The sequence below is a fragment of the Canis lupus genome, chromosome 30 (assembly GCF_011100685.1).
Source record: "Canis lupus familiaris isolate Mischka breed German Shepherd chromosome 30, alternate assembly UU_Cfam_GSD_1.0, whole genome shotgun sequence".
NCBI classification, from domain to species: domain Eukaryota; kingdom Metazoa; phylum Chordata; class Mammalia; order Carnivora; family Canidae; genus Canis; species Canis lupus.
Genome location: NC_049251.1, coordinates 582,352 through 654,440, shown reverse-complemented (window position 1 = coordinate 654,440; position 72,089 = coordinate 582,352). Strand labels below are relative to the sequence as shown.

The following is a 72,089-nucleotide window of genomic DNA, read 5'->3' as shown; positions in this document are numbered from 1 at the left end:
CAGTGAAGGATGGTTTCCATTCACATTACAAGCAAAAATTTAAGCTATAGCCAAATATACTGATGGAGTAGGATTCGATCCCAGTAAGGACAAATCACTGATATAATTGACTTGCCACCACTTGATGTGGTCTCACTGGGGAATGACATTATATCAGGTTATCAGGATCAGTCCCTTGTGCTAATCAAGTGTTCAGGAGCAGCAGCAGCACTTAGGAGACTAACCTTAATAAAAGGGATTCCATGGCTTTGGTCTCAGGTGGACACTGATGTGAGATACAAAAATCCACACACTTTGTGCCTACTCACCTAGAGCTATCCTCATTTTTCCAATTTTGATCTTTTAAGACCTCTACCAAACCAGCAAAACTATTTTTCACTGTCTAGGAATTCGTATTTATTCTTACTTAGGACCAATTTTCCATCCCAAATTTGATAATTGAGTGAAATATTTATGGCTTTTCCCAGTAATAGAATTTTCCTTTGCCAGTTTCCAGTAGAGTCATCTGAGTGGGCAAGAATGCAGCAGTTGTCCATTTTTCAGCTTGCATCAAGACATAGAATCAAGCCACTTCTAGAAATCCTTCTATGACACCATAAACTTAATCTGAAGTAAAGGTACTGATGCAACAAAAGGAGATAGTATAGAATTCTGGACTACTTAATCGTGCCAATTACCTGTGCTTTTTTACCTGCTTCAGTCTGGCCCTAGATTTACCAGTTGCAATACATGACAGCTTACTACTGTGACAGCTAGAAATTGTGACTTGCTATACTTGGTTTATAACAAGCGGTGTTAGTCACGTAGTTACCTGAAAACCCATGGTCTCTGTCAAAAGAAAACTCATTCTCTGATAGGGACCTGCAGCACCCTAGGATTTGCTTTTCAGCCAGTGTGTAGTTCTCTGCTGCAGGATGCAGGGTGTCTTTTCCAGGATCCTAGGAGTTAGCATCATCATTCTTCTAAGTGACTTTGCCAAAGAATCTACACAGTGCTCTTATTTATCATCCATATCTTTATTTCATTGGTTTTCCTGGCTTATGAAGCTTGAATACCAGGGTAGCTTGCACTCAAGACTGGACTTAGTACAGAAGATTCATTGTAAGCTGGAAATCCTGTGTGAGTCAAGCTAAAATTATGCTAAAGATCTGTGAGCCTGTAAGCATTGTGTCTCTTTCTCAGTGGTAAGGATACAAAAGAAATTACATGTCTTGTATGCTATGAAGGAATTACGTATCATGCCCCAGAGTATTCAAACCTTTAAAACCTGAATGATTTGGCAGATCCCTGAAATGGTAGGGATGATCTCTTACCCTCTTTTGTGTCAATTTCTGTTCACAGGTCCAATCACTGTGTGCTTTTAACGTAGTGGACTAGTATGATGATATATAGATTCCTGGACCATTGTTTCCTAAGGACTGTATTGTGACAAAGTACAAGAACCAATATGGAAATGGGTCAACTGCAAATATTTCAGAGGGCTAGGGAGTGACTGAATTTTTTTAATTGTGAAAACTCTGGCACAATATAGAGTTGAAGGTTTTCTTCTTTGACATTTCAGTTACTTTGGGCAATCTTCATGTATTGGGTCCCTATATAGTTTGGAATTTTAAGATACTGAAAATACAGCATGTTATATGGCAAGGATCTTCTCCAAAGGAAAGTTTTTATGATGAAATATAGTTTTTGTCAAAAAAAGTAAAAATACCTATCATGAAATATTAGATCTCAACTCTGCTGTTAGATTCTTCTTTCCCATTTTCAGTCTTCTAAAAACCATTGGGAAGTGTCTCGACATCACTTAATGTGTTTCTCCTGAAGGTTTCTGTTACTCTGCATTTTTAGAAATTATTCTGCTAATGCTTTCCTTTTACCCTGTGGCTAACTTGAAACAGATTATTTCCAGTTATTCAGACTTTAATGGAGCTAAACCTTCTTCACTTTTTATCCCAAGCTAGCATCTTGAGGTACACTTTCCTCTGGCCATATTGTCTTTTATCTTGAGTCTGTTCCATCACTTCAGCTCTCTCGGCTATGCATTACATTTCTGTACCTTGTCTAAAGTGTTACTCATCTACTTAGCTTATACACATAGCAGAAGTAATTTAAATTCTGAGAGCTGAGGGAGGGAACAAACAAGTCTCCCCTGGTTTTTGGTATTATATCTTCTACTTTTTAAATAGTCACATTATGAAAACACTTTGGGAATTTTATCACCTACCATAGACAAAGTCCCTGTTCTTATGAAGCTTAGTTCTGTCAGGGAGAACTATATTAATCAAATGAGGATATAGGTTAGTGTGGTATATGAGTAGAGAGCCAAGAGCCTTATTAACTGGGTTAGTGAGGACTTTTTTTTTTCCTTTTGTCTCAAGAGTAATGGATAAGAATTGAAAGATTTTAAGGAGGTGACCTGATCAAAAGCAAGTAATTTGTCCAAGATCACATAAAAATAATTTAGTCTGTACTTGGATTTGACAAGTGTTTTGACAAGCATTACCAAAGTTATTTTCAGATCTCTAAAATATACATTTCTGATTTCCCCATTTTTATGCAGTTTAATTTCTCTACCAGTTTCTCAAGTGGTATAGGAAAAGTCTACAGAAATCTGTGAAGCAGATAGAAAGAAAAGATAATTTCAAATTATCATTTTGAAATACCTGTAGAAAAAAATATACCAAATTAGATTAAGATTTTTTTAAGATTTATTTATTTATTTATGAGACACACAGACTGAGAGAGAGAGAGAGAGAGACAGGGACATAGGCAGAGGGAGAAGCTGGCTCCTCGCAGGAATCCCAATGCAGGACTCCATCCCAGATCTCGGTATCATGACTGGAGCCAAAAGCTGGTGACCAACCACTGAGCCACCCAGGCATCCCTAAAATTAGTTTTAAACAGAATATAACATCAGCTTCTACTGCACTAAATGTCACATCCAGCTGAAATATATTGCTAGTTACCTTGAATAGTTGATAAAAAGTAAATTAAAAATGCATTGGTTTCAGTATTATGAATGTCTTTGTTTACTTGGAACTAGAGTAATTTGAAATATTTATGAAAAAAACTTATTAAAGTCTATAACTCTTGGCTTTATAGTTTGTTTTTTATCATTGAATGTATGACACACAAATGCAGGAGCAGAGTGGTGTTGCTTCTGCCTTGGTAATGATGTTAAGGCCTACAGGGTAAAGAAAACAAGCAGATTTATCTTTTCAAACTGAAAGTACTTCAGTAAGATATTTCTATAAAAACCAGACTGATGATTACAATTTTAACACAAACCTTAAGGATTCAGTGTCATAAACACTTGAATTATCCATTTTCCCTTGTTACAGAGCACTCTACAAGGTTTCCTATCACATTAAAAAAAAGTCCATGAATGGGGAAAAACAAACAAGCAAAACAAAACGATGGGGGAAAAAGTGCTGAATCACTGGAAAGAGTCACATTGGCTTGGAGCAGAGACTGAAATTTTATTTTTGTATTATTTTTTTAAGATAGCAAATACTTAATTTGTTGTCTTACCAAGAGAAAAACATTTAAATAGCTTGCAAAATGATATAACATACTTCATAGATGCAGGATTCTGCACCTTTTGGAATATGCTGTGGATGAATTTCACGTCAGTATATAAACAGATGAAAACGCTAACATTTTTTGGTTCACCCAGCTCCTGAATTTCCTCATTATGTGTCATATTTTATGAACCACTTTTAGATGCTTCTGATTTTTCAGTATCTTCAAAATACTTAAATGTTTCTGTATCTACGAGTCCAGTCAGGAGACAGAAACCACACTGGTATTTTGAACAAGGAATATTGAATAAACACTTATTTAAATGGTAATAAGAGGTTACAAAAAAGATGAAAGAGAGCTCTAGATAATGTGCTAGGGCTGAAAGAGAGAACCCAAGCAAAGAATACACTTGGAAGGGGGTTTCAGAACTCTCTGGGAAGAGCATATGACTAGGCCCCTGGATAGCAAGTTCCCTAGATTGTCTTGTGGCAAAGCTGGTCCATAGATGGAGAGAATGAGGAGCAGGAAATTAAGGCTGAGGCTGGCAACAAAACTTGCTGGAGGCTGAGTGCCACTGGGTGGGCCATTGCAGCTGCACTGTAGGAGAAAGAAATTAAGGACACTGGAAGTGGGAAGAGAAGCCTCTTTTTTCTGTAGCATTTATCAAGCATCCTATCCTGACAAAGGTAAAAGGTTTGAGTCCAGGTATGGTATCATAAAGCAGGCCAATGAAGGGTGGACGTGATGTCAAGAGACAGCAAATATTATAAAATTAATAAATCTATAGAGCTGCTTTGTCAAGAAGTACACAGAGGGAAAAATATGATTCGTTTTTATTAAATGGAATATTTCATTTTTAGCAATTTATCTGCTCTTGCTACTCTTTTGATGAGAGGAAACTCCACACACTATTGTGACCATTGCTCTTTTTCTTGGCATGCATTAGCTAGAAATTCTTCTAACAGCTCTGAAATTGTGTCTAAGAAAATAGTCAATTTCATCAACATTCAAAATGTAGGACTTGGAATATCCAGCTTGTCAGGAGATTATACCAAGATTTAAGAATAAAATGTGTTTTTCTTTATCCATTCATCCTTCGATGGCTCCTTCCACAGTTTGGCTATTGTGGACATTGCTGCTATAAACATCGGGGTGCAGCTGTCCTGGCTTTTCATTGCATCTGTATCTTTGGAGTAAATCCCCAGCAGTGCAATTGCTGGGTCATAAGGCAGATCTATTTTTAACTCTTTGAGGAAACTCCACACAGTTTTCCGAAATGGCTGCACCAGTTCACATTCCCACCAACAGTGCAAGAGGGTTCCCTTTCTCCGCATCCTCTCCAACATTTGTGGTTTCCCTCCTTGTTAATTTTCCCCATTCTCACTGGTGTGAGGTGGTATCTTTTTGTGGTTTTGATTTGCATTTCCCTGATGGTAAGTGATGTGGAAGGGGAGGTGGGCAGGAGGTGGGGGTGACTGGGTGATGGGCACTGATGGGGGCACTTGATGGGATGAGCACTGGGTGTTATTTTATATGTTGGCAAATTGAACACCAATAAAAAATAAATTTATAAAATAAATAAATAAATAAATAAATAAATAAATAAATAAATAAATATAAAAGTATTTAAAGAGAAAAAAAATGTGTTTTTCTCTATTACATGAAAACTTGCTGGCCTTCCAGGCATTCTTTGGAAGAACTTCACTGAAATATAAATAACATTTCATTTTATCTTGAATGAGACCTTGCAAAAGTAATTTGTTTGTAAGGAACATAAGTGGGACACCTGGGTAGCTCAGTGGTTGAGAGTCTTGCCTTTGACCCAGGTCATGATCCCTGGGTGCTAGGATCGAGTCCCGCATCAGGCTCCCTGCTTCTCCCTCTGCCTATGTCTCTGCATCTCTCTGTGTGTTTCTCATGAATAAATAAATAAAATAATTTTTTAAAAAAGGAACATAAGTGATACCTGGGAAAAAATTAAATGAATTTGGGAAAATTTGGGTTCTTTGACTCAAACATTTCCTCTTCTGTAAATATTAGTTTTGAGAGTTCAGATTCCAGTTCTTTTTTAAAATGTATTTATTAGAGAGAGCACACATATGTGAATGGGGGAAGGGACAGCAGGAGAGGGAAGGAAGCAGACTCCTGGCTGAACTGGATCCCAGGACCCTGACATCATGACCTAGCCAAAATCGAGAGTGTGATGCTTAACCGAATGAGCTACCCAGAGGCCTCCTGATTCTATTTCTTAATACTTATTAAATTTCAAAGATTCCATTAAGATAAAAGTCTAATTCAGTATCATAGGGAGCATATATTTTCCCCATTAAAGAGCACTATACATTTTTTTTATTGGAGTTCAATTTGCCAACATATAGCATAACACCCAGTGCTCATCCCATCAAGTGCCCCCCTCAGTGCCCGTCATGCAGTCACCCCCACCCCCCCGCCACCTCCCTTTCCACCACCCCTTGTTCATTTCCCAGAGTTAAGAGTCTCTCATGTTCTGTCTCCCTTTCTGATATTTCCCACTCATTTTTTCTCCTTTCCCCTTTATTCCCTTTCACTATTTTTTATGAATGAGACCATATAATCAGTTCTTTATAGATCTTGGACACTAGCCCTTTATCTGATAGGTCATTTGCAAATATCTTCTCCCATTCTGTAGGTTGTCTTTTAGTTTTGTTGACTGTATCTTTTGTTGTGCAAAAGCTTCTTATCTTGATGAAGTCCCCATAGTTCATTTTTGCTTTTGTTTTTCTTGCCTTCATGGATGTATCTTGCAAGAAGTTACTGTGACCGAGTTCAAAAAGGGTGTTGCCTGTGTTCTCCTCTAGGATTTTGATGGAATCTTGTCTCACATTTAGATCTTTCATCCATTTTGAGTTTATTTTTGTATATGGTGTAAGAGAATGATCCCAGTCATCAAAAACATCCCAAGACACAAAGTCCAGAGCCAGATGGCTTCCCAGGGGAATTCTATCAAACGTTTAAAGAAGATACCATACCTATTCTACTAAAGCTGTTTGGAAAAATAGAAAGAGATGGAGTACTTCCAAACTCATTCTATGAGGCCAGCATCACCTTCATTCCAAAACCAGACAAAGACCCCACCAAAAAGGAGAATTATAGACCCATATCCCTGATGAACATGGATGCAAAAATTCTCAACAAGATACTAGTCAATAGGATCCAACAATACATTAAGAAGATTATTAACGATGACCAAGTGGGATTTATCCCTGGGATACAAGGCTAGTTCAACACTCGGAAAGCAATCAAAGCGATTGATCATATCAGCAAGAGAAAAAACAAGAACCATATGATCCTCTCAAGAGATGCAGAGAAAGCATTTGACAAAATATAGCATCCATTCCTGATCAAAACTCTTCAGAGTGTAGGGATAGAAGGAACATTCCTCAGCATCTTAAGAACCATCTATGAAATGCCTACAGCAAATATTCTCAATGGGGAAACACTGGGAGCCTTTCCCCTAAGTTCAGGAACACGACAGGGATGTCCACTCTCACTACTGCTATTCAACATAGTACTAAAGGTCCTAGCCTCAGCAAATAGGCAACAAAAAGAAATAAAAGGCATTTAAATTGGCAAAGAAGAAGTCAAACTCCCCCTCTTCACATATGACATGATACTGTACATAGAAAACCAAAGACTCCACCCCCAAGATTGCTAGAACCCATACAGCAATTCGGCAGTGCGGCAGGACACAAAATCAATGCCTAGAAGTCAGTGGCATTTCTGTACACTAACAAATGAGACTGAAGAAAGAGAAATTAAGGAATCAATCCCATTTACAATTGCACCCAAAAGCATAAGATACCTAGGAATAAACCTAACCAAAGACGGAAAAGATCTATACCCTAAAAACTACAGAACACTTCTGAAAGAAATTGAGGAAGACACAAAGAGATGGAAAAATGTTCCATGCTCATGGATTGGAAGAATTAATATTGTGAAAATGTCAATGCTACCTAGGTCATTTATACATTTAATGCAATCCCTATCAAAATACCATGGAATTTCTTCAGAGAGTTGGAACAAATTATTTTAAGATTTGTGTGGAATCAAGAAGACACCGAATAGCCAGAGGAATTTTAAAAAAGAAAACCATAGCTGGGGGCATCAGAATTCCAGATTTCTGCTTGAACTACAAAGCTGTGGTCATCAAGACAGTGTGGTACCTGCACAGAAACAGACACATAGATCAATGGAACAGAATAGAGAATCCAGAAGCGGACTTTATGGTCAATTAATATTCGACAAAGTAGTAAAGACTATCCACTGGAAAAAGACAGTCTCTTCAATAAATGGCGCGGGAAAATTGGACAATCTACATTTTTTAAACTGAAAACCAGCTGCCTTCTCATTAAAATGTAGAAATGAAAAAAATTAAAATTACTTAAATGAATTGTATTTATATTACCTTTAGTAAACCGTACCTATTCTACTAAAGCTGTTCAAAAAGATAGAAAGAGATGGAATACTTCCAAACTCATTCTATGAGGCCAGCATCACCTTAATTCCAAAACCAGACAGAGACACTACCAAAAAGGAGAATTATAGACCCATATCCCTGATGAACATGGATACTAGACAATAAGATCCTACAACATATTTTTTTTAATTTTTTAATTTATTTATGATAGTCACAGAGAGAGAGAGAGAGAGACAGAGACACAGGCAGAGGGAGAAGCAGGCTCCATGCACCGGGAGCCTGATGTGGGATTCGATCCCGGGTCTCCAGGATCGCGCCCTGGGCCAAAGGCAGGCGCCAAACCGCTGCGCCACCCAGGGATCCCAGATCCTACAATATATTAAGAAGATTATTCACCATGACCAAGTGGGATTTATCCCCGAGATGCAAGGCTGCTTCAACACTCGTAAAACAATCAGTGTGATTCATCATATCAGCAAGAGAAAAAACAAGGACCATAGGATCCTCTCAATAGATGCAGAGAAAGCATTTGACAAAATACAGCAACCATTCCTGATCAAATCTCTTCAGAGTGTAGAGATAGAGGGAACATTCCTCAGCATCTTAAAAGCCATCTACGAAAAGCCCACAGCAAATATCATTCTCAATGGGGAAACACTGGGAGCCTTTCCACTAAGATCAGGAACACGACAGGGATGTCCACTCTCACCACTGCTATTCAACATAGTACTAGAAGTCCTAGCCTCAGCAATCAGACAACAAATAGAAATAAAAGGCATTCAAATTGGCAAAAAAGAAGTCAAACTCTCCCTCTTCGCAGATGACATGACACTCTACTAGAAAACCCAAAAGCTCCACCCCCAAGATTGCTAGAACTCATACAGCAATTTGACAGTGTGGCAGGATACAAAATCAATGCCCAGAACTCAGTGGCATTTCTATATACTAACAATGAGACCAAAGAAAGAGAAATTAAGGAGTCAATCCTATTTACAATTGCACCTAAAAATAAAGGATATAGTTTTATAAATTATGTTTATGCTTGATTTATATGAATGAAATAGGTTTTTGAAGTAAAATAATAATGTATATTCAATCTTATGTTTAAGAGTTTATGCTGTTGTTTGGGAAGGAGATTTATGATATTTATCATATTTTCAAAAAAATCCATAGTCAAAGAATGTTATGAGTAACTGAGTAGCTATAACTGGTGCAGTTAACCAGATTACATACTTTCTGAATTTCTTAACACATTCATTTTCACTATTTATTATATTTAACATAACATTTTTATAAAATACCCAACAAGAAATTCAGTTTCATAGTAGGATAATCAAATCACCTACCATTGAAAAAAGAATGAAATTAATAAGCCTTTTAATGAATTCCACCTCCCTAATATTTTGGTACTGCCAGATGGTTAAGAGAAAATCATGCAGTGCTTAGTCTTTTATTCAAGAAGAGGAATCATAAGGCTGGACCTCATTCCTTGAATAGAATACAAGGCAGCCTGCATGGTATAGAGTCAGGAAACATCGGAAAGATCTCTTATTTGTGCCCCTGTTTTACATCTAGTCTGCGAAGTCTCCTTTCTCACTATTGATGGTATTATATCCTAAAATTAGAAAGAAGTGTGTATATATTCTTGGAAGAGGTAACTGATGTATTTAAATTTAGACATCAGTATAAATTACTGTTATGCTTTGCTTAATGGAAAGTAAACTTTGAGAGTAGAAAAGAGCAAAGAATATCAGGTCTCAGAAGAACCAGAATGCTATGGAGAGAGTAAAGATTGAGGGGTGGGAAAAGGGGAAATTCCCAAGGTTTTTTCAATATTTTACTTAATGATGCTTTATTATGTTTGGGTTCAGAAAAGGTGAGATGGAATTGGGAAGATAAGAAGGCAAACAACAAAAAGTAAATTTAGTGTTTTTATCCTTGGCATAAAGGAGAGAGTAATGTTTATGTCTGTCTAATTGCCTTTTATGAATTGAGGAGTTTGTGGGGGGAAAGACCTAAAAACTTTGATCAATATTAATAAATCCCCTAGTCATCCCTAGAAATCAGGGTAGAGCTCCAGAGGTATTTCAGTGTCCAGGTTACAGTTGAGTTGTATGTTTATCATTGATTCATTGTCACTAAGAACTCCATGTTTGGTCCCAATGCAAAGACTTGCATAGCTTCTTATAGAACGGGCTAAAGAGTCTGTGTTTTCAGAGTAAACTGATCACAGAAAGATCATTAAGTGAAAGATTTAAAATGCAAGCTCCTGATTATGTATAATTCATTTTAAAGCATTGTTAGTTATTAGGAAACAATATGGGATAGGCATAATGTTGGGGGAGGGATTTCATAATCTAAGAATCTCCACTTAGGTATACACACTTAAATCAGTGAAATGGCTATTTTCTGGGTGGGTAAATTCAGTTTCACATTCCTAAGTATTATTTATCTATCTAGATTCTTCAGGCATATAAATGAGGAAACTCATAAGACCAGGAAAAATACTTAAATTCATGCTCACCAAAGAATCAGGTACTCATTTTTTCCCTATCATATTCCTATTTACCAGCAACTAAGGCCATATTTACCTGCAACTAAGGCAGTGAAAGCATTTATACTATCCACATATCGTCATTCTACATTTTATTTCCAAAACCAGTAATCATGATACATTTTTCCGTATTTTTTTACATTTAGCTTTTGCTTAGATGATACCTGGAAAGGGCCTAGTTAATATCCATCAGATATTCTCTATTTCATCTTCTTCATCACTTCCATCATAGTTGAGATATGGCACAAGAATACATTGAAAATATTTATAGACAGAGTATTGATTTGAGGAATTTGAAGGGATTGTGTATTAATAAAGAGAACTCCTCACTGCTAGTGGAATTTCAGAAATTTTCTTGGGCCTCAGGTAATAGGTCATAATATTCCTCATGGCAGCCTTCATATCCCTGTTCCTTAGTGTATAGATAATGGGGTTTAGAATGGGAGTGAACACAGTGTAAAATATGGCAAGAAGTTTATCCACAGGGTAAGTGGTAAAGGGCCACACATAGATGAAAATGCAAGGTCCAAAGAACAAAATTACTACAGTGATATGGGCAGCCAGTGTAGAAAATGCCTTGGCCATTGCAGCGGAAGACTTAAACCAGACAGTGACAAGAATAATGATGTCAGAGCCAACTAAGAGAGAGAAAGTGCTTACGGAGAGAATACCACTATTGACTACAATGAGTATTTCAATGATGTAAGAGTCCAGGCAGGCAAGTTTGGTCACTCGAGGAAGATCACAAAAAAAGCTGTCTACTACATTAGGTCCACAAAAAGGTAGGGTCACGGTAAACGATAACTGACTTAATGTGTGCACCAAGCCCACAGCCCAGGAGACTATTACCAGGACAGTGCACGTCCTTTGACTCATGATGACTACATAGTGTAGAGGTTTGCATATGGCTACATATCTATCATAGGCCATGGAGACAAGTAGTACCATCTCTCCTCCAGTAAAAAGGTGAATGAAGAATATCTGAGCTATGCAGCCATTGAAGGAAATGGTCTTATGTTCACTCAGGAAATCTACAATCATCTTAGGGGTAGCAAAAGAAGCCTGACAGATGTCCACAAAGGAGAGATTTCCTAGGAGGAAGTACATGGGGGAGTGCAGACTGTTATCAGAAGTTACTGTGATGATTATGAGAAGGTTTCCCAGCACAATGATGACATATAACACAGAGAAAAAAACAAAAAAGAAAAGCTGGAGCTCCTGAGAACTGGAGAGTCCCAGCAATACAAATTCAGACACCACTGAAGAATTGACCTTATCCATGGATCCAGGCTGTAAACAGGCTCTGCCACAATCCTAAGGGAGGAGAAATAGGAAGGGATCAGAATTCTGAATCACACAGACTTTTAATGCAAAAGATTCTAAGATCCCAGATGTAATATGCATTTGCTGAATAAAAAATTGTCAAGAGATCATGATAATATATCTGGAGAGAAGGAAGGAGCTTAGGACAATGTTTAAATAACACTGAAATTTTTTGTCTTCTCATTAGAACCCCTTGAGTTTTGGATAGTCTTAATAATCTGTCACACAATAGTAAACAGGCTTATCTATGAACTTATTCATGATCACAAGACAGGAAGAGTCACTCAAAGCCAGTTCTGTGGGCTCTGTAGATTGGCAAAAATAATTTGCATATATTGTTTTTGTGGTCATCTTCCATAATTAACTGTAGTAAATCCTTAAGTATAACATTATCTTTAACTCTTCAAGAGGTATTTGTGGCTTAGTGTTTATTGTGTGATGTAAAGTCACACTGATTGTTTGACTGTAGACCGTTTTTTTTGAGCTTTGATTCTACATGTCAAAAAAGATAGGAGGGTAAAAATGCCTACTTTATGGAAGGTTTTGAAGTTTAAAAATGGTAGTTTATGACTTTCTTGTATCAAAATAATTATAATACAATAGATGTTCTTAATATGTTAATACCCCCATAATAACAAATTTTTACCTTACTGCTATTGTAGGAATCATAAAGAATTGAGACAATTCCTACTAAGAGATACTGGTATATATTATCCAGGTCTATAGTTAAACAACTCAGTTTGTCAGTGACTCATCATGTAATTTCTTAAAATGCATATTATAACTTTACCTTAATTATCTAAAACTAATTTCTACTCAATTATTTAGAAGCAGTACCTAAATTTTCTTATGCATTTTCTTTGCAGATCAAACTTAGGCTGAGGCCAGAGAATTGTTAAGAGAATAGATCCTACAAATTCTAATTGTAAGGAGAATTTTTTCCTTTTATTTTTATTGTGTCTGTATAAGATGGTGGGTATTAACTAAATCTATTGTAATAATTATTCCAAAATATATGTAAATCAAACCATCGTGCTGTATACCTTAAACTTATACAGTGATGTGTATCAGTTATTTCTCAATAAAACTGTGAAGAAATTAGATTTAGGCCAATTTATGCTTCCTTGTTTTACTATTATCAATGGCCTTATTAATACATCTTTATAACTGATGAAAGAATAGTTATTGTAGGGGTTTTTGCATAAAGAGATAAAAAATAATTGAGTTAAAATGTCTTATACTCCTAAAAATATTTTTTGGGGGAATCAGAATAATCCTAATAATCCTAAAAAGTAATCCTGCATCTCTTTTTTTTTTCCTATAAGGATGCAGCTCTGCTATATAAATCTAATTTCATTGAACCAGAAAAACTTTCAAGAAGCTTTCTTAGGAAACCATATTCTGACAATTAATTTGACTATAGTTTTAGTAAGGAACCTGAATGTTATGTAATCTTAGTCCCATGTAAGGACACAAATATCTTTTACTGCCTGTTTATTTCATACATGAAACCAGTCTTCTTAAGTCCCTAGGATACACCCTCAAGTCTTTTTTTTCACCAGCTTTATTGAATTATAATTGACAAAAGTTGCATACATGTGATATTTTGACATACATATACAGTGTGTTGTGACTATGACAATCAAGCTAACATATCTATTACCTCAAATAGTTTCCTTCCTTCCTACCTTCCTTCCTTCCTTCCTTCCTTCCTTCCTTCCTTCCTTCCTTCTTTCCTTCCTGTGAGAACACCTAAGATCCACTCATAGTAAATTTCAAGTATATAATATAGTATTAGCTGAAGTCACCATGCTGCACACTAGATCTGCAGAATTTATTCATCTTGCATATCTGAAACTTTATATCCTTTGATCACCATAGCCATTCATTTAGATGGATGTTGGAGGGAAGCAGAATATACAAGCCCAAAATATATCACTTTGGCATATTGATTATTTTGAATTAAAGTTACTTGAGAAATAGCCTGTGCAAGAACAACTTTGACCCTCCTTTGTTTCCCTGAAAGCAGGAGATAAATGTCTCATGTGAGAGGTACCTTCCCTATACTACAAGGCTAGAAGGCATCCTTATCACCAATGTAGGGAGTTTAGGGCTGAGAAGTCCATATAAACAAATATTATTACTTCTTCACTGATTTAATATCTTAAGCCCAAACCTCATTGTATTGTCAATGCTTCACAAACTTACTATTTCTTTTTTAAAAGATATAAAACCAGGGCAGCTCCAGTGGCCCAGCGGTTTAGCACCGCCTTCAGCCCTGTGGTGTGATCCTGGAGACCTGGGATTGAGTCCCATGTCAGGCTTCCCGTGTCTCTGCCTCTCTCTGTCTCTGTGTCTGTCATGAATAAATAAATAAAATGTTTTTTTAAAAAAGATATAAAACCTTCCTACTTTGGCCAGTTTTTTGAGTCTCATATTTTTTATGGGACTTCCAGGCATACGAAATTAAATTCGCTTTTCTCCTATTAATCTGTCATATGCCAATTTAATTATTAGATCAGCTAAAGAACTTAGAAGGGAAGAAGGGAAAACTGAATATTTTCCACTCCTACAATGTAATTTACATGCCATACAGGGAAGCCCTCAAGTACAGAATCATTTCCTGTACTTGCTAGAATGTTCAGAAAACTACATTTAGTCCACATACACCTTTTGCAGACTCTGGAGTCAGAGGAAAAAATTAAGGTGATTCATAAAAATTAAGTGAATTCATTAACAATAATGAATCAGTATTTATAATACCATTAAGAACAATAATTGAGAAGATTCTGAAATATACTGTAAATTATATTATTTCTTTATCTTATGTGTGATTCTTTCTGTTTTCCCCACCTCATTTTTTTTTTAGATTTTATTTTTTCATGAGAGACACAGAGAGAGGCAGAGACACAGGCAGAGGGAGAAGCAGGCTCCCTGCAGGGAGCGTGATATGGGACTCTATCCTGGGACCCTGGGGTCACGCCCAGAGCTGAAGGCAGACCCTCAACCACTGAGCTACCCAGGTAGCTTTCCCCATTTCTAAAATAAAGTTGTTCTTCCTCAGATTTATGGATTTGTCATGTAAAATGAACCCTACTTAATGAAAATGTTTATTGTATAGATGTAATGTATATAAATTAACAAATGAAGTAGATTTTTTAGTGAATGATAAATAATAACTTTAAAATCTGAAAAATAATGGAAAAGAAAGCTTGGACTTGTTGAAACCCTGCTAGGCAGCATCAATTGAATTAGATGTTTGTGTTTTTGTTATATCAAGCGATCTGTACAATAGACCTAAAGGGAAATCATTATTTTCCAGAGCTACAGAGGAGAAAACCAAGGATCAGATAAATTTAGTAATCCCTGAGCAATTTATGTAAATTAATTAAATTTTCCCATAATATTACATGGTAAACACAATCCCATTTTGCAGTAAGAAATCAGAATAACAGAGATGATAAATAACTTACCTAGAGTTTTGTACCTGGAAAGTCAATGAACTAGAAATTGAACCCAGACCTTTGACTTCAGGGCTAGCTCTCTGAGTCTACATTCTACAGGTTTATATCTGAATGATGTGAAACCCATACCATTTGTACTGTGCTGTAATTGAACAGTTCCTCAGTATATGTTCTTGGTTCTCATCTTTCTGCCAACTATGAAATACTGGTTCTTCAGGCAGCCCCGGTGGCCCAGCGGTTTGGCATTGCCTTTGGCCTGGGATGTGATCCTGGAGAACCGGGATTGAGTCCCATGTCAGACTCCCAGCGTGGAGCCTGTTTCTCTCCCTCTCCCTCTGCCTGTGTCTGTGCCTCTCCCTCTCTCTCATGAATAAATAAATTAAAAAAAATACTGGTTCTTCACTTAGCCAGGTTCCTCAACCTGGGCACTACTGACATTTGTGGTTGGATAATTCTTTGGTTCTGAAGCAGTCTTGTGCACTGTAAGATGTTCAGTAGTATCCTTGGCCTTGCCCACTAGATGCCAATGGCATTTACCTCCCCGTTGTGATGATCAAGACATATCTAAGACATTGCAAAGTATCAGGGAAGGCAGGGTCACCTTGAGTGAGACTATCTGACTTAAGCCATCTTTAGCTGGCATTTTTAGTTTCAGCCACTGTCTTTTAATCTTTGCATTTGCTGACAAAGAACTCTGACTCATCCGAGAAATAAGAAAAAAAGATTTCCTAATTCTTCTGCCTTTAGCTGCTTTTCTGACTATTGAGACCTTACCACCCTCAATTATTCCTTTTGATGCCACAATAAGGAAAACTTTTTTATTTATAAATTTATTTTTTATTGGTGTTCAATTTGCCAACCTGTAGAATAACCACCCAGTGTTCATCCCATCAAGTGCTCCCCTCAGTGCCCGTCAACCAGTCACCCCCAGCCCCCGCCCACCTCCCCTTCCACCACCCCTAGTTCGTTTCTGAGAGTTAGGAGTCTCTCGTGTTCTGTCTCCCTTTCTGATATTTCCCACTCATTTTTCTCCTTTCCCCTTTATTTCCTTTCACTATTTTTTATATTCCGCAAATGAATGAGATCATATAATGTTTATCCTTCTCCGATTCACTTGTTTCACTCAGCATAATACCCTCCAGTTCCATCCACGTTGAAGCAAATGGTGGGTATTTGTTGTTTCTAATGGCTGAGTAATATTCCATGTATACAAAGGAAAATTTTTTAAATCAAATGTTTTGAAAGACCTGGTTATGATAGCTAATTTTGTTTTAAGTGAGGCAACTCCTGGTATTCCTCTTGAAATTTTTATATTATATATTTTAATTAATACTATTAATTTATTATTTGCTTAATTTATATTATTATTCCTTCATCCATGCACTGCTCCTTATGAATAGATTTCCATTGAGGACCTAGCATAGCTTTCCAGATTTAGTCCTTCCCCTTCTGCATACGTTGTACTTGTTCCCTTTTACTTTATGTTCTTTTTATAATAGATTTTATTTATTTATTCATGAGAGACACAGAGAGAGAGAGAGAGAGAGAGAGGCAGAGACAAAGGCAGAGGGAGAAGCAGGCTTCATACAGGGAGCCTGGTCTCCAGGATCACGCCCTGGGCTGAAGGCGACGCTAAACCGCTGAGCCACCCGGGCTGCCCGAAACTTTATGTTCTTTTCTTTTCTTTCTTTTTTTTTTTTAAAGACACATTTATTCAGTGTCATGATCAGACTATTACATTTAGCAATCAACAGCATGGGTACAAAAAAAATCTACATTAAAACCCTTTGTTGGAATGCTTTATACTTTCCACAGAACAGAAACTAAAATAACCTGTTATACAATTAGTCACAAATACAGTCCTTGAGTTTTTTGCCCATACACATGAGTATTGTCTAAAACACGTCTTCTTTGTGGCAGCTAGGCCCTGCCACCACTGTGCTTGGCTGAGTTCACAAATCTGTTGTAGCCTGTAGTTTCCCTGTCACTTCTCTGGCTCTCCTCTCCTGCTAAGCTTTGTTTCCTGGCAGTAATTAAAACCTTCTGCCACTGCTATAGCTGCTGCTGCTGCTGCTGGAACCGCCATAGCCACCTTGGTTTCATGGTTTTGCAAAATCTTGGCCTCCACCACCATAGGGGCCTCCCTAGGAGCCTCTGCCTCCAAAATTTCCTCCTTTCATGGATCCAAAATTTGAGGATTGATTGTTGTAATTGCCAAAATTGTTATAGCTTCCGCCACCTCCAAAGTTGCTTCCATCATTACCAAATCCGTGATAGCCATCCCCACTGCCACCGTATCCACCACCACCTCGACTGCCACCAAAGCCACCTCGACCACTGAAGTTCCCTCCAGGACCAAAGTTGTCATTCCCACCAAAACCACCTCCACGACCACTTTATGTTCTTATTCGTCTCTTTGTTCCCTCTCTTCCTTGGCATTCTATTCACCACTGTGTGATGACCACTGATTTTGCAGTACCATTTCTCACTATACTCAGTAATCTAAACATGTTTCTGACTATTGCATAGCCGTCTCAGACCATAGCTCACAATTTCTCTCCTCAGGTCAGCTATTTCCTCTTTAAACTTTTCTTCACTATGTAACTGTCACTATTATTCTCCAGGTTGTGAAGTTTTACTTTTTCCTGGATCTCATTCTCCCACTTGTAACATCTCACCACTCCTCAAAGTAGAAAAGCTAGTAAAACTTAAAGTCCTTAGCATGACAGCCAAGCATAGAATATGGTCTGGGTTTACTTATACCCCTTACTACTCTCTAGACAAAACCAGACTATTCAACATTTACTAAGGTGGGGGACAGTTTCTGTTCATTTTCTGATACCCTTCACAGATAACCTTTGAAGGTTTGAAAGCCTTCCTTGAGGCATAAGTTGAAATTTCTCTTCTTGTTAATGTCATATCACTTTGCTTATATGTAGATTATGTGCTCTCCCAAAGTAAGAGTTTTTGTATAGACATTCTTCCCCTGCCATATTCGGTGCTCCTTGTATTCTCATGCTCCTTTTGTATCTTTCACAGGATTTGGTATATAGATGTGATTGGAATATTTTTCATATATGTATTTTAGTATTAGCTGAAATATGTATCATTTTATATCTATCATTTATTTGAGCTTTCACCTTATAATCTAACGGAGACTTTCCCAGTGAATGACTGAACTCAGCAAACCGTAGGCCATGTACATAAACTTCATTTCTATATGGAACAAGAATATTTTATCTCATTAGTAATATAAGCTCATACTTAAGTCATTAAAACCAGTGCAATAATCAAGCCAACAAATGCAAAGGGGACAAAATAAACCTTTTGAATCATAGCATTAGAGAAAATTGATTATTTGTTGTATTAAAAGTAAACCACATTTTGTTTACCAACTTTTTACTAAGTGATATAAGTGAGATACATAAAAGGGAAGAAAATTTCACTCTAGTTCTATTAAGTTAGATTCTATCTGGTCTACTTCAAATGCAGAGTAAGTAAAATAAATCATTAATGAAAAGATATACAACTATACACCTATGACCTGATTTTGGTATTTAACCTCCCATGATTTTTTGGGTTAGCTTTACTGCATAGGCATATGTCCACAAAGAATTATATGGCCTTGATTTACATGTTTATTTGGTTGCTTTAGGTGATAGGTGAGACTGTCATAATGGATTTTTTTAGGTACAGACTCTGTCATAATCTCCAAAGGTAACTCCAGCTTCATACATAATTTCTCACAAATTCTTTTAATCATGCTGAGATGCACGAACATCCTCACCTTGATTCACTTCCTCTGACTTCTAATACATTTTTCTCTCATTTATAGATCTTCTCTAAGGTACAAGCTTCATAACTTAATATGTAACTGGACACAGTCTATTTCTGATGTTACCTTTTTCAGATATAGCCTACCTGATATAATGCATGTCAGAGATGTAAATTGAATTCTTCAGTTTTTCTGTTGTGGGATTAGTCTCTGTTGAGTACTGGTATTTATAGATGCCTTTTTCTTTTGTCAGATTGGAGTAGTACTATGGTTTCATCTAATTGATCAATTGAAGTTTGGAGAGCTAGTAATAGATGGCCAACTTTCATTTACCAATGGGGATTATTATTAATACCTTCAACTACATATTCCCAATGGAAAAAAGTAAGTAATATCCCACATTGTTGACAGTTACAAAAAGGATCCACAGGAGAAAAAGGCAGGGTCATTCAACCCTTGTGTAGAGTAAAATATCTTCTGTGAATTCTGTACAATTGAACCAGCTACTCTAGGGGAAATGTGTGCTAAAATACATTATTCTTGCCTCAGTGAAAAATGTTTTGGCTTTAATGGAAGACATGCTGTGTCCTTGTTACCTGAACATGTGATAGGTATGGAGGAAAGGGTAACTAATTGGAACTCAGAGGACATGGATCCTTTTTCTCAGTTCTGTCAAGAACTAAGAATAAGTTATGGGACAAACTTAACTCTCTGATTCTCAGTTTACCCTTGTATAAAATTATTTTAAATATTTCAAGTATACTGAAAATAAAGATAACTATGAATTTAATATCTTTATGTTCAACTTTGTGAAATTTTAATGTTTTACCATATTTCCATTATTTTTATTAGGAATAAAACATTGTGAAAAGTATTAGGATATACTACCCCAAAATATGCCACTTTGGCATATGAATTGTTTTGTGCTGAAGGCAACTGAGAAGAAACAGATATAAGAAAAGCTCTCTACCTTCCACCTATTTGCCTAAAAGCCGGACATAAATTTGTAAAGGCGTTCCCCTGTCCCTCTCTACCAGGAAGGCAGAAGTTAATCATCACAGACTACCCTAGATCATGTTCAGTCCAGAGAGGGCACCAAAGGAATCTGTATAACAAAACTGACTAAAAGGCTAGTAGGATTATCTTTTACTCATTCCTCCATATATTCTCCTTTCCAAAATTTGCTGTCCTCGGAGCTCAGAGACATTTCCTTTGTCTTGTCACTTCTTTAAAATGTCTAGTTCTAACCTGAGGGTTGTTAGAGGGAAGTGGATGGGGGATGGACTAAATGGGTGATGCATGTTAAGGAGGGCTCTTGTCAACCAGAAAAACTGTGGAACAAAACAACAAAATCAGGAGTTGGTTCTTTGAAAAATTAATAAGATAGATAAATCATTAGCCAGCCTTATTAAAAAGAAGAGAGAAAAAACTCGAATTAATAAATTCATTAATGAGAAAGGAGAGATCACTACTAACACCAAGGAAATACAACCGATTTTAAAAACATATTATGACCAGGTATACACCAATAAATTAGGCAATCTAGAAGAAATGGACACATTATTGGAAAACCACAAACTACCAAAACTGGAACTGGAAGAAATAGAAAACCTGAACAGGCCAATAATCAGGGAGGAAATTGAAGCAGTCATCAAAAACCTCCCAAGACACAGAAGTCCAGGGCCAGATGGCTTCCCAGGGGAATTCTATCAAACGTTTAAAGAAGAAACCATACCTATCCTACTAAAGCTGTTTGGAAAGATAGAAAGAGATGGAGTACTTCCAAACTCATTCTATGAGGCCAGCATCACCTTCATTCCAAAACCAGACAAAGACCCCACCAAAAAGGAGAATTATAGACCAATATCCCTGATGAACATGGATGCAAAAATTCTCAACAAGACACTAGCCAATAGGATACAACAATACATTAAGATTATTCACCCTGACAAAGTAGGATTTATCCCCGGGATTCAAGCCTGGTTAAACACTTGTAAAACAATCAATGTGATTGATCACATTAACAAGAGAAAAAACAAGAACCATATGATCCTCTCATTAGATGCAGAGAAAGCATTTGACAAAATACAGCATCCATTCCTGATCAAAACTCTTCAGAGTGTAGGGATAGAGGGAACATTCCTCAACATGTTAAAAGCCAACTACGAAAAGCCTACAGCAAATAATCATTCTCAATGGGGAAACACTGGGAGCCTTTCCCCTGAGATCAGGAACAAGACAGGGATGTCCACTCTCACCACTGCTATTCAACATAGTACTAGAAGTTCTAGCCTCAGCAATCAGACAACAAAAAGACATTAAAGGCATTCAAATTGGCAAAGAAGAAGTCAAACTCTCTCTTTTCACTGATGACATGATGCTGTACATAGAAAACTCAAAAGACTCCACCCAAGATTGCTAGAACTCATACAGCAATTTGGCAGTGCAACAGGATACAAAATCAATGCCCAGAAATCAATGGCATTTCTATACACTAACAATGAGACTGAAGAAAGAGAAATTAAGGAGTCAATCCCATTTACAATTGCACCCAAAAGCATAAGATACCTAGGAATAAACCTAAACAAAGAGGTAAAGGATCTATACCCTAAAAACTGTAGAACACTTCTGAAAGAAATTGAGGAAGACACAAAGAGATGGAAAAATATTCCATGCTCATGGAGTGGAAGAATTAATATTGTGAAAATGTCAGTATTACCCAGAGCAATGTACACATTTAATGCGATTCCTATCAAAATACCATGGACTTTCTTCAGAGAGTTAGAACAAATTATTTTAAGATTCGTGTGGAATCAGAAAAGACCCCAAATAGCCAGGGGATTATTAAAAAGAAATCCATAGCTGGGTGCATCACAATGCCAGATTTCAGGTTGTACTACAAAGCTGTACTATCAAGACAGTTTGGTACTGGCACAAAAACAGATACATAGATCAATGGAACAGAATAGAGAATCCAGAAGGGGACCCTCAACTTTATGATCAACTAATATGGACAAAGCAGGAAAGACTATCCACTGGAAGAAAGACAGTCTCTTCAATAAATGATGCTGGGAAAATTGGACATCCACATGTAGAAGAATGAAACTAGACCACTCTCTTGCACCATACACAAAGATAAATTCAAAATGGATGAAAGATCTAAATGTGAGACAAGATTCCATCAAAATCCTAGAGGAGAACACAGGCAACACCCTTTTTGAACTTGGCCACAGCAACTTCTTACAAGATACATCCATGAAGACAAGAGAAACAAAAGCAAAAATGGTCTATTGGGACTTCATCAAGATAAGAAGATTTTGCACAGCAAAACTAAAAGACAACCTACAGAATGGGAGAAGATATTTGCAAATGACGTATCAGATAAAGGGCTAGTTTCCAAGATCTATAAAGAACTTATGAAACTCAACAGCAAAGAAACAAACAATCCAATCATGAAATGGGCAAAAGACATGAACAGAAATCTCACAGAGGAAGACATAGACATGGCCAACATGCATATGAGAAAATGCTCTGCATCACTTGCCATCAGCGAAATACAAATCAAAACCACATTGAGATACCACCTCACAACAGTGAGAATGGGGAAAATTAACAAGACAGGAAACCACAAATGTTGGAGGGGATGTGGAGAAAGGGGAACCCTCTTGCACTGTTGATGGGAATGTGAACTGGTGCAGCCACTCTGGAAAACTCTGTGGAGGTTCCTCAAAGAGTAAAAAATAGATCTGCCTGATGACCCAGCAATTGCAGTGCTGGGGATTTACCCCAAAGATACAGATGCAGTGAAAGGCGGGGACCCCTTCCCCCACCCCCCGCCATGTTTATAGCAGCGATGTGGACAATAGCCAAACTGTGGAAGGAGCCTCGGTGTCCATCGAAAGATGAATGGATAAAGAAGATGTGGTTTATGTATACAATGGAATATTACTCAGCCATTAGAAATGACAAATACCCACCATTTGCTTCGCTGTGGATGGAACCTGAGGGTATTATGCTGAGTGAAGTAAGTCAATCGGAGAAGGACAAACATTATATGGTCTCCTTAATTTGGGGAATATAAAAAATAGTGAAAGGGAATAAAGGGAAAAGGAGAAAAAATGAGTGGGAAATATCAGAAAGGGAGACAGAACACGAGAGACTCCTAACTCTCGGAAACGAACTAGGGGTGGTGGAAGTGGAGGTGGGCGGGGGGTGGGGGTGACTGGGTGATGAGCACTGAGGGGGGCACTTGATGGGATGAGCGCTGGGTGTTATGGTATATGTTGGCAAGTTGTACACCAATAAAAAATAAATTTATTTTTTAAAAAAAGGAGGGCTCTTGTGTTGAGCACTGGATGTCATATGTAGGTGATGAATCACTGAATTCTACTTCTGAAAACAATATTACACTATATGTTAACTAACTGGAATTTAAATAAACATTTGACAAAAAAATAAAATTTATAGTTCTTTTAAAATGCTATTTTAGGCCAAGTTCTAACCATCTCTTTGAGTTACTCATTTCTGAGTGCTTCCCCATGTATGTGCAATGCACATGTTAATAACTCCTGCATCTTTTTCTCTTGTTTATCTTTCTTTTGTTAGTTTAATGTACAGGGCCCTAGCTAGTAAACCTAGGATGGGTAGACAGAAAAATTATTTTTTTCCCTCTCTTACAGTTGGTACTTGGAGCATTTTATACAGCAGCACAAACCAGTTTTCCAGAGTTAACCTGAGTCTGATATTTAACATTCCCATGACTTTTTAAATAATTTTTTGTAATTTTATTCACTCTTTATAATTTTTAACTATAATATAATTTATCCACAAAGACATACGTAGTCTAGATTTGCATGTTTATTCAACTCTTTTGCAACTTGCTGTTTTCCAGTAAATAATTTGTTTGGGACAGTTATCAGTAGTCCCACATATAGTTTTAGTTCATTTTAATGCTGTAGTTATAAGATATAAAGTATACAAATCTTCAACATTATTAGATATTTCCAAATACCCTACAAAATGGTTTTACACATTTGCACTTAGGTTTTTTTTACCTGTATAATGTTTCTCAGCTCTGAATTCACCCTTTATTATATGTTTGTGATGAACAGAATTCCTTTAAGTATTTCTCCTTCTCAGGAGAGAAGTTATTAAATAACATAGAGAGATATTAAATAATGTAATAATAAAGCTATTAACCTCTCTCAGAGGAGGGACCTAGAGGCACATTGTAAGATGAAGAGACTCTCCTACCAGTTCAGGCATGGGGTAAGGCCAGTTGTGTGTATGTGAGGACATCCAGTGGACATCCCAGACACTAACCCAAAATGCAGTCCCTCTCTGACTTTACAGACCCCATTCTGGTGATAACCTTTCCACAGCACTCTCTACACAGAAAGTAGGGCTGCCCACTCTGAAAGGTTTTTGCCCACACCAGAACCTAGAGTTCTTGCACACATACCCTACCCATTGCTGATTACCTGTTTCCCTGCCTGCACAAGGAGTGGCCTAACATAGCCCAGCAGTTCAAGACCACCTCTCATCTGACCAAACCAGTGAATTTCCTTACTAAGCTGTGAGAGAAACCACACTTTCTCCAATGAGTTTAAGCCCTTTTAAGATTGTTCTTATTTGGGCACACAAAAAAATCTATTGATTTTTACCAGTGAGGCACATGTTCACAGGTGTATTGTGATTATTGGCTTTTCCATGGTTATTAATGATTTCTAACTTGTTTCACAAATCATATTTAGTTTTCTTTTGTGAAATGCCTATTTTTTTTTATTTTTTTTATTTTTTTATTTTTTTTATTTTTTATTTTTAATTTTTTATTGGTGTTCAATTTACTAACATACAGAATAACCCCCAGTGCCCGTCACCCATTCACTCCCACCCCCCGCCCTCCTCCCCTTCTGCCACCCCTAGTTCGTTTCCCAGAGTTAGCAGTCTTTACGTTCTGTCTCCCTTTCTGATATTTCCCACACATTTCTTCTCCCTTCCCTTATATTCCCTTTCACTATTATTTATATTCCCCAAATGAATGAGAACATATAATGTTTGTCCTTCTCCAACTGACTTACTTCACTCAGCATAATACCCTCCAGTTCCATCCACGTTGAAGCAAATGGTGGGTATTTGTCATTTCTAATAGCTGAGTAATATTCCATTGTATACATAAACCACATCTTCTTTATCCATTCATCTTTCGTTGGACACCGAGGCTCCTTCCACAGTTTGGCTATCGTGGAAATGCCTATTTTTAACAGTGGTAAAGAGTATCAATAGTGGTCTTTCTCTTTCACAGAACCCAGATGAACTTGGTTCAGCCAGAAGTATGCCCATCAACAGGACATGAACTAGATAACACGTCTAAGGTAGTTATGCAATGTCTTTCTCCCACATGCTCCTTAGATCTAGCTAATCGTGTTTCAGTTATCCTGTAGAATTAACAAATTTTCTTCCTTGTTATTTTTACTGAAATCTTTGATGGTGATTGTGGAATTTTCCGTTTTCCTTTGTAATTCTTCCCTTTATACATTTTCAGGCACTGTCGTTAGGTTTATACAAGTTTATGAGCATAATCTAACCCTAGAGAAATTTTTCTTTAACAATATACTTTTACCTAAATATATCCCAATAATACTTTCTACATTAAAATGCCTTTTGATTGACATTAGTGTTTTTCCGATATATATTTTTTCCCTTTTTTTTTTTCAGGTTTCTATTGCCATACAGTTTAGAGTGGATTAAAAAAAGAAAAGCCTATTTTCACAAATAAAAGCGAGTAAATTAAGACTCAACTCTCTCTCCTCTCTTACTCTCTTTGTCTCTTTCCTACTTGTACTTATTTGCATTATCATGTTTTTACTATGTTTCTTTTCTTTTTCATTCTTGCTTTCTATTAAATGGATTGAGTTTTGTCTCACTTTTGTTTCCTTTACTAGTTTGAAAAATCATATATTTTATTTTTACTTCAGTGGCTGCCCTCACAATTTCAACATACATAACAAGTTAAAATTAATATCTTTATCCCCTTCCCTTAAGGTAAGAAGAATTACTTTCTATCTCTTTAAGAGTAGAGTGATCACATTTCAGTTCACTGATTGATTCCTTTGTCTCTCCCATTCTGCTGGTGAGCTCATCCATTGACTTAGGGTTGTTGTTGTTGTTGTTTTTTATTTACATTTGATAATCGGTAATAATCAATTATATTTGATTTATTTTTTAAATTTACATTCGGTTCTTTTTTGTATCTTCTATTTATTTGGTAAGACTTTCTATTCTGTTCTTTGCTGAGATGTCCAGTTTTTTTTTTTAATTTTTATTTATTTATGATAGTCACAGAGAGAGAGAGAGAGAGAGAGGCAGAGACACAGGCAGAGGGAGAAGCAGGCTCCATGTACCGGGAGCCCAACGTGGGATTCGATCCTGGGTCTCCAGGATCGCGCCCTGGGCCAAAGTCAGGCGCTAAACCGCTGCGCCACCCAGGGATCCCAGATGTCCAGTTTTTTAACATTTCTTTTAAACCGTTTCATTATTGCTCATTGAATCATTTTTAGGATAGTGTCTTTAAAATCTGGATAATTTTAACACCATATCACCTTAATGTTGGCATCAATTGATTTTCTTTTTTCATTCAAGTTGAAATTTTCTACTTTGTATGATTAATGATTTTTTATTGAAATCTCAACATTATGTGTATTATATTTTAAGACTCTGAACTTCTTTTAAACTTTCTGTTTTAGTTGGCTTACTTTTACATTTTTCTGACAGGTGGAGACAGAGGAACACCACTTTATTACTGCCAGGCAGATATAGAAGTCCTGTTTCCCAACTCTGTTTCCATCAGACCCAAAGGGAGGTGCTTGTTGCTGCTGGGAGGTAAGGAGAGTTCTGGCCCCTTACTAGGCCTCCATTGATTTCCCTGGCTGGAAGGGGTAGGATTGCCTTTCCTATTGTCACTTCTAGTCACTCACACCATGGGAGGAGGTGCTGATTCCAATCTGATAGAAATGAAAGTTCAGTTTCCATACTTGGCCTTCTCTGACATCTCAGTGTGCAGGGGTGCTGGGGTAGCTTGTTACATCTTGGCTGCCAGTAGGAGCCTAGGCTACTCATTTGTCCTTTGTTGGTGTAGGTTAGATGGGACCAAAGATTCTTTTGTGGTGTTTGGCTGAAGTAGAGAAGTTGTATAAAATATTTTATCTTTCTAGGCAGCTCCTATCTGGTTGTTTGGCTAGAATGAACAGGCTGTTGTTGGGGTCTTTTTTGGTCTATTCTCACTAGTGTTCCAGTGTTATTGGCATCTTCTGTTATGTCATGTAATTTCTTGGGTCCCTAGGCAGTCTACTTTCTTCTCTCCAACTTTCAGAGGGCTATAGTGTTTGCTTTATATATAAATCAATTTAAATCAGTCAATGACTATAATTAGCAGAAAGACTATGGAAAAGTATGTCTATTTTTTTCCCAGGATAAGAAGTCACTGGCTTTTCTTTTATGATGCAACATTTTCTCCTTTTATATTTGTTTTTTATGGTTAGCATTTTGAATATATTTGCTTCATAATGTGTATCCAATAGATTTATTGCTGATTTGGGAGGAGAGTGGGAAGTTAGTCTGCTATTTGCTCTGCTGACTGCTGTTTATGGAGGGTAGGCTCCTTGTGTGTTTGTGTATTTGCCATAAACTCAATTTCAGCTGAACTTGTATCTATACTCCTTGTGGTCAGTTTTAAGGATGCAACCATTCAAAAAGGTTTTGGTCTTTGCTTTTTCAAATGACCCCCACATTTCAATGACCTATGTATGGTGTTCCAATAGCTAATGTTGATTTTTTTGTTGTTGTTAAAGCTCTTCTGACTATGCAGAGTATAAATGCACACTGCAAACTCATATGTGAACAATCCTATGATCATAATTCCCAAGAGGAATCAATTTTTCTATTCATAGGCTAGGACAGTGAGGATATTTTGGTCTTTTCTATGTTCCAATGTACCCTCTTCTGTATACTTTCACTAAGGGTCCCAGATAAAAAAAGATCCAATTCTACCTCACACTCTTGCAAGACAAAATTTCCCCATAATGGCCAAAGTACTGCCTATTATTCTCATGACTTGCAATCACTTTCCATCAATTTTCCTCTCTCAAAGCTCCCACTGTTTCAGATGCCCTGAGGTCATTTATTTATTTTAAAGAATGCATCTAGAATTCATAAGTATTTTTGTAAGAGTTTCACAATTACCTAAATTTCAATATTGTCAGTAGTAGAAGTATGATCTTATTTTTCTCATCTACAGATATTTTGTGAGATTCAAATTAGATAATATGTAAAGGTACCACTTACAGATCACACTGTAATTATTGAATATGTTTGGCTTTATCATTGTCATCATTACCATCATTTGACACAATACTATATTAGTTTTTTTTTTTAATTCTGTTTCACAAAGGAATCAACAGAGCTTTCTGGAATGGTAAAGTCAGAAAGGGGAAAAGTGAGTCAAAAATTGTTTAAAAATCCTATTCCATAGTACCATTTCTTCTGCACATTTTGTTTCAAAAGCATAATTTTCCTTTGGGGTATTTTTTATTGATATTGTAGAATTTTATTGTATATAAATTACACCTCAATAAAGTTGACACAAAGTTAAAATATAAAACTCTAAAACTAGTGCAATGATTTTCACATCCCATATATTCCCCAAAGAAATCAAGTGTTCTTTCTTTAATGATCATTCTCTTTTTCAAAATATTTTATTATTTGCTTCAATAGATTATAAACTTATTTTTGGATCTACCACTGAATCCAATATTATTAGTTACATAGAATGTACTCTCCAAGTACTTGATTTGTTGATGCAGTTACTTTGTGGAGAAATTCAGACTTGCGAAGCACTGTAGTATAATATTTAAAGCATTTCTTACTAGAGAAATGAGGAGTTCAAATCATTGCTTTGCAACTTGGCTGTGTGGGTTTGGGCCAATTTCTTGTTCTATGTATGCTTATGTTTTGTTCTTATGTAAAAGAGGGAAAAAACTAGTAATTTTTTCATAAGCTTATTGTAAGAATTAAAAGTGATAATGCTTGTAAATAATTGTCATAGAGAAAACAGTAAAGGCAAAAAGCACTGGACAGAATAAAATTTAACCTTTCAAGAGAGCTTATTCAGTGTCTAATTTTTGCATGTAAAGTGGACTTATTCCTCAATAAAAATATAATCACCATCCCCAAACAGGACTGCATAATTATCTAGACAATCTTTGATGCTGGAAACAATTGCTGATATACTTTCTTTCTATCATATCCTAACTTATTACCTATTTTTCTTCCTTTAATTTCTTTACTTGTTTGCACTTATCCTCTGTGATATTTATTATTACTTTTTAGATCTGGGATTTTAAGACAAGTCCTCAAGAAGCCATTTCTTTTATTTCTATTACTTTGTTTACAATTGAAGTGAATTGGTTGCTGACTTGTTTAATGGATAGACCACTTTCCAGGTGATTATTCTTTAAAAATGATAAGTAATTCATAAAAATAACTAAGTAGACCATTAAATACTGGCAAGCATTATTAATAAATTTTAGAGTGATAACAGACTAAAAAATAAATCAGAATTTTCTCACTATAAGGCATATAAGTAGTCATTCACTACAAGTCTCTCATTACTTGTTAAGGAAGCAGAGACCCAAAGGGATGGAATGACTTGCCTAAGGACATACAGAACTCCTAATTAAATCCATTTTAATCCAGTGGCTTTCTATCAAAACCAGTTGGTATCTATAAAAACATGATTACTTACTTTAGGAAATCTTTACTTCTAGAAAATTTTACTGAACATAGCATTTATTTAGCCTCAGAATTAGTAGAATACACTTATCAACTCACATTGAATCTCATAAAGAGTCAGATATGATATAATTTCCCCAATAGTGCCATGATTCCTCTGCTCTCGCCTTTCTCATTGATCAATATCAAAATATTCCTGCCTCTTCTTACATCAGGCTGCTTTATTCTTCATCTGACAAGATAAATGAGAATATTTGAGTTTATATCTGATTGAAGCTCATTTCTATTATTTGACCTATCTTGAAGTCTCTTTCTAAAGCAATCTTTAGAGCTCTCAGTTCCTTTGATTGGTTTGGTTCAGTGGTCAACAAACCATGGCCTGTGGGTAAAATCCAGCTCACCACTTATTTTTGTAAATAAAGTCTCATTGAAACACAGCCATGCCCATTTATTTATGAATTGTTCATGGTTGCATTCACAACAATGGCAGAGTTGTATATTTGTGATAGAGACATAAGACTCACAAAACAAAAAATATTTACCCTCTGGTCCTTTAGAGAAAAATTTTGTAGAGTTCCCTGGTCTAGATTAGTATCAACTTTTGTTTGTTTGTTTTTTTTCTTTTTTTTTTCCACTGAGGTTAATTTATTTTTATTTTTTATTGGAGTTCAATTTGCCAACTGATAGCATAACACCCAGTGCTCATCCCGCCAAGTGACTCCTCAGTGCCCATCACCCAGTCACCTCAACCCACTGCTCACCTTCCCTACCACTACCCCTTCTTCATTTCTCAGAGTTATGTGTTTCTCATGTTTTGTCACTCTCACTGATATTTCCACTCATTTTCTCTCCTTTCCCTTTATTCCCTTTCACTAATTTTTATATTACCCAAATGAAAGAGCCCATACAAATTTTGTCCTATTTCCGATTGACATATTTCACTCAGCATTAACACTCTCCAGGTCCATCCACGTTGAAGTAAATGGTGGGTATTTGTCATTTCTAATGGCTCAGTAATATTCCACTGTAAACATAAACCACATCTTCTTTATCCATTCATCTTTCAATTCTTCCAAAGATTGGCTATTGTGGATATTGCTGCTAGAAACATCGAGGTGCAGGTGTTCCAGAATTTCACTGCATCTGAATCTTTGGGGTAAATCCCCAGCAGTGCAATTGCTGGGTCATAGGGAAGATCTATTTTTAACTCTTTGAGGAATCTCCACGCAGTTTTCCAGAGTGGCTGAACCAGTTCACGTTCCCACCAACAGTGCAACAGGGTTCCCTTTCTCCACATCCTCTCCAACATTTGTTGTTTCCTGCCTTGTTAATTTTCCACATTCTCACTGGTGTGAGGTGGGATCTCATTGTGGTTTTGATTTGTATTTCCCTGGTTGACAGTGATGTGGAGCATTTTCTCATCTGCGTGTTGGCCATGTGTATTCTTCTTTGGTCAAATTTCTGTTCATGGGATTTGCCCATTTCATGATTGGACTGTCTGTTTCTTTGCTGTTGAGTTTCATAAGTTCTTTATAGATCTTGAATACTAGCCCGTTATCTGATAGGTCATTTGCAAATATCTTCTCCCATTCTGTAGATTGTCTTTTAGTTTTATTGACTGCTTCTTTTGCTGTGAAAAAAACTTCTTATCTTGATGAAGTCCTAATAGTTCATTTTTGCTTTTGTTTCTCTTGCCTTCATGGGTGGTTCTTCCAAGAAGTTGCTCAGGCCAAGTCATAAAAGAGTGTTGCCTGTGTTTTCCTCTAAGATTTTGATGGAATCTTGTCTCACATTTAGATCTTTCATCCATTTTGATTTGATCTAAGTGTACAGTGTAAGAGAATGGTCGAATTTCATTCTTTTGCATGAGGATGTCCAATTTTCCCAGCACCATTTATTGAAGAGGCTGTCTTTCTTCCAGTGGATAGTCTTTCCTCCTTTGTCGAATATTTGTTGACCATGAAGTTGAGGGTCCACTTCTGAATTGATCTATGTGTCTGTTTTTTGCCAGTACCAAACTGTCTTGATGACCACAATTTGTAGTACAACCTGAAATCTGGCATTGTGATGCCCCCAGCTGTGGTTTTCTTTTTTATTATTCCCCTGGCTACTCAGGGTCTTTTCTGATTCCACACAAATCTTAAGATGATTTGTTCCAATTCTCTGAAAAAGTAGACGTTATTTTGATAGGAATTGCATTAAATGTGTACATTGCCCTGGGTAATATCGACATTTTCACAATATTAATTCTTCCACTCCATGATATTGGAATATTTTTCCATCTCTTTGTGTCTTCCTCAATTTCTTTCAGAAGTGTTCTGTAGTTTTTAAGGTATAGATCCTTTCCCTCTTTTCTTAGGTTTAATCCTAGGTATCTTATGCTTTTGAGTGCAATTGTAAATGGGATTGACTCTTTAATTTCTCTTTCTTCAGTCTTATTGTTACTGTATGGAAATGCCACAGATATCTGGGCATTGACATTGTATCCTTCCACACTGCCAAATTGCTGTATGAGTTCTAGCAATCTTGGGGTGGAGGCTTTTGGGTTTTCTATGTAGAGTATCATGTCATCAGCGAAGAGGGAGAGTTTGACTTCTTCTAAGCCAATTCGAATGCCTTTAATGTCTTTTGTTGTCTGATTGCTGAGGCTAGGACTTCCAGTACTATGTTGAATAGCAGTGGTGAGAGTGGACATCCCTGTCTTGTTCCTGATCTTAGGGGAAAGGCTCCCAGTGCATCCCCATTGAGAATGATATTTGCTGTGGGCTTTTCGTAGATGGCTTTTAAGATGTGGAGGAATGTTCCCTCTATCCCTACATTCTGAAGACTTTTGATCAGGAATGGATGCTGTATTTTGTCAAATGCTTTCTCTGCATCTAATGAGAGGATCCTATGGTCCTTGTTTTTTCTCTTGCTGATATGATGAATCACATTGATTGTTTTACGAGTGTTGAACCAGACTTGAGTCCCAGGAATAAATCGTACTTGGTCATGGTGAATAATTTTCTTAATGTGCTGTTGGATCCTATTGGCTAGTATCTTGTTGAGAATTTTTGCATCCATGTTCATCAGGGTTATAAGTCTGTAATTCTCCTTTTTGGTGGGGTCTATGTCTGGTTTTGGAATTAAGGTGATGATGGCCTCATAGAACGATCTGGAAGTACTCCATCTCTTTCTATCTTTCCAAACAGCTTTAGTAGGATAGGTATGGTTTCTTCTTTAAACGTTTGATAGAATTCCCCTGGGAAGCCATCTGACCCTGGACTTTTGTGTCTTGGGAGGTTTTGGATAACTGCTTCAATTTCCTCCCTGATTATTGGCCTGTTCAGGTTTTCTATTTCTTCCTGTTCCAGTTTTGGTAGTTTGTGGCTTTCCAGAAATGCGTCCATTTCTTCCAGATTGCCTAATTTATTGGCGTATGGCTGTTCATAATAGGTTTTTAAAATCGTTTGTATTTCCTTGGTGTTGGTAGTGATCTCTCCTTTCTCATTCATGATTTTATTAATTTGAGTCTTCTCTCTCTTCTTTTTAATAAGGCTGGCTAATGGTTTATCTATCTTATTAATTCTGTCAAAGAACCAACTCCTGGTTCTGTTGATATCTTCCACAGTTCTTCTGGACTCGATTTCGGTGAGTTCTGCTCGAATCTTTATTAACTCTCTTCTTCTGCTGGGTGTAGGATGTATTTGCTGTTTTTTCTCTAGCTCCTTTAAGTGTAAGGTTAGCTTTTGTATTTGAGTTCTTCCCAGTTTTTGTTTTTTTTTTTTTTTTTTTAAATTTTTTTTTTTTTTTTTTTTTAATTTTTATTTATTTATGATAGTCACAGAGAGAGAGAGAGAGAGAGAGAGGCAGAGACACAGGCAGAGGGAGAAGCAGGCTCCATGCACCGGGAGCCTGATGTGGGATTCGATCCTGGGTCTCCAGGATCGCGCCCTGGGCCAAAGGCAGGCGCCAAACCGCTGCGCCACCCAGGGATCCCGAGTTCTTCCCAGTTTTTGAATGGATGCTTGTATTGCGATGTATTTCCCCCTTAGGACTGCTTTTGCTGCATCCCAAAGATTTTGAATGGTTGTATCTTCATTCTCATTAGTTTCCATGAATCTTTTTAATTCTTCCTTAATTTCCTGGTTGACTCTTTCATCTTTTAGAAGGATGGTCCTTAACCTCCACGTGTTTGAAGGCCTTCCAAACTTCTTGTGATTTAGTTCTAGTTTCAAGGCATTATGGTCTGAGAATATGCAGGGGATGATTGCAATCTTTTGGTATCAGTTCAGACCTGATTTGTGACCCCGTATGTGGTCTATTCTGGAGAAAGTTCCATGTGCACTTGACAAGAATGTGTATTCAGTTGAGTTTGGATGTAAAGTTCTGTAGATATCCGTGAAATCCATCTGGTCCAGTGTATCATTTAAAGCTCTCGTTTCTTTGGAGATGTTGTGTTTAGAAGACCTATCGAGTGTAGAAAGCGCTAGATTGAAGTCACCAAGTATAAGTGTATTATTATCTAAGTATGTCTTAACTTTGGTTATTAATTGATTGATATATTTGGCAGTTCCCACATTTGGGGCATATTTATTGAGGATTGTTAAGTCCTCTCGTTGGATAGATCCTTTAAGTATGATATAGTGTCCCTCTTCATCTCTCACTACAGTCTTCGGGGTAAATTTTAGTTTATCTGATATAAGGATGGCTACCCCTGCTTTCTTTTGAGGACCATTTGAATGGAAGATGGTTCTCCAACCTTTTATTTTCAGGATTTAGGTCCTTCTGTCTAAAATGAGTCTCTTGTAGACAGCAAATAGATGGGTCCTGCTTTTTTTATCCAGTCTGACACCCTGAGCCTTTTGATGGGGTCATTAAGCTCGTTCACATTCAGAGTTACTATTGAAAGATATGAGTTTAGTGTCATCATGATATCTATTCAGTCCTTGTTTTTGTGGATTGTTGCACTGAACTTCTTCTTAAAGGGGAATTTTAAGAGTTCCCCTTAAAATTTTTTGCAGAGCTGGTTTGGAGGTCACATATTCTTTCAGTTCCTGCCTGTCTTGGAAGCTCTGTGTCTCTCCTTCCATTTTGAATGAGAGCCTTTCTGGATAAAGTATTCTTGGTTGCATGTTCGTCTCATTTAGGACCCTGAATATCCTGTCAGCCCTTTCTGGCCTTCCAGGTCTCTGTGGAGAGGTCTGCTCTTACCCTAATACTCCTCCCCATAAAATGAGGGATTTCTTGTCTCTTGCTGCTTTAAGGATCTTCTCTTTATCTTTGGAATTTGCAAGCTTCACTATTAAATGTCGAGGTGTTGAACGGTTTTTATTCATTTTAAGGGGGGGGATATCTCTATTTCCTGTATCTGAATGCCTGTTTCCCTTCCCAGATTAGGAAAGATTTCAGCTATGATTTGTTCAAATACATATTCTGGCCCTCTGGCCCTTTCGGCACCCTCAAGCACCCCAATTACGTCGGTTTTTCTTCCTCAGGCTGTCGTTATTTCCCTTAATCTATCTGCATGGTCTTTTGTTTGTATCTTTTTTCCTCAGTTTCCCTCTTTGCCATCAACTTGTCTTCTATGTCACTCACCTGTTCTTCCACCTCGTTAACCCTGGTCGTTAGGACTTCTAGTTTGGATTCCATCTCATTCAGTTGATTTTTAATTTCTTCCCGATTGGATCTAAATTCTGCAGTCATGAAGTCTCTCGAGTCCTTTATGCTTTTTTCTAGAGTCACCAGTAGCTTTGTAATAGTGCTTCTGAATTGGCTTTCTGACATTGAATTGTAATCCAGATTTTGTAACTCTGTGGGAGAGAGGACTGTTTCTTTTTTTTTTTTTTTTTATTATTTATTTATTTATTTATGATAGTCACAGAGAGAGAGAGAGAGAGGCAGAGTCATAGGCAGAGGGAGAAGCAGGCTCCATGCACCGGGAGCCCGACGTGGGATTCGATCCCGGGTCTCCAGGATCGCGCCCTGGGCCAAAGGCAGGCGCCAAACCGCTGCGCCACCCAGGGATCCCGAGAGGACTGTTTCTGATTCTTTCTTTTGAGGTGAGCTTTTCCTTCTAGTCATTTTGCTCAGTGCAGAGTGGCCAAAAACAAGTTGTATTGGGAAAAGGAGAAAAAGAGAGGAGAGAAAGAAGGAAAGAAAAGAGAAAAAGAAAAAAGAAAAAGAGAAAGAAAAAGAAAGAAAGGAAAAAAAAAGGATGGGGGAAGCAAACAGAAATCAAAAAGAAAAAAAAAACACACGGGGGAGTATCTTCTGATTTTGTATACTTAAGTTCCTTGACTTCCCCTGGAACTTGTCCGTCTAGCTGGTCTACTGGGGGAGGGGCCTGTTGTGCTGATTTTCAGGTGTTAGCACTTGGGGGAGCTGCTCAACCCCTTGCCTGGTGCAGGGCTCAGTGGGGGTTGTTCACCCAGTGAGGCCCCAGGAGGAACCGCAGTGGAGGGGCTAGCTCTGGAGCCCTGGAGTCAGCTCCCGCAGTAACTCCGGAGCTCTCAGTCTGTAGGGCCTGGAGGCTCCAGGGCGGGTCGCTGATCTGCTCAGCTCGGGGCAGGAGCGTCCTCGCTGTCCTGGGCCCTCCTGGCCTCTGCCTGTCCCGGGGGAGGCTGGATCCTGGGCTGTGTCCCGGTGCCTCGTGCTCCGGTGCCTGCGCTGTTGGATTCGTGCTCCAGCCCCGCAGCCCCCTCTGTGGAGCCGCCCCGAGCCCCCCGAGCTGCCCCCGCCCCGCAGCCCCCTCCGTGGAGCCGCCCCCGAGCCCCCCGAGCTGCTCCCCCCCGCAGCCCCCTCCGCGGAGCCGCCCCCGAGCCCCCCGAGCTGCTCCCGCCCCGCAGCCCCCTCCGCGGAGCCGCCCCCGAGCCCCCCGAGCTGCCCCCGCCCCGCAGCCCCCTCCGCGGAGCCGCCCCCGAGCCCCCCGAGCCGCTCCGGGTCCCGCCGTGCGCCCTGCAGCCCTTAGGGAGCTCGGCGCATCTCCCGGGGGGGCAGGTGTCTGTTAGTGTCCCCGGGAGCCCGAGGGCATCCCCGCCCTCCTGGGTCCTGCTCCACCTCCCCGCGAGCCCCTTTCCGCCCGGGAAGGTTGGTGCAGCTCCTGCGTCTCCGGGACGGGGCTCTCCTGTCCTGGGGACACTCGCCCCGGCCTCAGCCTGGCTCCTCGCGGGCCCCTCCCCCTGGAGGCCTTTTGATTCTTTATTTCTTTTTCCCTGTCTTCCTACCTTGATAGAAGCGCGAACTCTTCTCACTGTAGCGTTCCAGATGGTCTCTCTTTAAATCTCAGGCCGAATTCGTAGATTTTCAGGACGAGTTGAAGGTTATCTAGGTAATTTGGTGGGGATAGGTGATTTGGGGACCCTACTCTTCCGCCTTCTTGCCCCTCCTCCTTCCTAAGTTTTCTTTTAGGAATTTAATGGTTTCAGGTAATCTATTTTAAATTAATTTAAGAATTAATTTAAAAATATACATAAAAAGAATGTTGTAGCATAGGGGTCTAGTTTCATTCTTTTACATAAGAATACCCAATTAGCACAGCATATGTATAAGAGACTTTTTTTCATTGAATATTCTTGGTTCTTATTTCAAATAGTAGTTGAATGTATATGCTTGGCTTTCTTTCTTTTTTTTCCAAGTGCTTTTTTTTAAAATAAATTTATTTTTTATTGGTATTCAATTTGCCAACATATAGAATAACACCCAGTGCTCATCCCATCAAGTGCCCCCCTCAGTGCCCGTCACCTAGTTACCGCCACCCCCTGCCCACCTCCCTTTCCACCACCCCTAGTATACAATGGAATATTCCTCAGCCATTAGAAACGACAAATACCCACCATTTGCTTCGACATGGATGGAACTGGAGGGTATTATGCTGAGTGAAACAAGTGAATCGGGGAAGGATAAACATCATATGATCTCATTCATTTGGGGAATATAAAAAATAGTGAAAGGGAATAAAGGGGAAAGGAGAAAAATGAATGGGAAATATCAGAAAGGGAGACAGAACATGAAAGACTCCTAACTCTGTCTTTATTTCTGAGGTCTGAGTTCTGGTCCATTGTTTTATTTATCTGTTTCTATGCCAGTACTATCCTGTTGCAATTACTATAGCTTCATAAATAGCTTGAAATCAGGAAGATTGATGCCTCCTGCTTTCTTTCCCAAGATTTAACTATTCAGGCTCTTCAGGTTCCATATAAATCTTAGGAGTGTTTTTTCTACTCTGTAAAAAAAAATGCTATTGGAATCTTAATAGATGTTTCATCAAATTTACAGTTAGCATTCAATACTATGGAAATTTCAACAATACTAATTCTTTTAATCCATGAATACAGAATAACTTTCCATTTATTTGTCCTTTTTTCCCCAGAAATGTCTTATAGTTTCTGAAGTAGTGATTTTTCACCTGTTTGGTAAAATTAATTCCCAAGCATTTTATGGTATTTTTGATGCTATTGTAGAATGGGCTTGATTTTGTTATTTCTTTTTCAGAAAATATGTTGTCAGTGTACAGAAATGATACTAAATTTTCTATATTTCATATCCTATAACTAAAATGAATTTGTTCATTAGTTATGTTTTGTTTTGGGTTTTTTTTAGGAACAGGCAGTGATGCAAACTTGGCCTATGGGTTATAATTTTTCAACTCCCTCAGCATAATACCCTCCAGTTCCATCCACGTTGAAGCAAATGGTGGGTATTTGTCATTTCTAATAGCTGAGTAACATTCCATTGTATACATAAACCACATCTTCTTTATCCATTCATCTTTCGTTGGACACCGAGGCTCCTTCCACAGTTTGGCTATCGTGGCCATTGCTGCTATAAACATCGGGGTTATTCTGTATGTTAGTAAATTGAACACCAATAAAAAATAAATTTAAAAAAATAAAAATAAATAAAAAAATAAAAAATATATAATTTTTCAACTCTCAATCTAGAATAACATTTATAAGCTTTTTTCTTTTGTTCAACAGTTCATCACGGTCCCATACCACTTTTGTCTGGTTAGAATCCAATATGATTAAAGAATAGAATAGTTTCACAAAGATATTTATTTATTCATTTGTCCATTCAATACATTTTTAGTGTTACATGATAGAGTTTGGAATAAGTAAGATATAAACCATTTTGAATGGGAAAGAATCATGAATGCTTATGAGAATACCACCCTTGCATAAAGCCTCTTGCTTGTTCTGGAAAAAAAAAATTTATACATATGGCTCAACTCTCCCATTCCATAAATAAAGGCATCTGCAATAATTGTGGAAGACTTCTCACTCTTCCCAAACCAGCATATCTAAGTAGGCTCACATTTCCACATTTCCTGATTTAAATGATACTTATTTTCTGCCCATCCACCATGTTATATTGTCTAATATACAGGAGATATTCAAACACTGATCTTTTTTTACAAAAAAAAAAACTCTCATCACCCGGAAGTCCCCGTGGCCCAGCGGTTTGGCGCAGCCTTCCGCCGTGGTGTGATCCTGGAGACTAGGGATCCAGTCCCGTGTCGGCCTCGCTGCGTGGAACCTGCTTCTCTCCCTCTCCCTCTGTGTTTCTGCCTCTCTCTCTCTCTCTCTCTCTCTCTCTCTCTCTCATGAATAAATAAATAAAATAATAAATAAATAAAAACTCTCATCACCAAGTAACTCTTCTGATATTTTTTTCTCTTGGGAAAATTAACATGACTCACAGACCTGGTTCCCAGGAGGAATCAATAAAAGGCTAGTTATTAGAGATCTGAGAAACATCAATGGGTCACTAACACCTACTACTACTAATTAACTGTATTCTCATTGGGAAGAAACATATATTTTGTCTTGGATGTGACTATACTACAAAGTAGAAATGAAAATTTTTGAGTTTCTACAAACGCTGCTGCACACCTTAGAACAGAACAGGTGGGTAAAAAAAAATGCTCCTAATGTTGAGCAATACCACAATAAACTCTCTCTTCTTATACTCTCATTCTACTTTCTGTTTCTTTTCCACTTGTATACTTCCCTTCTGTCACTAGTTATTCCATACTTTTTGAACACTATTCTTACTATTGTAATTGCAAAATTAAATTATTATCTAAGAAAGAGATTTCTGAAAGAATTAACAATTTTGCTGTCCCTTTGGTGGATTAATATCGCAAGGATCTTGCATCCATCACCACTCCCTTCACCATCTTATGTGATATTCCATGTTTCCTATTGTGAGGATCAAATATGTTAAATATGTCTTGCCCACCCAATTCCCACTCATGCTTCTAACAGACCACATAAATGGAAATGATTCTTTGCCCTCATCCAGGGAATGCTGGAGTGAGTCAGTTCCCTCCACTTGGCATATCTGACAAAGCTTTTGATGATATTAGCCAATGACTGAGTCAAGAAGTAGAGGGATAATGATAAGAATGAATATGACTTAATAGAATTAATGTCCATCAGTTGTGAAAAGGACCTCTATTAGAAGCAAGTTAAGATGATTAAGAGGAGAAATTTTAAAAAATCATGAATATGATACAATGACAGGACATTGGCAAAATGAGTTTTGGACAGCTTTGCTTCCTTGTGTTTTCAGTTTTAGTTTGGTTATAAGTGATCTTGCCCCTGAAGGAGATAGAATTTTCAATCACTAAATTTGAAAGACCTAAGTTCTATCTGATTTTCTGCATTACCTACTTAAAAAGGTTCCTATGTTCTGAATGTTAAAGTCAAAATATCCAGCAAGGATAGCAACTATCTCTTTTGAGAATTTAGCTCCAAAGAATTTCTGATGCTTTAACATTTTCAAAGAACAAAAAACAACTAAAATTTTTTAACTTATTTGAATTCACCTTCATTTCATATATACATATATTTTATTTGTGTAGCTAAAATATTTTATTTAAACTCAATTAGCCACTATGTAGTACATAATTAGTTTCAGATGATAGTTTCAATAATTCATCAGTTGCATATAATAGCCAGTGCTCATCACACCACATGCTCTCCTTAGTGCCTATCACCCAGTTACCCTCATCCCTCCACCCAGCTCCCTGTTCAGCAACCCTCAGTTTGTTTCTCAGAGTTAATGAGAACTGGGTGTTATTCTGTATGTTGGCAAATTGAACACCAATAAAAAATAAATTTATTATTAAAAAAAACAATCTCTCATGATTTATCTCCCTCTCTGATTTCTTCCCACTTTTCCCTCCCTTCCCTTATGGTCCTCTGCAGTATTTCTTATATTCCACATGTGAATGAAACCATATGATATTTTTACTTTTTATTTTTATTTTTAATAAATTTATTTTTTATTGGTGTTCAATTTGTCAACATACAGAATAACACCCAGTGCTCATCCCGTCAAGTGCCCTTTCAGTCACGCCCACCCCCCCCGCCCACCTCCCCTTCAACCACTCCTAGTTCGTTTCCCACAGTTAGGAGTCTTTCATGATCTGTCTCCCTTTCTGATATTTCCCACTTATTTTTTCTTCCTTTCCCCTTTATTCCCTTTCACTATTATTTATATTCTCCAAATGAATGAGACCATATAATGTTTGTCCTTCTCCGATTGACTTACTTCACTCAGCATAATACCCTCACGTTCCATCCACGTCGAACCAAATGGTGGGTATTTGTCATTTCTAATGGCTAATATTCCATTGTATACATAAATCACATCTTCTTTATCCATTCATCTGTTGACGGACACCGAGGCTCCTTCCACAGTTTGGCTATTGTCGACATCGCTGCTATAAACATCGGGTTGCAGATGTCCTGGCATTTCATTGCATCTGTATCTTTGGGATAAATGCCCAGCAGTGCAATTGCTGGGTCATAAGGCAAATCTATTTTTAACTCTTTGAGGAACCTCCACACAGTTCTCCAGAGTGGCTGCACCAGTTCACGTTCCCACCAACAGTGCAAGAGGGTTCCCTTTTCTCCACATCCTCTCCAACATTTGTGGTTTCCTGCCTTGTTAATTTCCCCCTTCTCACTGGTGTGAGGTGGGATCTCATTGTGGTTTTGATTTGTATTTCCCTGATGGCAAGTGATGCAGAGCATTTTATCATGTGCTTGTTGGCCATGTCTATGTCTTCCTCTGTGAGATTTCTGTTCATGTCTTTTGCCCATTTCATGATTGGATTGTTTGTTTCTTTGGTGTTGAGTTTAATAAGTTCTTTATAGATCTTGGAAACTAGCCCTTTATCTGATACGTAAGTTGCAAATATCTTCTCCCATTGTGTAGGTTGTCTTTTAGTTTTGTTGACTGTATCTTTTGTTGTACAAAAGCTTCTTATCTTGATGAAGTCCCAATAGTTCATTTTTGCTTTGTTTCTTTTGCCTTCGTGCATGTATCTTGCAAGAAGTTACTGTGGCCGAGTTCAAAAAGGATGTTGCCTATGTTCTCCTCTAGGATTTTGATGGAATCTTGTCTCACATTTAGATCTTTCATCCATTTTGAGTTTATCTTTGTGTATGGTGAAAGAGAGTGGTCTAGTTTCATTCTTCTGCATGTGGATGTCCAATTTTCCCAGCACCATTTATTGAAGAGACTGTCTTTCTTCCAGTGGATAGTCTTTCCTCCTTTGTCGAATATTAGTTGACCATAAAGTTCAGGGTCCACTTATGGGTTCTCTATTCTGTTCCATTGATCTTTGTGTCTGTTTTTGTGCCAGTACCACACTGTCTTGATGACCACAGCTTTGTAGTACAACCTGAAATCTGGCATTGTGATGCCCCCAGATATGGTTTTCTTTTTTAAAATTCTCCTGGCTATTTGGGGTCTTTCTGATTCCACACAAATCCTAAAATAATTTTTTCCAACTCTCTGAAGAAAGTCCATGGTATTTTGATAGGGATTGCATTAAATGTGCAAATTGCCCTGGGTAACATTGACATTTTCACAATATTAATTCTGCCAATCCATGAGCATGGAATATTTTTCCATCTCTTTGTGTCTTCCTCAATTTCTTTCAGAAGTGTTCTATAGTTTTGAGGGTATAGATCCTTTACCTCTTTGGTTAGGTTTATTCCTAGGTATCTTATGCTTTTGGGCGCAATTGTAAGTGCGATTGACTCCTTAATTTCTCTTTCTTCAGTCTCATTGTTAGTGTATAGAAATGATACTGATTTCTCTGGGCATTGATTTTGTATCCTGTTGCACTGCCAAATTGCTGTATGAGTTCTAGCAATCTTGGGGTGGAGGCTTTTGGGTTTTCTACGTACAGTATCATGTCATCGGTGAAGTGGGAGAGTTTGACTTCTTCTTTGCCAATTTGAATGCCTTTAATGTCTTTTTGTTGTCTGATTGCTGAGGCTAGGAACTTCTAGTACTATGTTGAACAGCAGTGGTGAGAGTGGACATCCCTGTCTTGTTCCTGACCTTAGGGGAAAGGCCCGCAGTGCTTCCCCATTGAGAATTATATTGGCTGTGGCTTTTTCGTAGATGGCTTTTAAGATGTTAAAGAATGTCCCCTCTATCCCTACACTCTGAAGAGTTTTGATCAGCAATGGATGCTGTATTTTGTCAAATGCTTTCTCTGCCTCTAATGAGAGGATCATATGGTTCTTGGTTTTTCTCTTGCTGATATGATGAATCACATTGATTGTTTTACGAGTGTTGAAGCAGCCTTGCATCCCAGGGATAAATCCCACTTGGTCATGGTGAATAATTTTCTTAATGTACTATTGTATACTATTGGCTAGTATCTTGTTGAGAATTTTTGCATCCATGTTCATCAGGGATATTGGTCTATAGTTCTCTTTTGTGGTGGGGTCTTTGTCTGGTTTTGGGATTAAGGTGATGCTGACCTCGTAGAATGAGTTTGGAAGTACTCCACCTCTTTTCTATCTTTCCAAACAGCTTTAGTAGAATAGGTATGGTTTCTTCTTTAAACGTTTGATAGAATTTCCCAGGGAAGCCATCTGGCCCTGTACTTTTGTGTCTTGGGAGATTTTTGATGACTGCTTCAATTTCCTCCCTGGTTATTGGCCTGTTCAGATTCTCTATTTCTTCTTGTTGCATTTTGGTAGTTTGTGGTTTTCCAGAAATGTGTCCATTTCTTCTAGATTGCCTGATTTTTTGGAGTGTAGCTATTCATAGAAACCATATGATAATTGTCTTTATCGATTGACTTATTTCATCCAGCATAATACTCTCCAGTTCCAACCATGTCGATGTAAATGGTGGGTATTCATCTTTTCTGATGGCTGAGTCACATTCCATTGTCATATATATATGTGTTTTATATAATATATATATTACTATGTTCACAAGTATGACTACAATGTGTTACCATCTAACACTCTTATAATACCATCAACTATATTCTCTATGCTGTACATTCCATCCCCATGACTTATTCATTTCACAATTGGAAGCCTATACCTCCCGCTCCCTTCATTCCTCTTTGTCCAACCCTCTGCCACCCTTGTCTCTGGCAACCACCAGTTTCCTCTCTGTATTTATGATCTATTTCCACCTTTTCATAATTTTTATTACAAACACATGGCCAACTTAGAAAAATAAAAATATACATGATCAATCTTTCCAATATTAAAATTACCTCAAATGTCATTATCCAGTGATCTTGAGATGTTGATGTATATATTTACATATTTTTGTAGTGTATACTTATAAAGAGCATATCATATAATACATAATTGTAAAAAATTTTTGTTGCTTTACAATATAGTGAACATGTCAACAAATTTAAATTTGCACCATTTATAATAGCACACTCACTCAAATATTAATCTTATCAAATTCCCCTTTATGCACGTCTTCTCATATCTTCTTTTAAATGTGTTTTTAATTTTTCACTTTAGATTAAATAATGAATGAATCCCAACATGTACTTTATGCATATGTATATACATCTCCAACTTTTCTACTTATCCATAGTGATAATAGATACTCCCTTTGAAAAAATTATTATAACAATTTTACTCACCTTCAAATAGCATTTTAGCTGAACTAAACTTTAACTAAACTTTAACCTTTAACTTTAATGACTCTTTGGGATCCTGTAGTTTTTACATGCTCTTAGTGTACATTGACTAAATATTTTATCTCAGTGAAGACTCCATGATCTCTCACTTCTGTGCTTGAATTGCATTACACATTACTCATTACACATTACTCAATGAGTTCTTACTCATTACACATTAATGATTAAGAACTCATTAATCCTAGAATAGACCTCTCAAGAGTACAAAATCTCTCAATCCTACCAAAGTACTGAGAAGCCCTTTTTCTGTGTTTTCTGACACTGTCTTTGGGGTCAGGAGGGTCACTTGATTTAAAGTGTATTTCTCCAAGTGATTCATTGCAGTCACAAGTATTGTGAACTATCAGAATACTAAGCCTTTTCATTTTGTGTAAGCATTCCTCTTAGATTCAACACTCTTTCACTCATTGTCTGGTGACTATTCTCTATGAGTGATTAATGCCTGAGATCTCACAAGTGTAAGTAAAAGAATAATCAGAGAGTACATTCTATTAGAATATATGTATACAACTGTGATTAACTTTGAATATTCAAAGTATGGCTGACTATTCATGATACAAAAGCTATTTTCTTGAATATATATGAAAAAGACTAAATAAGCACAATGAGCATGGTAAAGAGGCTCGCTACCAGAAGGTATTTTTTTTTTGCTCTTAATTCCTCCATATTTCTAAATAATATTGTTTCCTTCTCTCTCCAGTCTAACTTTTGATTATCTCATTTCTCCTACTCATTTATCTTCCTTTCACCTGCCCTCTCTGTATGTTTTCCAATAGTACATTTTGGCATTTGCAGCATAGTTCCTACAAAAGCATTGATAGGCAAACAACATATCAATGTTCAGTTCCCATAGTTCTCAGTTCTTCCTTACTTTCTACCCTCAGAATACTTCAGCATCTTCTCTACTGATTGAGCCAATGGATGCAGCAAATGACTCTGTGGTATCTGAATTTGTATTGATTGGACTTTCAAATTCATGGGACATGCACCTTTTTCTCTTTTTATTCTTCTCTGTGTTCTATGTGGGAATTATCTTAGGAAACCTCTTCATTGTGTTCACGGTAATTATTGACTGTCATTTACACACCCCCATGTACTTCTTACTGGCCAATCTCTCCCTACTTGATCTAGGTTTATCATCTACTACAGTCCCCAAAATGATCTCTGATCTTTTCACTGACCACAACATCATTTCCTTTCCAAAATGCATGATACAGATATTTTTTATTCATGTCATGGGTGGAGTTGAGATGGTGCTGCTCATAGCCATGGCATATGACCGGTACACTGCAATCTGTAAGCCTCTCCACTACCTGACCATCATGAGCTCTAAAATGTGTGTCTCCTTTGTAGCGGCTGCCTGGATAGTGGGGATAGTTCATGCTGTATCTCAGTTTGTTTTTGTCATAAACTTGCCCTTTTGTGGCCCTAATGAAGTAGATAGTTTTTACTGTGATTTTCCTCGGGTCATGAAACTTGCTTGTGTAGACACTTATAAGCTAGAGTTTGTAATCATTGCTAACAGTGGGTTTATATCCATGGCTACCTTCTTCTCTTTAATTATATCCTATATCTTCATTTTGGTCACTGTCTGGAAACGTTCTTCAGGGGATTTATCCAAAGCATTTGTCACACTGTCAGCTCACATCACTGTAGTGATTTTGTTTTTTATGCCATGCATGTTTCTCTATGTGTGGCCTTTCCCTACAACATCACTGGATAAGTATTTATTCATTGTGGACTTCGCTATCACACCCCTCTTGAATCCTGCCATCTATACATTAAGAAACAAAGACATGAGAGTGGCCATGAGAAGACTGGCCAAAAGGATTGTGGGTCTTCATGGGATCTCATAATGAATGGAGCAGATCTACATACAACATGCTGCAGGTTCACCAGGAACACCGCAATTCACGTGACTGTCATTGTTACTATGGTAAGAACTATTATTTGGAGAAATAGTTCAACAAAGGTCCACCTGTAGAAACTGATTATTGAATCAAGGGTGATTTTATTTTGCTAACCACAGAGAATAAACTGACTTCACCTACTTCCATCATGAGGAATGATGAGAATAGAAAACTGAGCTGATTTTTAGGAGTTAATTTAACATTCAAATACCATTTTCTGGGTGACATTTTCTGGGACCTGCTAATTGTATTTATTCTCAATTATAAATTAATACCTCAAAAATGATAAATATATCTCATAGTAAATTTAGAGATTTAATAGATAAAATGTGACTTGAGTAAATTAAAATCAATGAATTCTGTGTTGTAATTCCTATTTTAATTTTAGTTTAACTTAAAATAAGAACAAAATCAATTATGTGTTATTTATGTTAAACCCCAAACACAAACCTGACTTTGTCAGTTTAGGATGCTGTTTAGTTTTGTGTTTAGATTTGAGTGATTTTAAGAAGGGAGAGAATTTTCTTAACATTATCAATACTTTAGATAAATACAAACCAGAGCTTTTTAATAGTTTTTTCTACCTCTCTATTATCCTAAAAATGCAGTCTTTCCATATTCAATCAAATCACCTGGTTTATTTTTTAAATGCATAGAAATAATGGCTGTTCCAAAGGAGACTAATCACCCAAGATGTGTATTTAAAGGCCCTGAATTCTTTGAATATCGTTTCTTGGTCAGATAAAGCAACTCCCCAAGAGTTTATATATCCGAGTTTGATAGCTTTGGATAAATGTCAAGCCAAAAATGGTAAGGCATATTCAGTTTAACTGAGTGTTTTTACATTTGGAATAAACACCTTATTAAAATTACACATAACTTTTTCATGTATCTGTTTCTACTGCTCTCTAAATAAAATCTGCTCAATTAAGGAAACTAATGCCTATATTTTTTGTCCAGTGTTTCTCCAGGAACATCCAATAACATCCCTGTGTCCTCCACATACATTAATTATTAATACTTCGTTTAACGTTTTGGTATTCATCTGGATGGGAAGTTCTTTACTTGATCATTGTTAACCATTCCCACTTTCAAATATTTCACTGGGCTTCTGAGACACTACAGTCTCCTGTTTTTCCTCCTACTTTTTGTGAATTCCTTCCCAGTATCAGTTTGCTTGGGTTCTCTCATCCACTCTATCACCAAACTCAGTGTTCCTCAAATTGCATATTTGGCTTTTTCTCACTCCATATTCTATCCCTAGGTAGCATCCATTCCCCTGGCTTTAATTACCAACTCAGCTAGAGGCTTCAAGGAGTATTATTTCTTGCTTCAAGGGCATCTCCCACTCACCAAATCTGAACCTAAAATCATCTCATCCTCAAACTTGCTGCTTTTTCAGGTCCCTCGTCAAAATAAGTGGCACCAATATTAACTTGGTTCCTCAATGCAAAATCTAGGAGTAATACTGGACTCCTCCCTTCCCAAACCCCTACTATTCAATAAATCTGCAAATGCTAAACATCTAAACATTTCTTAAATATGTCCCCTTGTTTTCTTCCAAATGTCACCGGTCTTGTCTAAGACTTCACACATCATTTTTCAAATAGAATATTAAGTTACCTATGTGTCTTCACACTTTAAATCTTGTTTGCTTTCATTCTTATCTAAATTAAGAATGAGAGATTTTTTTGACAGAGAGAACATAGGTATGCATATGCATGTGCAGGTAGAAGGGTGGAGAGAGACAAAGAGAGAGAGAGGGAGAGAGAAAGAGAGAGAATATCAAGCAGGCTCCATGCTTAGCTCAGAGTCCATCATATGGTCTGATCTCACAACCCTGAGATCATAACATGAGCTGAAATCAAGAGTCTGACATTTAACAGAGTGAGCCCCCCAGGTGCTCCAGATTTTTTTAAAATATAAAATCTAAGCATATGATTCTTCTCCTTAAGACCCTTCACACACTTACCACTACTCTTAAAATAAAATACAAACTCTTAAGTGTTCTGTAGTTTTTAGAGTACAGATCCTTTTTCAAGATTTATCAGGCTATCTAAGACCTAGCCCCCATCCTCCTCTCCAGCCTCAGAGGACAATATGCCCTTGCTTGCAATTCCAGAGGCAGTTTGGTTTTCTTTTGCTTGCTTGAAAAATTCACTCTTTCTCATCTTGAGGCTTTGCACCAGCTGATTATTCTGTTTGAAACATTTGTCCTTTATGCTTTGCCTATTAACATCTATTCATTCTTCAAATCTCAGTTTCAACATCATTTTATGAAGAAATACTTCCAAGAACCTGGGTCCAAGAGAGCTCCTTCCATTGTATATTATAGCACTGCCTAGTACCATTTCTGTAACATTGGCCATACTCATAATTTCTTATTTGTTGTAGGTCTTCCTCATTACATTTTAAATTCCATGTGAAGAGGGGCTGTGTTGATCATGTTTACTGCTATAACATCAGTACAGCAGAATAGAAAATTTTTGATGAATTAATTATCATTAAATAAATGAATAAAACCAACAAAGAGCTTAAAAATAGCAGTGTTGAATAATATATTGATTAGTGTCTGGACTTGTTTTCTTAACTTTTATTTTATATACATATTTTTAAGATTTATTCATTTATTTTAGAATGACTGAAAGAATAAATAAGGGGGAGGGGCAGAGAAAGCAGAAGAGATTCCTCAAGCAGACTCCCTGCTGAGCATGAAGCCCAACATGGGGCTCAATCTCAGGACCTATGGGATCATGACCTGAGCCAAAATCAGAAGTCTGTCACTTTTTTTTAATAGTAAATTTATTTTTTATTGGTGTTCAATTTGCCAACATACAGAATAACAGCCAGTGCTCATTCCGTCAAGTGCCCCCCTCAGTGCCCGTCACCCATTCACCCTCACCCCCTGCCCTCTTCCCCTTCCACCACCCCTAGTTCATTTCCCCGAGTTAGGAGTCTTCCATGTTCTGTCTCCCTTTCTGATATTTCCCACCCATTTCTTCTCCCTTCCCTTCTATTCCCTTTCACTACTATTTATATTCCCCCAAATGAATGAGACCATATAATGTTTGTCCTTCTCCGATTGACTTATTTCACTCAGCATAATACCCTCCAGTTCCATCCACATTGAAGCAAATGGTGGGTATTTGTCATTTCTAATGGCTGAGGAATATTCCATTGTAGTCACTTAACTGACTGAGCCACCGAGGTAGCCCCCTTAACTTTTATTTTAGATAATCATAGATTCACATCAGGCAGTAAGAAATAACACAGGGATCCTGTGTACCCTTTACTCATCTTCCCCCATCTACCCATCTACCCAACTTTTACTGGGGAAACCATAATAGTTCAATATTACAACCAGGATATTGATGTTAATATAGTCAAAATGCAGAATATTTCTATCACCACAAGCTTCCCTCCTGCTGTCTTTTTGTACCCACACCCACTTTGTCCTGCCCCTCCCCTTCCTGATCCCTGGGAACTGCTAACCTGTTCCTCTTTTTTAGCATCTTGTCATTTCAAGAATGCTATATATATGGAATCATAGAGTAACTTTTGGAGATTGGCTTTTTTTCTCTCAGCATAATTCCCTTGGAGATTCTTTCTACCTGTTGAAGGACAACTAAGTTGTTTCTCAGTTTGGGCCTATCATGAAAAAAGTGGCTATAAACATTTGAGCACATGTTTTTGCATGAACATGTGTTTTCATTTCTCTGTAATAAATACCTAGGAGTAAAATTACTGGATCATATTTGCAGGTTCTGTTTTTTTAAGAAACTACCAGATTGTTTCCCAGAATGGCTGTAGCATTTTACCCTCCTACCAGCTTTCTAGGACTGACCCAATTTCACTGTATTTTCACCAGCACATGGTTTTGTCATTATTTAAATAAAAAATTAGCTATTCTGATAGATGTAAAGATATCTCTGATTGTGGCTTTACTTTCCATTTCACTTATAGCTAACAATGTTGAACATCTTTTTCTGTGCTTATTTGTTATCTGTGCATCTTCAGGGAAAAAAATGTCTCCTCGTGCCTTTTGTCCAATTTCTAATTGGATTGTTTGAAATGCTGTGTTTGGGGAATTCTTTATATATTCTGAATACTAGTCCTTTGTCAGATACCTGCTTTGTAAAACATTCTCCCTCTCTGTAATTTGTCTCTTCGTCTTCTAAACAAGGTTTTTCCTAAAGTTTTTAATTTTGATTAAGTCCAATTCCTCATCTCAGTGTTGATATCTACTATTTTTCCATTTAGTTTGAACTCTTTCCAGTTCTTACTATGACAAATGATTTGTTTTCTTGCAATTAGGATGCCTGAATATAATGTTAGGAGATTCTGAATCTTATTTAAATCTTCTGTTTTAACTGGCTTTTTAAAAATATTTTTTTTATTCATGAGAGACACACAGAGAGAGGCAGAGACACAGGCAGAGAGAGAAGCAGACTCCATGCAGGGAGCCCGATGTGGGACTTGATTCCGGATTCTGGGATCATGCCCTGAGCCAAAGGCAGATGCTCAACCGCTGAGCCACCCAGGCACCACTTAACTGGCTTTTTGTGAGACCTCTCTAGCAGGAGAAAGAGGAGCACAGCCTACTAGTGAAGGTAGAATCCAGGGGTGCACTTGTTACAGCTAGGTAGGAGTGGGAGTTCCAGGCCCCCACTGACCCTGCCATGGGGGTGGCCTCACTACCACTGGGCAATAGTGGAAGTCTCAGTTCTCTATCAGAACATTCTCAGACACAAAACAGCAGGGAGGGGAGGAGCACCTCAATACGCTGGATAGGAATGGAAGTCCAGGCTCTCATATGGTCTCCAATAATACCATGGAGGCAGTTAGGGGCCTTCTTGCAAGTTGACAGGGATAAAAGTCCCAGCTTCCTGCCAAGCCTTCTCTGATACAAGCCTGCTTAGGGGAAGAGAGAGGCTGCCTTATTACAGCCCCTGTGAGGGCAGCAGCCTAGATGCCCACTGGGTCTTTGCTGGTGTAGGTAAAAGTGGGGCCATAGCTTGTTCTGTGCTATTTGGCTGGAGTAGAGCAGTTATTGTCTAAATCTTTCCCATCTTTCTAGGTTGCCCTTCTCCTGGACCCTGGCTTAGTGAGTACAGGCTTTTATTGGGACTTTTAAAAAACTCTGTCCAAAACATTATATGGCCTCATTCATTTGGTGAATATAAAAATTAATGAAAGGGAATAAAGGGAAAGGAGAGAGAATGAGTGAAAATATCAGTCAGGGTGACAAAACATGAAAGACACCTATCTCTGGGAAAGGAACAAGGGGTAGCAGAAATGGAGGTGGACGGGGGGTTGGGGTGACTGGGTAATGGGCACTGAGGGGGACACTTGGCAGGATGAGCACTGGGTGTTATGCTATATGTTGGCAAATTGAACTCCAATAATAAATAAATAAATAAATAAATAAATAAATAAATAAACTATGTCCGACAGCATTTCCTGGTTATCTCCTTCAGCAACAAGGGAGGGTGTGGTGGGGGAGGGGAGGGCTTGCCTTGGAGAGCAGAAACAGCTGCTTTCCAGCTATTCACTGTAGTCCATTGTCTCTTGTTCATTAGGCCTTTAACTGGTGGTCTACTTTTGGCACTTCCTCCTGGGAGCTGGGGGACCGTGTCTGCTCACTGTCACCATCATTCTCTGTGCCGGCAGCCCGCAGCGCTTGCATCTAGTACTCCAGCACATAGCTGTCTGTGTATGAAGCACTCCAGCTGCTCCAACTCCTGGAAGGCTGGAGCTGATACTACAGAGGAATTCCTCATCCATCCAGGTTAATGACCTAGGTCAAGCTCCAGGTTCCTGTTTTAGCTGCTGGATGCCCCAGAGAGCCACTTTCTGCCCCCAAGGTCCCTCCCTGCTGTCCTGTGGGCTTCCTTTTTACAAATGATTAGTCAAAGGATTAAAGTACCTGATCTTTTCTTTGTCTTTTCTCAATTAACTTTCTAACTTCAGCCAGTTTAAATCTTGAGCCAATTTCAGCTGGGACAGTCTATAAATCAGTGGTCTCAGTCCTCTCTGATACTTCTAGGACTCATAAACTCTACATTAACAACCCCGTTCCTGTTAGTTCAGCAGCCTTCTCTGCTGCCAAGCAAACCCAGAATCCATGCCCCGGGGGATCGCTGTCCAATCACAGTGCTCTGTGCCTTGCTGGAGAACTCCCTGGGGCTTTATTTCTGCCTAGATTCTCCCTCATTCATCTTAATATGCTATTCTGCGTGGCATCCACTTGGCCACTTAGAACACACACATCAGGACAGGAGTACATTGACATGACAGGATGATTTATAGGCCTGTGGAGTGTTCACTGCATTGCAGGAGTCAGTACCACAGGGAATCAACAAGAGCATTTTCCTCTAATCTGGGAGTAGTTGTGATTCTTCTAAGCAACTGAACTGTTTTTACAAACACTCAAAATAACTCCCTATATTTTTCCTCTTTTGTGTTTGTATGTTTTCCACTGATCTCTTAAGAAATTGATCCAATAATGTACAAATTTTACTTTTAGTCAGTTAACTCAGAAAAAATAAAGTTAAAAGCACTCAAGAAGGGATGCCTGGGGTGGCTCAGTGGTTGAGCATCTGTCTTCGGCTCAGGGCATGATCCTGGAGTCCCGCACTGGGCTCCCTGCATGGAGGCTGCTTCTCCCTCTACCTCTGTCTCTGCCTCTCTCTGTGTGTCTCTCATGATTAAATAAATAAAATATTTTAAAAAGCATTCAAGAAGACTTTATCTTCAACACTCCAAAGTTTGGGACTGCAGGTAAATCTACAAAGGTAAACACTGGCTATAATTGATAACAGAAAAGTGATCTATTTATTCCCCTACTGTCAGTTGTAAGAATTATCTTTACATATCAGAGCTTTTATATCTATCTCTTCAAGTTTGGTACTACAAGTGAAGATATATCTGTCCATTTAGGTTATGTTTTCACACCCTCATCCCATCATCTCAGTACTTTCAAACAATTCATGCCAAATATCATGTAACCTATACAGGGATATTTTTACACAAACCAATATATTGCCTCAAAATCTTCCCTCTTCCTCTTGGTTTCATAACCAGGCAATTTCTCTTTCACTATTTCTCTCATGGGAAAACCAATGTGATTCAAGGATTTAGTCCCCCAAGAGGAACAAATAATGGGCTCAGTATTGGCCTTCTCTGAGACAACAGTAGGTCACTCTCCTGTGTGCCTAATTAACTTATTTTCCATTTAGAAGAATATTATATATAGCTTTGTCTTTGAAGGAAGATTATATACAGATATTAAGACTAAGCTCTCTGAACTACTATTTTTCCAAAAATGTAAATCCTGTGGCTGAACAGGCAGGTAGGAAAACTGCTTTTTAATTATAAAACTACAAGGGATGCAACCGGTCATGGTTGCATCCCTTGCTCTATCCCCCTTAACACTGCTTCAGTGTTTGCTCTTCTGTAAAATATCTGCATCAGAAATTTTCTCCTTTTGAAAATAGTTTCATCCTTTTATTCTACACCATCACTCTCTATTCTCAAATTGCAATCACTGAATTGCATTGTCTTATCAAATCGATTCCACACACACACACACACACATCTTTTGATATGTTTAATTTATCTCCTTGATGTGAAAATTTTTCAAGATTCATGTGCTTCTGATTTTTGTGCTCTCCAACTCATTTTAAAATTTTCCCCCCGCTGTATAAAAAAGAGACATTTGGCCTTAATTATTTCTACCTTATTTGAGAACCAAATTTTGTTTTAAACCAGAGGGAGGAAATCTCAATCCTCAACTTCCAGGATTCTGGTGTGATTCCCTCCCCTTCAGTATTAATTTCCTCTGCATTGGAAGGAACCAGCCAATGCCTAGTCTGAGAGGCTGTGCTCAGAGTCAAAGAGCTTCTGGTCCTGTGCCAGGGGATGGTAGAGGGGAACTGGTGGTTATAAATTCTGAGATGGAAGTAAGTGTTCAAGGACTGACTAGTTTGTGTGAAGAAACAGGAAAGCGGGTTAGGAAGAGCAAGATAAATGTCTTTCAGGAAGGAAGGCCAATTTTATTTTAAATGAATAAAAACTCATGGTTGAATAGGATACTTTCAGTTAGGTTAGAGTGATCCTTTGAAATATAAATAATTCTAGCTTTTTTCATGACTCTATTAAGAAGTATAAAGAATTACTGAGGAAGACCACTGGACTAGAAGTTAGGCTGACTTCTAGTTCTGGATCTGTGAACATACTGCTGTGAACACACTGGCTAGCCATTTACCCTCATGGGGTTGGCTCTCTACACGTACAAGGAAGTAACTGAAAAAGATTCTCTCAAAGTTCTTTCCCACTTCTATACACGTCTATAATTCTGATATCCTTTTTGTTCAATATGTATCTATATTTCCTGTTTAATGATGGGTCTTCCTAGACCCTGAATAACTGAAAAAGTTTACATCTCCAAGAGGAAGGATACCAAACTGTATGGGAACTTGGCCTCTGAGAAATTCTTGAGAGCTTCACAAAGTCATCAGAGTTTTCTAAAAAGGCAGAGAAACCAAGTGCATGGTCTTTTTCTCCCAGCAAGCTCTCTCTGGTCATAAGGATTTCCTCATCAATGATACATGCTAATTCCAGACATCTGGAAGAAGGGGGGTAGAAATTTCTTCACTCAGTTAAATACTCATTTTTTAATGTATCTATAACTGGATTATACCAGTAAATGCAAGCTTGAGGAGAAGGTATTATTAAATAAATTTCTCTTTATATTTGTGAGGGATACTGTTTTGCTTCTTCTATGAATAATTTAATACCTGCTTCTGTTCCTAGGAAACACACTCATGACATATTTCCTGGGCTCTCCCTATGTGCCAGCCACTGTTTTAGGTAGGCAATACAGCCTTATACAAACCAGAAAGGATCCCTATACCATAAACTCTAATTTTACATTTATGAAAAGCTACAAATACCAGAATGAAGGTAAGAAAAATAATGCCTGGATGCTGAACAGATGCTTGTGATCAGTAACTTACTAATTTTTTTTTAGAGGTGATTCACCTGTCAGTTCATCAGTTCACTAATGCATGATGTTCAACTAACCACTCTGTTCTACCAATCCCACTGCCACAGCCAATGATTCACATTTTAAAGTCTTAACTTGTCTTCAACTCATTATTTTCCCTACAGCTTTATTATTATTTTCTATCCTTCCAGTCAAAATATACCCAAAGCAGTGAATGAAAACCCAGGTAAAGTTCATACCCAGGTATTTATAATATATCAATGTGTGTTCATTTAAACCATTACAGGAAATCTAAGCAAAGATGTGCTCTTTGCCCCTAGGGAGCTTATTATTTTTTATTTTATTTTTTTATTGAAGTTTGATTTGCCAACGTATAGTATAACACCCATCAATGTATAGTGCTCATCCCATCAAGTTCTCTCCTCAGTGTCCACCAATGTCCTTTTTGATCATCATTTTATCCTCCCTATTTGACTTTTAGGAATTTATTTCTTCTTCTCACCACCCTTTTATTTTCTTACACTTCTTCCCATCTATCTTTATTCTTTCCCTTTATTTATGTGTTATTCCCTGCCTGTCCTTTATACATGCTACTAACTCTGACTGCACCACATTGAATACACTCAGTTCCACATTTTGCACTGATTGTTCATATTATAATAAAGTTCATAAATATATTATGTTATGTGCTATAAATGGAAGTTTAGAGTCTTTAAGGTAACAGGTTCATGTACTGTCGAAATTTCCTGTTTACAAAAATTATCATTCAAACTCCAAGACAAACACCATTCAGCAGTAGTAACTTAACAGAAACACAAAAACACAGACTTTTATACATCCTTTTCTAGTTTTCTAGTTTCTTAAGTTGCCTGCTTACTCCATGTACATGAACAAATAAGAGCAATTTAAAGCAATAGACTGCCTCTGAGTGCAGCTTTGGTCATACTACCAAACTCATATCCCGGGTTCCCATTAATTTGTAAATAATTTACTATCAATTAAATACAAGATCTGTCAATAGCTAGTATTAAATTATCAACATTCAAGACATTTTTTTAGTACCTTAACATTGATTCCCTTTCTCATTTCTTTCAGATCACTTCAGAGTCTTCTCTTCCTTATGATTCAATGGACCAAGTAAATGGCTCTTTGGTAACTGAATTTGTGTTACTGGGACTTGCACAATCCTTGGGAATGCAGATTTTCCTTTTTGTTTTTTTCTCTTTATTCTATGTTGGAATTATCTTAGGAAACCTCTTCATTATGTTAACAGTGATTTTTGATTCTCACTTACACTCCCCAATGTATATCCTGCTGGCCAACCTATCACTCATTGATGTGGGCCTTTCATCCACCACAGTTCCTAGAATGATCTCTGATCTTTTCAGTGGTTGTAAAATCATTTCCTTCCACAACTGCATGATACAAATGTTCTTTATTCATGTTATGGGAGGAGTTGAGATGGTGTTGCTCATAGCCATGGCATTTGACAGGTACACAGCGATCTGCAAGCCTCTCCACTATCTCACTACCATGAATACCAAAACGTGCATGCTTTTGGTAGTGGCTGCTTGGATCATTGGGGTGATTCATGCTGTATCTCAGTTTGTTTTTGTCATAAATTTACCTTTTTGTGGCCCTAATAATGTAGGGAGCTTTTATTGTGATTTTCCTAGGGTTATTAAACTTGCATGCATGGACACATACAGACTAGAATTTGTGGTCACTGCCAACAGTGGCTTCATATCTATGGGCACATTCTTTTTCTTAATTGTATCATACATCTTTATTCTGGCCACTGTTAGACAGCATTCTTCAAAAGACTTGTCCAAAGCATTTGTCACTCTGTCAGCTCACATCACTGTGTTGGTTTTGTTTTTCACTCCATGCATGTTTCTCTATGTGTGGCCTTTCCCTACCAAGTCAATGGATAAATTTTTTGCCATTGTGGATTTTGTTATCACTCCTGTATTAAATCCTGCCATCTATACTCTAAGGAACAGAGATATGAAGGTGGCAATGGGAAGGCTGAGTCGACAAGTTGTAAGTTCTAGAGACATACCATAACAGATTTTATTGGTAAGAGCACAAGATGAATGTTGTGGACCTTCAGGACCCTCGTGATCACCATGAACACTATGGATTATGTACAATTTCATTATTGCCTTTAAAAAACTGAGATATCTATGTAAAAAAAGGATATTAAATCAAAGAACTATACTTTCAAATAGGGTTGCTGTAATAATCTGTTAAGTATGAAAAATAAAGTGTCATACATTCCTACCTAACCTATAAAACTAAGTTGCAATTATCATCAATGACCACATTCAATTTTCATGTAATTGTTTTATATCTCTATATAAATATATACATGTACATATGATTGAGCTTTATCAGTATCTTCATACTGATCATAAGCATCACTGGAAATCAATTAATGTTTCTTATAGAAATTATGTGGATCCAATGGATAAAATATGAGTTTATACAAACCAGCAGCCATGAAAAATCAAGAAAGAAACAATTCTTATCCTAATTATACTTAAAGTTAGATAAATAGGAAGGCAACACCATGTTATAATTCTTAAGAATGGTTTTCAGTTTTTGGTTGTCAATATATTTTGTACAATATTACTTTAGAAAGATTCTAGCATTTTGCATTATGCAAAATTTGTCTGTGTTCTATTTTTTTCAACAGCAAATTTCTGTTGTCCTTGCAGTCTTCTTCAAAGCATTTCTTGATTCACCCTAAAGAGTATCTACAATTATAAAAGTATTTTAAGGATCTTATTACCTAAAGAAAGGTACTCAACTCAGATCTCAACTTATTTAATGTACCTGTTCTTAAGCCAGGGTGCTTAGGACAAAGAAGATGATTGACATCTTTACTTTTACTTTACTTTTCCAAATAAAACTTGGAAAGTCTGATGGGTCAAGGAGCACAATTGAGAAATCACTTGGGTATATTCCTGTGACTAATATAAGAAATGTAAATTGTAGTGACTAAACTCGGTTGTAACTGCTGCATTGTAGTTAAAGCTGTTCAATAAAATGGCAAATAATGAATGAGACTTTCTTATTATTGGTCGAGGTATTTTTCCCTATATTTTATCCAAAATTAGTCATAAGTGCTATAAGCTCTCCTCTTTTTATAATATCAAAGCATTATTATTTATTGTCTTCTTAATCCATCTGGATTTTAATTTCAGAACTTTATCTTATTGGTTTTACTATGATTCTTTTAAAGAGTCACCTTTAACAGGGGAGGGCCCCTGGGTAGCTCAGTCAATCAAGTGTCCATCTTATGCTCAGGTCATGATCCCAGGATGCTGGAATTGAGCCCCATGTCAGGCTCCCCACTCAGTGAGGAACCCGCTTCTTTCTCTGCCCTTTCCTCTGCTTGTGCTTTCTCTCTCTCTCTTCTCTCTCTCTCTCTCAAATAAATAAATAAGATTTTTTAAAGTCACCTTTAACAGAGAAAGACAAATACCATATAATTTCACTTATAGGTGGAATCTCAAACACAAAACAAATAGAAAACACATAGATTCTTAAAAAGAATGGTGGTTGCCACAAGGCAGGTGGTTGGGGGGACAAGAGGGAAAAAAAGGGGATTCAGAGGTACAAACATCCAGTAATAAAGTAAATAAGTCACAGAGATGAGAAGTACAGCTAGGGAATAAAGTCAATAACATTTTAATAATGTTCTATGGTGACAGATAGTGACTACACTTAGCATGCTGAGCACTAAGTAATGTACAGAATTGTCAAATCAATGTGTTACACACTGAAAACTAATATCACATTGTATGTCAATTATACTTCAATATAAAGAAAATCAAGGGAAAGATAAGGAAATAAAGTTTCATTTGCATAGAAAAAAAATCATCTTTAGATTCGTGAGGTAGTAGAAATACCTAAGTGAGCAAATAGCTTGAGATGACAGTCCCTAACTCAAGAAGATTTTGTGTGTATGTCCTTAAGGGAAAACCAGTGACACTATATGACTTAGTCTCAGTACTCAAACTTCAGGCTGGATATTTCCAGATCTCCTCAACTGCCTCTGGTCATTCATAAATGGCTCTTAACCAAGTGGAGGAGGATGATTCAGACAGACTTTATTCTCTTGGAAATTTTTCCTTCAAGACAAAGTGCAAAATGGAAAATCTGTACTCTTCCTTGCTCTGAAAATTGCCGTAGCATCTTCCAGTTATGAAGGAGGTAGGTGGAATAATGATCATGAACTATATTAGCAGAACTAACCAAAGTGTAGCATTTTATTGACAATGAGATGCTTCTTTTAGTAAGAACCCATCTGGCAGAATTCAATTGTATATGCATCTTTAAGAAAAATGGAAGGATCCTGTGAGGTCAGTGCAAATACTTAGAAAAGTTAGTGTGAATATTAACAAGGATTGCCCCTGTTGTGTTGTTCACCTTAGTATATGCTATGCAAGTGTTCCAAGTGTTGAGTTCTTCTGAATTTTTGAGGTTAATCTTATCTTTCCTTTCTATTTAAAGATTCTTTTTCCCCATATACTTCAGATTCAGTGTTCTTTTACCCACCTTTTCCCCCTCTTTCCTGCAATCCCAATGAAGTCTGTTTTAGGATATTTCTTTCACATAAAGGTGCAAATCATACTCCTAACATTGTGGAATTTTGTCTTTAAGAGCTTTTGATCCAAAGAGCTCAGGAAAACTAAGGCTTGGAGATTCTAAATGACATGTCAAAATCACACAGTAAATTGTACTAATATTCCCAAATCTCCTGACTTCAATCTCAGTGAAATTTATGAAGACTTTAGGCATTTTTCTTTAAAGAAGCCTAAAAGATATTTAGGACAAACATAACACCCTAAATGTTGAATTTTAAGTTTAATCTAGTGCATGGGGGAAATTTTTCTTATTCCTTTGTAACTGGATCTTCATGAATGCTCCAGCCAATGTATAAGATTCTGGAGAACTTCTTCAGTAAACTTAATATCTAACTTAGAATCAAAAGAATTCTTCTAAAACCCCTTGAACCGCTTTTGAAGAATCAGATATGAGCTTGAAAGGATTACAGCAGTGAAGGATCCCCTGTAACTGAGAATCCCCTATCATCACTCACTCCTCAGTAGCATATACTCAGGAAATGAGATGTCTTAACTAAGTGAACAAGAAATTCTTTTTGCTGAAGTACAGCATATCTGAATTCTGACTTGTTACCATGGTATAAAGTCTTTTCACTGCAAAAGAGAAACCACTGGTCAGCTATCACCCTTGGTATATTTCTTATGGAGATATGAGCATCGAATTCATCCTCAGTGAAATGAGATGGTTGTACATAAGTAAATATTGAATTTCCATTCTAAGTTGCATACTTTGATTCTTAACCATCCTAACCAATCAGTCACATCAGAAATGATCTCACAATAAGAATACCATCCTCTTTATTGTCAGTGATTACAATGATTGTATTTACTACTGTGCTAAGCAGAAGGGAACAGAGGGTTTATTTCTTGTTTTACTCTTAGACTTCTCCTTATACTTGAAAATAAAATTAGAATTGTCAAATTCTTACAGGACTTTGAAAGCAGTAATAAGGAGCATTAGGGATAGGGCTAAGGAATGGGATTTGGAATAATGAAAAGTGTAACTTCCAAGGGTGTTGCAATAACCACAATCAGGCAGTGTTGAAAAAAATAATACCACTCCTCCAAAAAATTTGGTAAGAGTAACCCACTATATTTTCACATGTCCCTAGGACCTATTGATTTCCACAATTACTCAAACCAAAATCATTTCACATCATCTATTTTTTAAATCTCCCACATCCTGTTGACAAACGTCCTATTATTACTACTTAAAATGGTTATTATGTATAGACTATTCACTATATGTTAGAAAAGTATTACACAATTGCAAATAATTCTTCAATAGTTCTTTGCTTGCTTCATAATAAAACACAAATCCCTTAGCAGGCATTCCAGAATCCTTTTTCAATTTTATCTCCTATTAAACCCCATCACACTTTCTCTCACACAAAGTTTTCATTTTTCTCACTTTTCATTTCATTTCTAAATCACCTTTCTTTAATCCTATTATTTTCATGCTATTTTATTTATTTTTTCTTTATTTTTCATCTTTATTATGGGCTAACTCTTTTTCTTCTAAGCATTTCAATATCACTAAATGATAACTACAAATTCTATTCTCTATAAGGCTCCATAACTCTTACATTCTTTTCTAAAATCTTCATTTATTTAAACTTCCCCTAAGGCTGGATCTTTTATTTTTATTTTTATTTATTTATGATAGTCACACAGAGAGAGAGAGAGAGAGGCAGAGACACAGGCAGAGGGAGAAGCAGGCTCCATGCACCGGGAGCCCAACGTGGGATTCCATCCCGGGTCTCCAGGATCACGCCCTGGGCCAAAGGCAGGCGCCAAACCGCTGCGCCAACCAGGGATCCCTAAGACTGGATCTTTGCATCTGTTTTAACTGTTATGTTTCTATCCAAGCTTTTGAGAAACTATGAAAATTATTTTAGAATTCTGTCCCTCACTCAGGCCCCATAGATTATTAGATTAATGGGGATTTTGAGAATTTTTAATCCAGAGCATTCATTCTAAATATGGGAAAACAGAAATTTTGATCCAGAGCATTCATTCTAAATATGGGAAAACAGGGAAAACAGGGAGCTTAAATTCAATCATCATGCCATAATTGTTATTTCTAGAATATAAGTAAAATTTTTAAATGATTATTGGAGAGCTGGAGTTTCTCTATGAATCAGAGGTGATAAATATTACTACTAATAATAATCTAAATCAATTGTACACTAACTATATACAAAAACTGTGCAAAACACCATAAGAATTGAATATAATTAATATCTACATTTGTAAAAAGGTAAAAATAAGTCTTAAGAGGGTGACTCCAAGTCCATAGGCTACATTCAAAACTTATACGTTACAAATTGCCTCACATAGTAAAACTATGAATGAGGATTGCCTTTGTTTGATAGGGAGGTTTCCAACAACTGTAATATAAAATTATTGTGATGGCTATGAAACCATTAAGAATACTTTTCAGAAGTGAATGTCATAAAACACCTTTGTAAATGTAAATATCATATAACATTGCATTTATTTAAAAGCAAAAATAGTGCCTACACAATATAGACTGGGAGTTCAAGGGAAAAGAAGTTAAATGTAGGATGGTGGTATAAACTTAATCTGGCAGACAAAGTAGCATGAAAAAAGGTACTTTCATTAGGAATAAGCTTAGCATAAGTGGAAATAACTGAGCAGACTTGAGTAACTGGACTATAAAGCATAATCAAAGAACGAGTGTGATATAAAAATGGAGGGTTTAGATTGTGTACAATTTGAAAGCCTTTATGATATAAAGGCTTTTTCTGTGCTTTATAGCACTATATAATAGTCATTATATGAGTGAGCAGAATGACATAAAAGGAGACTAACTGAAATATAATAATTTTGACTTCCTTCTTACTCTATTCTCCAAGGTAACTACACCGGCTGTTTCCTGGAATGAATCAATAAGTGACATGAATTACTCCATGGTGACTGAGTTCATTTTTCTGAGACTCTCTAATTCTCAGGAATTGCAGATTTTCCCTTTTGTGTTCTTTGTTGTATTCTATGTAGGAATTGTGTGTGGAAACCTTCCTATTGTCATAACTGTGGCCTCTGACTCCTACCTTCACTCCCCCTTGTACTTCCTGCTGGCTAACCTCTCACTCATTGACCTATGTCTGTCTTCAGTCACAGCCCCCAAGATGATTGCTGACATTTTTAGTAAACACAAAGTCATTTCTTTCAAGGGCTGCCTTGCTCAGCTATTTATCCTTTACTTTTTTGGTGGGAGCAAGCTGGTGATCCTTATAGCCATGGCCTTTGACAGATATGTAACAATCTGTAAACCACCTCGCTACAATACAGTTATGTGTGTGTTGGCCTTGTGGCTGCTGCATGGGGAACTGGCTTCCTCCATTCAGTCAGCCAGCTGGCCTTTGCAGTGAACTTACCTTTCTGTGGTCCCAATGAGGTTGACAGTTTTTATTGTGACCTCCCTAGGGTTATCAAACTTCCTTGTACAGATATCTATAGGTTGGATATCATGGTCATTGCTAACACTGGTGTGCTCACTGTGTGTTCTTTATTTTCCTAATCATCTCCTATGCTATCATCCTAGTGACCATCCAGCAACACCCTTCAGACAAGTCATCCAAGGCACTGTCCACTTTGACTGCTCACGTCACAGTAGTTCTTTTGTTCTTTGGACCATGTATCTTCATTTATGCCTGGCCATTCCCCATGAAGTCATTAGATGAATTCCTTCCTGTGTTTTATTATGTGGTCACTCCTGTCTTGAACCCAATTATATATACACTGAGGAACAAGGACATGAAGACTGCACTGAAATGGCTGAGAAAATGGCATGTAAACTCTAGGGTAAAGTCTTAAATCTCTCATAATTGTAAGATAATGACATATGGTAAAGTTGGTGAATTACTTAGGAAACCTCATGAAAATCTTACTTTCTATTTCCATATCCCTTAATAATTATCTAAGAGGTTTCACATACACTGCCTCAATTTATCCTTTGACACTTTTGCATTTTATATTTTTGGATACAAAGTTGATATGTTTTTAAAATATTATTTCACTAATCCTCAGAACAGTGGCATAAATCTGTCAATATCTGTATATTCCTCTGGCTACCTACCTGAGAGGTCCTGAGTGTAACTGATGGAAACACAGAAACTAGCCTGGTTTATAATTTTTTATGTAGGTGCTTAATTCATTCATATTTATAAGCTAACTTTTAAGAGGTTTAGAAAAGAAACTCCTCACATTGTTATGGTTCATAGTTCCTCTCCAATCACTATAGCAACTTAAAATTCCATGAGTTATCAGGAATGACAAGAAGAGTGAGTCTGCCAACCCAAAAGTTGCCTTATAGACACTTGACATCCTGTTGCATACAAGAAGAGCACATTTGTAGTAAAAAATACTTACAAACTTGGCACAAAGTACATCATTTTGGTCCATACCTGTTATTTTCCATGGTTAGCTCTTAAGAACACAGACTTTGAAGCCAAAAAGAGAAGGGTGCAACTCTACTTATGCATTATTAATCATGACTGCTCTGTGTTTCCACATGTGCAAAAGGAGGATAAAAATACCTATACATATGGTTATTATGAGGGATAATGAGACAATAGATACAAATCAGAAAAATAACACATTTTGTGGCAAATTATCAAGACACAATAAATATTAAGTATTATTATTGTTTTTATATAAAGCCTAATTGTCAACAAACTAAACATTCTCAACCTTTATTTATCCCAAAGTACTTGAGAAATAGGATACACATCAATATTAACAGATACTCATTTGAGGGCATCATAGTTATATATATATTTATTTGTAAGCATGAACTCATGTTCCCACACCCTACCATCCCAGAAAGATGTACCAAAAATTCAAGATAAAAATTCAGGAAATATACACTTTTTTGAAAGCTTGGCAAATGGGTCTGAAAAATAGCCTTCACTCTCCAAAAAGTATCACTATGTCAGGCTAAAATTGAACATTAAATATTATAAATAAACATAGAATGTAGTTTTCCAAAGTGAGGCTTGAATTAATAAATAAAAAGAAGCAGATGATAAGAGAACTAAAGTTATGTTTGCCACAGGGAAAAAAGAGAATAGAAACTCCATTAGCAGGTTAAAAACACATAAGAAATTAAGTATATGATAATGGCAGTATCTCAAATCAGTGGAGAAAGACAGAAGCTACTAACATGATGGTAGAATAACTAGATAGCAGTACAGGAAATGATACATTGGACCTATTCCTCATGCCATATGCCAGGACAATTTCTAAGTGAATTCAAGCATAAGTCTTTTGATCTTAACTATGCAAATATTAACAGAAAACATGACTTATATCCTCGTTACCCATGAATATGGTATAGAGTGATCACATTAACTATATCAAATTAATGTTTTAAATGCATGACAAAACCATGAGCAAAGTAGAAAAGATAAATGTGATATTTAGAGAAAGCTTTACAACCCACATCACAAAGAATAATGCCTGGTAAGCATAGAGAACTTCTTAAAAATAGCAGCAAACAAAATAAATGGGCAAAACATGTGAACATACAATTGATATATAAGGAGATATAAATGATGCTTAAATATGTAAAAAAGGATTCAAGTTCTCTCATATTAAGATTATATGCAGAGTAAAATGAAGCTGAAATATCAGTTTCGACCATAAGTTTCAGACATGAAACCGGTCTGACTTCAATAGTTAATACAAACTGTTGGTAAAGATATAACAAAAGGGGCACTCAAATGCATTGTTGATAAGAATATAAAATGGTATTATCTCTTCACAATATTTATAAAATTTACCATGCTTCTGGCTTCTGATCCAACAATCCTAATTCTATCCTAACAAAACCTTTGCAAAAGTACAAAATAACCAATGCACAAGTTTACTTGTGGCAGCATTGTTTTTAACAGTGAAAGATTGGAAAATACCCAAATGACAATTAGAAACAAATGCATAAATCATACATAATAGAACATTAATGTCCTATAAAAATTGCTGAGGAATATCTCCAAATAACTGCTCTGGATGCATCTACAAGGTATATGTTAAGGAAAAAGAGTAAGTTGGAGAAAAATATCTCTAGGTTATGTTAAAATGGGGATACATATATTAGGTTTGTATGTGTGTATATATATATGTATGTAATTTATAAATAAATATTTTATAAATACTTCTGAAGTATATTTTTAATGATAAACCAAAAATTAAAAATGGTTTCTAATGGAGAGAGGAGGAAACAGGGCAAGAGAGGGATACAAGCTAAATTTTTTAGAATATGTCTTATTTTATAATTTTGACATTGAAACCATGTAAATGTTTTTACATATTTAAAAATGAAATTAAATCAAAAGAAAAATCGCCTAAGTCATAAAATGAATCTCAAAAACTTTCAAGATTAGCACCTTAACAAAATCTGTTCTCTGACCACAATGCAATTAAATTAGAAAGCAACAACCATAAGATATTTAGAAAAGCCCTAGTATATTAAAATTAAACATCTTATTTGTGAACACTTTCAAGGAAGAACTTACAAGGGAAACTGAAAGTATTTTAAATTGAACTATAATAAAATTATAATATGTCAAAATTTGTTGTGCAACTAAGGTAACTTTGAAATTTATTACTTTAACGCTGATTTTTTTTAAGTTTTAGAATAAATTACATAAATTTCTCACTTAAAATGTTAGGAAAAAACAAGTAAATTAAATACAAATAAGCAGAAGAATAGAAGTATTACACAAAAGAGAAGAAATAAATTATTGATAGAAAACAAACACAACATAGTAAATTTATGTACTAGGTTCTCCAGAAAACAGAACCATAGGTTTGTGTGTGTGTGTGTGTGTGTGTGTGTGTGTGTGTTCATTTTAAAGATCTGGTTCACACAGTCGTGGAGACCTCCAAATGCAAGAACTGGCACACTGGAGACCCAGGGAAGAGTTGATGTTGCAACTTCTGTCCAAAGGCAGAAAAGCCAGCCCATATTACAGGGAGCAGTCAAATTTGCTGGAAGTCTACTGATTTCAATGTTTCTCTCATCTAAAAAGTACCTTCACAGCAACATCTAGACTAGTAGTTTGACCAAATATCTGAGTTAAAGTGCCAGTGCCAAATATCTGGGTTCAACTGCGTGTTGATGCATAAAAGCAACCATCACAATTAACTGAGCCAAAAATTGAATTCTGAGTTATAGTTAGAAAGAATATACCTAATTTTCATATCATAGACTATTAACACACACGCACATGCACACATGCGAGTACACACACACACACACACACACACACACCATTAAATCATTTGTTTTGGTTGGAACTTAATTTTCCTATTTTTATATGCCTATTTTTTTCATATGAACTAAAAATTGTGAATAATGAACTGCACTGGTTCTAAGTTCCATTATCTTCCACTGAAGAGTAGTGATTCTCTTCCTAGCATGCAGTTAATGTGGCTGGACTATGTTTGAAATTCTGCTTTCCTCATATGACTAAACACTTTGATCCTATGAGCTGTGACTTTTCACTAATAATCTCAACGTCAACTCCACTTATGTGCAGTATAGGGAAGAGCCAAAAATTTGGGTGAAGTTCATGATCAAAATTTTGGACAATCATTACCAAAACCCCTCCTTTTTTCACCTCTCATCTTTTAGCCGCTCACTCCTCAAAGTCCCAAACATCATCCTCTGATTTTGTAAACTTTGAGAAAACAATTTTCTCCTTAATTTTCAGTGACTTTATGCTGCATGAATAAAGTATTTCCTCAGGTAAAAAGCTATATAAATTTTTCTTTCAAGGGATGGCTTCTACTCAATTTCTGCCTGCTTTGAGTCACTTGCCAGTGTCTTCATATAGTTGCTTTCCATATTCTGCCCAAACCTTATAGTTGATATCTATGACAATTTTCATTTAATATAAGCTAGTCTTCCAAAACTTAAGTTAAATTCCCTCCAGATATAAATTTTGAGACATACTATACTGGCTAAGTATGAATATTACCATAAATCACTTAACAAATATAAACTTTTCTTAAGATAGTTGAAGTCAGACTCTTTCCCTATATTATACACAAAAATTAATTCCCAGTGGATAATAGACATAAATATAAGAACTAACAGTATACAACACTGAGAAAAACGTAGAAATAAATCTTTATGATGTTGGATTAGGCAAGGACTTTTAGATGTGACACAGAAAGTAAAAACTGCCAAAAAATAAAATAAAACTAGACCTTCATCAAAATGAAATACTTTTTTTGCTTCAAAGGTTACCATCAAAAAAGGCATAAGACATAGAATGGAAGTAAATTAGCTAACTATGTATGATAAGGGCATTTCTTAAAAAAAAGATATGAAATTTCCAATAAATAAATTAAAAGATGTTAGATATAATTAACCACTAGAGAAATGCAAATCAAAACCCCATTAGGACATGATTTCACATATACCCTATGAAGGCTTTAATCAAAAAGACAAATTATAACAAGTGTTGAAAAGATGAGGAAAAAATGAAACTATGTAAGTGGGACTATAAAATGCATGTGATTTAGAAAAGTTTGTCAGTTTCTCAGAATGTTAAACATAGTGTTACCATAAGACCCAATAATTCCATGTTTAGGTATATGTCCAGAGAAATTAAAACATATGTTCATACAAAAACCTATAACAATAGAACTTATTATAAAGCTATGAAAGGTAAGACAGTACAATATAATAAAAAAAATGTGACCATTAAAATAGAATGGTGATCCCTGAAATGGGACTTATGCATAAATGAAACTATGACAAAGTTCCAAATGGCATTATGAGATAAAAAAATAACTATTAAATAAATAGAGATTGAAAAACAGGATTCTAAGAAAGCAGAATAGAGCTCATGTTGTCCTACACACACAAAGGCAACAACTACATCTCTTGCAACTAACTCTAAAAACAACCTGAAGACTGGATAACAACAGATCTTCCACAGTCACAGGGAGAGGACCACACTGAAAAATTTAGGCAGGAGGGCACCTGGGTGGCACAGTTGGTTAAGCATCTGACTCTTGGTTTTTGCTCAGGTCATGATTTCAGGGCCCTGGGATTGAACCCCATGTCAGGCTCCATGGTCAGCATGGAGTCTGTTTTAGATTCTCACCCTCTCTCACCCTCTCTCTCTGCCACTCCCCCCATGCTATCTCTCTCTCTTTCTCTCTCTCTCTCTCTCTCTCTCCCTCCCAGAAATAAATATATATTTTTTTAATGTTAGGTAGGATAGAGATAAAGCTGGGAAACAAACTCCCAAAGCAATGAAGAACAAATGGGAAGAACACCACAAACCAAAGGGAAATCAGACCTCATGTTGGGCATCCCCAAGTCTGGAGGCCTATAGTGGGAAGACAAGTACTCAGAATGTTCAGGCTTTGAATTTTAGCTGAACTTAACTCTGGGAGCTTTACATATCAATGGGGATTAACTTCAGGAGAGCTAGTGGGCTATAAAAAAATTGTGTCTTCAGCCTTAAAGAGCCAGCATGCTAAATAACTTGGCCTAAGACATAGTAAAGAAGCAGTAGCTTGAAAAGCACTTGTGGTATGTATAAAGGAAACTTTTTTAGTATTTTTTTATTGGAGTTCAATTTGCCAACATATAGCATAACACCCAGTGATCATCCTGCCAAGTGCCCCTCTCAGTGCCCATCACCCAGTCACCCCAAAACCCCCACCCACTTCCCCTTCCACTACCCCTTGTTCATTTCCCAGAGTTAGGTGTCATGTTTTGTCACCCTCACTGATATTTTCACTCCTTTCCCTTTATGTATAAAGGAAACTATTGACTAAACAGAATGTATGCCAGAGGGGCAGGGATCTGAAGGAGATTTCTCTAAGAACAAAAGTGCTGGTGGGCCACATTTTTCTTGCCATCTCCCAGACTAGATAGCCAGATACTTGTGGAAGCCACGTCTGACACTCTCCACCTACCTTAATAGCACCATGTGCCCTACCCCAGTGTCTCCCTGTATATCTTCCCTAACCCACAAGCCCACCTCAAGAGGCATGCCTTCAAAATTAACTCCTGTCCCACCACACGGGCAGGCAGTCCCAGCTGGAACCAGCATCACCCTAAGGTGACTTCTACCCTGGGAAAGAAGAGAGATAACTATGCACAAAAATGTGCCTACAGTTTCTGAAGCCAAGCCTAGCCAAGCCTATATGACTACATAAGGAGAAAACCCACTCTTCAGTGTGCCTGCAACTATGGCAGAGAGACTAATTGCAGACAGCTAGGCTGAGTGCCCACCCCACATATAAGCAAGCCTAAACAGTACAGCCAGGCCTCTCAACAGTGTAGGGAGCAAACCCTACTCAGTGCATCCATAGCAGGGAAATTGTGTCATTGCAACCAAGTGGACTGAAAGTCAACCCCACCCTCCATCATGCCTACAGGAAGCTCATCCACAACAGGAAGGTACATGCAGCCCCAAAAGGAACCCAACTGGAGCGCCTGGTTCTGGTGAAAAGGAGGGATTATACTATAGGATACCATAAAACCCTTTGTGTTCAAGACTACTAATTTCAAAACCAGAAGATGTAGCTGACATGTCAGCTAAGTAGAAACAAATGCAAAATGTTAAACAAAATGAGGAGACAAAGGAGCATGTACAAATGAAAGAATGAGACATAAATCACAGAAAAAGAGTAAATGAAACAGATAAGCAATATGCCTGATAAAACGTTCAAAGTAATTGCTCATAAAGCTACTTAATAACTTTTTTTTTTAAATTTTTATTTATTTATGATAGTCACAGAGAGAGAGAGAGAGGCAGAGACATAGGCAGAGGGAGAAGCAGGCTCCATGCACCGGGAGCCTGACGTGGGATTCGATCCCGGGTCTCCAGGATCGCGCCCTGGGCCAAAGGCAGGCGCCAAACCGCTGCGCCACCCAGGGATCCCGCTACTTAATAACTTTTAAAATGAGCAGATGAAATCAGTGAAAACAACAAAAGATAGGAAACATAAAAAAGAATCAACCAAAGTAAAAAGTAAAGAATAAATACATGAAAAATATACTAGAAATATACTAGAAAAACATACTATAAGGAATCAACAGCAGATCAAAGGATGCAGAAGAATGGATCAGTGATCTGGAAGACAGGGCAATGGAAAGCAACCAAGATGAACAGCAAAAAGAAAAAAGAATAATAAAAACTGAGAATAGGTTAAGAGAACTCTGCAATATCATCAAGCATTATAACATTCATATTATATAGATTCCCAGAAGGAGGAGAGAGAGAGAGAAGGGGGCAGAAAACTCACTCAAAAGAAAAAAAAAGGAAAACTTCTTTATGCTGTGGCAGAAAACAGACATATAAGAACAAGAAAGCCCTTAACAAGATGAACCCAAAAAGATCCACACCAAGACATATAATGATTAAAATGGCAAAAAATTAATAATAGAGAATCTTTATAGCAGCAAGAAGGGGCCCCCTAGGTGGCTCAATAGGTTAAGTATCCAACTCTTGATTTCAGCTCTGGTCATGATCTCAGGGTTGTGAGTCAGGTTCCACCTTGGGCATGGAGCCTGCTTAAGATTCTCTCTCTGCCTTCTGCTCCCACTCTTAAGAAAATAATAAACAAGCAAAAATAAAGCAGCAAGAAAAGAGAAAACCAATTACATATAAGGGAAATCCCATCGGGCTAACT

The 72,089-nt window shown here is 37.1% G+C and overlaps 3 protein-coding genes, 2 long non-coding RNA genes and 1 pseudogene across 6 annotated transcripts in view; 4 read left to right on the top strand and 2 right to left on the bottom strand.

Annotated features, from left to right (window-relative positions):
- Positions 1 to 527, bottom strand: part of LOC119866821 — a 2,467-nt gene extending 1,940 nt beyond the window's left edge. Inside the window, exon 1 of one of the 2 annotated variants that reach the window (XR_005381329.1) lies at positions 225 to 527. This is a non-coding gene — a long non-coding RNA (uncharacterized LOC119866821). The remainder of the gene's footprint in view (positions 1 to 224) is intronic. The other variant, XR_005381330.1, reaches the window with a different exon arrangement.
- Positions 528 to 10,838: 10,311 nt separating this feature from the next.
- On the bottom strand, positions 10,839 to 11,810 carry OR4K5 (olfactory receptor family 4 subfamily K member 5). Its single transcript, NM_001389133.1, has one exon. It carries the CDS (start codon positions 11,808 to 11,810, stop codon positions 10,839 to 10,841), a length of 972 nt encoding a protein of 323 aa, NP_001376062.1.
- A 7,248-nt stretch (positions 11,811 to 19,058) lies between these two features.
- Positions 19,059 to 52,678, top strand: LOC119866823. Its single transcript, XR_005381328.1, has 6 exons — positions 19,059 to 19,163; positions 19,345 to 19,475; positions 25,396 to 25,465; positions 26,865 to 26,972; positions 51,838 to 51,864; positions 52,340 to 52,678. It is a non-coding gene; the product is annotated as an uncharacterized LOC119866823 (long non-coding RNA).
- On the top strand, positions 45,768 to 46,706 carry OR4G9 (olfactory receptor family 4 subfamily G member 9). Its single transcript, XM_038579867.1, has one exon. The coding sequence runs from the start codon at positions 45,768 to 45,770 to the stop codon at positions 46,704 to 46,706; it is 939 nt and encodes a 312-aa protein (XP_038435795.1).
- Positions 52,679 to 56,895: 4,217 nt separating the features above from the next.
- On the top strand, positions 56,896 to 57,834 carry OR4G11 (olfactory receptor family 4 subfamily G member 11). The gene has a single exon (NM_001388767.1). It carries the CDS (start codon positions 56,896 to 56,898, stop codon positions 57,832 to 57,834), a length of 939 nt encoding a protein of 312 aa, NP_001375696.1.
- Positions 63,323 to 64,241, top strand: OR4F26P (olfactory receptor family 4 subfamily F member 26, pseudogene; annotated as a pseudogene).

What these genes read in the sequence shown, in the direction of transcription:
- OR4K5 (NM_001389133.1), bottom strand. Translation starts at nt 11,810, where the DNA reads ATGGATAAGGTCAATTCTTCAGTGGTGTCTGAATTTGTATTGCTGGGA.
- OR4G9 (XM_038579867.1), top strand. Translation starts at nt 45,768, where the DNA reads ATGGATGCAGCAAATGACTCTGTGGTATCTGAATTTGTATTGATTGGA.
- OR4G11 (NM_001388767.1), top strand. Translation starts at nt 56,896, where the DNA reads ATGGACCAAGTAAATGGCTCTTTGGTAACTGAATTTGTGTTACTGGGA.